The sequence below is a fragment of the Zingiber officinale genome, chromosome 7B (genome assembly GCF_018446385.1).
Source record: "Zingiber officinale cultivar Zhangliang chromosome 7B, Zo_v1.1, whole genome shotgun sequence".
In the NCBI taxonomy this organism is placed as follows: Eukaryota; Viridiplantae; Streptophyta; class Magnoliopsida; order Zingiberales; family Zingiberaceae; genus Zingiber; species Zingiber officinale.
The window spans coordinates 74,810,732-74,882,820 of record NC_055999.1 but is presented as its reverse complement, the minus strand read 5'-3'; the positions used below and the strand labels follow the sequence as shown (position 1 = coordinate 74,882,820).

Here is a 72,089-nt window from a genome sequence, read left to right as displayed (position 1 = left end):
CGGTAAGTGAGCTTCACGGTAGATTCAAGGAGATCATCAACGGTCTACACTCGGTGGACGAACGAGTGGAGAATCGCGATCTCGTAAGGTATGCTCTAAAAGCTTTTCCTAGGAATGCCTTGTGGTCATCTATGGTAGATGCCTACAAGGTATCCAAGGATCTTTCCATTGTTAAATTAGATGAATTTTTCTGTGAGATGGAACTTCATGAGCTTGCTAATAAAGGTCAAAAAGAGAAGGGTATTGCTTTGTTTGCAGGACCAAAGAGCAAGGATGGAAGAAGGAAGAAGGAAAAGAAGAAAGAAAAGGAGATTTCCTCATCCACCTCTTCCTCAGAATCGGATGATGAAAGTGGATCATCATCAAGTGAGATGGCGAATTTCGTAAGAAGAATCATGAGAAGGAGCAGGAGATACAAAGGAAAAGGTAAACCTAGTGAACAAAATATTGACAAAACTAATGTTACGTGTTATGAGTGCAGCAAAAAGGGACACTATCGAAGTGAGTGTCCAAAACTTAAGAAGAAGGAGGAACGAGCCAAAAAGAAGGAGGAAAGAGCCAAGAAGAAGAAGGCTCTCAAGGCCACTTGGGATGAGTCCTCATCAAGCTCATCGGAGGAAGAAGAGAAGATGGAAAAGAGCACACGACAATTAGCACTTATGGCAAGGGAAGTTTCGGACTCCGGAAGTGAGGGAGATTCGAGCGACGCTTCAACCGCGGCTTCATCATCGTCGGATGATGAAGAGGTAACCTCTTCTCATATAGAAAAGTGTTATAAGACTATCACTCATTTATCTACATTGCTTAAAAAGTCAAAAACAGAAAATAAATTGTTAAAAGAAGAAGTAAAAACCTTAAGAACTCTTAGGGAAGATGAGGTTGATGACCTACATCTAGAAGTCCTTGAGGATGAGAACAAGGCGTTAAAGGGTGAGGTTGAGAAACTCAAGAAAATGCTTGAGAAATTCTCAACTAGCTCTAAGACTCTAGACATGATTCTAAATGCCCAAAGGGCAGTCTACAACAAGGCCGGGCTAGGGTATCAACCCAAGGAGTCGAGTTTCATTTCTCTAATGTCTAGAACTCAGCATAGTAGATCACATGTTTCTAGGGCTCATGGAACTAGGAAAGGTATGACCAAGGCATGAGTTCCTAGGTCTTTCGTTGTAGAAGCATTAGGTCCCAAGATTTGGGTACCTAAAACCTCTATCTTCCGTGTCTTGTAGGCATTGGTCGAGGGGGAGCATCTATCAACTTGGTTTGTTGATAGTGGATGCTCCAAGCACATGACTGATCACTGTTTTCTACCATTCAAAACAAAAATAGAGGTAATGTGTCATTTGGTAACAATGGTAGCCTTAAGGTTGTAGGAGTTGGAGACATTCATATATCCGAATGTCTCCATATCAAGAATGTCCTTCTAGTCAAGGGGATGACTTTTAATCTCCTAAGTGTCAGTCAATTGTGTGATATGGGTTACACAATTGAATTTCATTCAAGTCAGTGTTTGGTTAAACACATTGACACACTTGACACGGTACTAGTAGGCACAAGGGTTGATAATATTTATCAAGTATCGTTTAAAAGTGCTACTAATGCTTTGATTAAGTGTTTCATGTCGAAAGAAGAAGAGTCTTGGTTATGGCATAGAAGGTTGGCACATGTAAACATGAAGAACATCCGGAAGTTGGCCAACCAAGGATTAGTGCGAGACTTACCCAGCATCAAGTACCACAAGACCAAACTATGTGATGCATGTCAAAAGGGTAAGCAAACAAAAGGTGTTCATAAAGGTAAAAGCACTGTAAGTACATCTACTGCTTTAGATTTATTGCACATGGACCTATTTGATTGCAGTAGTGTAATATCATTGAATGGAAGTAGATATTGCTTGGTAATTGTTGATGATTTTACTAGATACACATGGACTTTCTTTTTGAAACATAAGGACCAAACTATAGATATTTTTATTTCCTTTTGTAGAAAAACTGAAAATGAAAAATCTACAACAATTAAAACCATTAGAAGTGATCATGGTGGGGAATTTCAAAATCATAGGTTTCTAGAGTTTTGTCAAGAAAAGGGATATAGGCATGAGTTCTCTACTCCAAGGACCCCACAGCAAAATGGGGTTGTGGAGAGAAAGAACCGAGTCCTACAAGAGGCTGCACGAAGCATGCTCAATGAGTACTCACTACCGAGCTACTTATGGGCTGAAGCTGTGAATACAGCTTGCTATGTGCAAAATCGTGCTTGAATACAAAGGTTTTTAGGGAAGACGTCCCATGAACTCTGGTGTGGGAAACCGCCTACAATTAAACATCTTAGGGTGTTTGGTTGTAAGGTGTTTATCTTGAACACCAAGGATCATCTTGGGAAGTTCACGACTAAGGCTGATACTGGTCGGGTACTCTCTTACCAGCAAAGCTTATCGAGTCTACAACAATAGGACTAAATTGATTGAAGAGTCCTCTGATGTAGCCTTTGAAGAAATCCCTAACTTAAATGATCAACCAAGGGATGTAGGAGAAATTCAATTTGAACTTAGAAATCTAAGTTTGAATGATCAAAATGAAGAACGAGTCGAAGTTGACTCTGATGTTGATGAGCAAAGGCAACAAAGAACTCAATCTGATCCTTTGCCTGATATTGAGTCCTTGCCTGTGCCGAGTGAGACCATTCATGAGGCACCACCAATACCAAGGCAGTCTAGGTTAGCCACTAGTCATCCCCAAGACCAAATTGTGGGAGATATCCAACAAGGGGTTAGGACTAGGTCATTCTTTAGAAATGAGTCTAATGAAGTCGCATTGATTTCAGAGATTAAACCAAGACTAGTTGATGAAGTATTGCACGATCCTGATTGGATCTTAGCTATGCAAGATGAGTTAGGTCAATTTGAAAGGAGCCAAGTGTGGGACTTAGTTCCTAGACCTAAGAAGACCACCATTATTGGAACTAAATGGGTCTTCAAAAATAAGTTAAATCAAAAGGGAGAAGTTGTAAGAAACAAGGCAAGACTTGTAGCCAAGGGCTATAGTCAAGTCGAAGGTCTCGATTATGATGAGACTTATGCTCCCGTGGCACGATTAGAGTCCATTCGTTTGATGCTAGCCTTTGCTGCACATAGAGGTTTCAAACTCTATCAAATGGATGTTAAATCTGCCTTCTTAAATGGTTTTATTAAAGAAGAAGTCTATGTTGAACAACCACCGGGGTTTGTGAATACCGAAGCTCCAAACCACGTGTACAAGCTCAAGAAAGCACTTTATGGGCTTAAACAAGCACCACGAGCTTGGTACGAAAGGTTGTCAACTTACCTATTAGAAAAGGGCTTTGTGAGAGGCCAAATAGACCCAACACTATTTCTACGTAGAGATGGTGAAAACATTTTTGTAGCCCAAGTGTATGCCGATGACATAATTTGTGGCTCAAATAACAAGGGCTATTTGAATGAATTTATTTCTCACATGGAAAGTGAGTTTGAGATGAGTCTAGTAGGAGAATTGACATTCTTCCTTGGACTTGAAATCAAACAAACTCGAGATGGAATTTATGTCCATCAGACAAAATACACTCAAGAGATGCTTAGAAAATTCAATATGAGTGACTCTAAGGAAGTGTCCACTCCAATGGCGACAAACACTCGCCTTGATAATGATGAGAGTGGAAAACCAATTGATCTAACGCAATATAGAAGCATGATTAGTAGTCTTCTATATCTCACAGCTAGTCGACCAGACATACTCTTTGCTGTGGGCATGTGCGCTAGGTATCAAGTCTGTGTCAAGGAATCTCACTTAATTGCAGTTAAGAGAATTCTGAGATATCTCAAAGGCACAATTCGAGTAGGTCTATGGTACCCTCGTATCTTTTGACTTGGTAGGCTATACCAATTCCGATTATGCTGGGTGCAAATTGGATCGGAAAAGCACTAGTGGGGGTTGTCAATTCTTAGGTTCATCATTAGTTAGTTGGTCTAGTCGGAAGCAACATTATGTTGCTCTCTCCACGACCAAGGCTGAATACATTGCCATGGGAGAGAGTGTATCACAATTGTTGTGGATGATACACACCCTAGAGGATTATGGACTTTCTTACAAGGGTGTACAAGTGCTATGTGACAACATTAGCACGATCAACCTAACTAAAAATCCAGTCCATCATTCAAGGACCAAGCACATTGAAGTGCGTCATCACTTCATTAGAGATCACGTAGCTAGGGGTGACATTGTGCTCACATATGTGGAGTCAAAGTCAAACCTAGCCGACATTTTCACCAAACCCCTTCCGGAAAATGAATTTAGTCATTTAAGGAGGGAGTTGGGGATGTGTTTGGCTCATTAGGTCCTTAGGACTTCATCATGATCAATAAGGACAAATTAAAAATGACAAGAGAAATTGGGAATGATTTTGGGCAACTTGGGAACATCTCACACAAACTATAAGGTTTAACAAAATATTTTTGTTTGCTAGAAATGGGGTGAGATGCTAGGAACAACCAAATTATTCAAAATGTATCATGCATCCCTTGAATAATTAGGTTGAAGAGACATTAATTGAGTATGGGGAACACCTTTACACAATTCATGTGTAATTGGTTCCTAGATCTTACTCATATATTCCAACCAAGGAATCTTGGTTGGACCTATGTCTAGAAATTCTCTAACCTTGTTGTGTTGATTGATACCATTGCTTGATACCTTCCTGTTTGAATTTAGGACAAGTTGGTAAAATAAAAAATATATATATATTTTGACAAACTTGGAACTACTCATAACAAGGAGATATTTTGAACCGATAGCCTGGGTACTTGTTTCACTATAAATCATAGTTTCAACAAACAAGCAAACAAAGTAAACTTATTCAGCACATCTGTTATGGTGTGTCTAAAAAAGTTTCGAGCCCTAATAATTCCAAACCCTTAGAGCTCATCATTAGAAAATATTCAATGGTATCACTAAATCCACTCTGTGGGCTCTCCGGATCCTAGGTTCTGAACTTGGAAGCTGTTAAACCAAAATTTCAGAGTTTTTGATAAGAATTTCAGAGGCTGAAATCGCTGACAATCAGACACTGATCGGTCCAGGGACCGATCAGGATGATATCTGATCGGTCTCTACGACCGATCAGGGGCGTATGCTCATTATCGACCTCTGATCGGTCCAGGGACCGATCAGAGGCTCCCTGATCGGTCTTCACGACCGATCAGGACATTCCTAACCAGAAGGTTCATTGGATCGATCTAGGGATCGATCAGGGGACACCGGCACGCATCGACCCTTCTGATCTACATCTGATTGGTTCAGGGACCGATCAGGAAGCTCCCTGATCGGTCCCCACGACCGATCAGGACAATCCCTGACCGATCAGGACGTTCCCTGATCGGTCAGGATTTCTCTGTTCGGACAGCCGTCCGATCAGATCACACTGTGCACTATCCCCTTGTTAAATCCTCCCGACCTCCTCTCTTCCCGATCTTCTTCCTTCTCAAAACCCTAGCCGACCGACTCATAACCTAGCCGACGCCCCTCTTTTCCTCCCGTCTTCTCGACCCATCATCTTCTAAAAGCCGAAGGTCACAATGGCGCCCAGGTAACTCCTCTTCCTCCCGAGATTTGTTCATTCTTAGCATTTTAGCTTCTTTTCACATTTTCTCTATGTGTGTTGTCTCGGTTCTCTCTGTGTGGCTCCCGTGGACTCCCATTTGCCCCGACCGTGTCCAAATCTTTATCTATTTAGGAAGAAAGCAGCCGGTGAGGGTTCTTCTAAGTCCCCAGCTGAGAAAACCAAGTCTCCTGCTCCCACTCGACCTCAACCTTCCTCCTCTTCAAGGTTCCCGAACCGCCATTTTGAGCAAGCATTTCAACAGAGGACATTCAAGATGCTTCCATGTCGATCTGTGGATCGAAAGTATATGGATGAATTTTGTCCTTCTGTGACCGAAACCCTAGCCTATTTTAAACTTGACTCGGTAGTCTACTTAGAAAGGGACATCAACCTTGACCTAGTTTCTGAGTTCTATAACAATCTTCATCAAAATAGTGATGGTGTTTATAAAACCCGAGTCGCTAAAAGACCTATCGATTTCTCCATCAGAGAATTTTTTGGGTATCTAGGCTGCCGAATGTGTTCGGGGGATCTTTTTTCCATTTATCCTAATTTACCTGAATCATTACGTCCTCCACTTGATGTCTCACCTGACTCCATCTATGAGTACTTCTTCGGTCATCCTAGACCAGATGACCTGGATGAGTTGGATGTTGACTTTCCCACCTTTGCTGCCCTACGACTATCTGCCCCTGACTATATTCTTTTTAAGATAGTCACAAACTATATTCTTCCAATCACATCCAAACCTCTTGCTGAGATCCGACCCTATCATTGTTTGATGCTTTATGGGTTACGTCGGCGTCTCGACTTTGACATTATGTCCAGCATCTACTCTTCGATCATTTCATATTCTCGGCCCAGCGGCTCCACTGTTTATATGCCTTATGGGCATATAATTACAGATTGGCTCGAGACCCTTCAGGTAGATGTGTCTAAGGGTAGGGTAGTCAAAATGGTCAAGCAGGATTGCCGACTTGGGAAACGGGCATTTTCCAAGTCTGGCATCATTGGACAAAATGGGGGTGTTCATTGGAAGGATGGGGGAGCTTTGGGTGAGTTACCACGGGGACCTCCACGACAGGTTGCTCCTGTTGCTGCTCCTCCTGCTGCTGCTGACGATGGAGAGGCCGATCCTGATCTGCGCTGGCAGATCGCCGAGAGAGCCCTTTGATCGGCATGATGAGATGATATCTGCGTATTCGGATAGACCAGCGCTACGATGACCTGCGCGGGCAGATTGACCAGCGCTTCGATGATCTGCGCAGTCAGCAGGTGGTGACACAGCAGTTGCTACTCGGATGGATGGCGCGCTACCCGCCTCCGCAGTCTTACCCAGGCTATCCATCCTCCAGCGTGCCGCCTCAGGATTTCACCCCTCCTGCCGATGATGGTGATGTTCCTCAATGTGAGGATATTGATTGATACAGTTTGTTTGTTGACTGTCTGTATTTTGGATGCTATTTGTTAGTTTGTCTGACCTGGATGTTTGCACTTCTGATGCTACTCATGTATTTATGCTACTCAGTTTTATATTTGCTTGCTCTTTATTATGCTTCATTTTCTATCGGCTATTAATATGCTGTTCACTTGCATGTCTTGTTTGTCCTTTATTTCTTTATTACTGTCTTATAATACACTTAGAAGGAATTCTAAGTACTTTAAGAAACAGACAGTAAGGGTTAAGGGGGAGTTCTTTAAGTTATCTTACCTTATTCGCACCTTTTCGGTGTTTGACAAAGGGGGAGAAGATAACTAAGTTTAGATGAATGCAAATTTGATTTTAGAAATTTGATTTTAGAAGACCCTCACATAGTGTTGTATCCATCTTAGGGGGAGGATCTTGATTCCCCTAAAATTATGAAAATTTGAACAATTCTGATATAAACTTAAATCGTGTTGTCAAACAACAAAAAGGGGGAGATTGTTGATACAGTCTGACCTGGCTGTTGTTTTGATGTTGACACTGATTTAAGTTTGTATCAGATATTGATTAAACTAAGAATGACTACTGATCGAGGTTGATCAGTTGGGAGGGAAAGTCCTGGTGAGTAAAGCCGGGCAAGGGAAATCCAGATGGGTCAAGACATCTGGTGAAAAGTCCAAGCAGGAGCTTGGCACGGGAAAAGTCCAAGTATGGTGACTTGGCACGGAATGGTCAGAGAGGGCTCGGTAGCTCGTTCTCCGGACCAGGAAGCCTCAGGGAGGCTCGAGCTTCGGACTAGGTCGGAGAGGGCTCGGTAGCTCGTTCTCTGGACCGGACAAAGTCGGAGAGGGCTCGGTAGCTCGTTCTCCGGACTAGATCAGAGAGGGCTTGATAGCTCGTTCTCTGGACCGGATGGAGTCGGAGAGGGCTCGGTAGCTCGTTCTCCGGATTAAGTCAGAGAGAGAGTTAAGTGGACTTTCAATGGCACATTGGATCGGTCGGTAGACCGATCCAGTGACACAAGAATCAGTGGATCGGTCGGCAGACCGATCCAGTGAAACTAAGTTCCACGGATCGGTCTGATGACCGATCAGATGACACTCAGTAGCACACTGAGTGAAATCTGATCGGCCTGCATCGATCGAAAACACCAAGAGCACATCGAGGTAATCTGATCGGTCGGAGACCGATCGGGAGAAGAGCTGCAGAAAGAAGAGGTGGATCGGTCGTGGACCGATCCACTCAATCTGATCGGTCATCGATCGAGAACACTCGAGCACATCGAGGTAATCTGATCGGCCGTGAGACCGATCGTGGAGAAGAGACTGCAAAGAAAGAAAGAGGTGGATCGGTGCGTGGACCGATCCACTCAATCTGACGGTCACTACGACCGATCGATGATCTCGCATCGATCGTGCTTTTGCCTGATCGGTCAGCTGTGATCGGTCCGGTGACCGATCCACACACTCTGATTTGTTCGCCATATCAACGATTCCTTCACTGCTTTTGATATATCTCATTCATTTATGTGATGTAATCCTCTGTGCTGTTAGCTTTTGAGTTTGCAGGTTAACAGGTATCATTCCAAGCCTAATTTCAAATTAAGTTCGTAAGAGGAATGCGACAAATGGTCTTTCTGTTGGTTTCAGCGGCGCATGGTGCATTTCAGGCATCAACGGATACTGCTGTGATCTGGCTGCGATCTGCTTGACTCCTGGGGATTGGTTCGAGCTCAGAAGACGCCAGTGTTGACTGTGATATCATTGGTGTGAGTTCAGAGAATCAGAGAAGGAGGAAAAGGGATTAGCTGCAGCGCTGATTTGCGCAGTTTGGACCAGATCTGTGACAGCAGAGATCAGGTTTGAGAAGCAGTAAAAACAGCGAGAGGGGAACAAGAACAGAACAAGAAAGCTTGAAAGAAAAGTCTGTGCTGGTGTGCGAAGTTCTTGAGCTCTCGGGTGAACTGCGATCTCTGTTTTCTGCTACTGATTCTCGCGTGGTTGTAAGCATTTCTATTCTTCTTTGCCACCGAGTTTCTGTAAGTCTCGTGCCTTAACTTAGATATTTCTTGAGACTTTGTGGGAAGGTTACTCCACCTAGAAGGAGGATCTTTAGCCGGAATTCTTCCGGGGTGCGATCTACCGAAGATCAAGGAGTCGTCCACCTTACGGACACGCCGAGGAGTAGGGGCAAGTTATCCCCGAACCTCGTAAATCTGTGTATCAGTATTTGTGTGTTGTTTTTCGTTTTGTTTTAGTTTGCTTATTCCGCTGCGCTAACTAGTTTCTGTGTAGAACTCTCTGCTTAAGTTTTTAAAGAGGCTATTCACCCCCCCCCTCTAGCCATCTAAGATCCCAACAAGGGTTAGGAAGACCATCACCAAGGTCACAAGGGGAGTCACCCCTAGAGTTGATCTTGATGAGTCCCAAATGACCAAGGCTTTAAAGCCTAAGAGGGTCATTAGGAGGGTTGCTAGGGAAGTCATCCCTAGTGAATATTTAGTGAACCCAATGAGCTCAAATAGGTATTGGGTTCCTAGGAGCGTGATTTCATCACGCTAGATGGTTTAGGGTGTGCCAACCTTACTTGAATAGGTAGTTAACCTAATCATGGCAAAAGGTGGCACTTTAGGAATTTTCAAGGTGTAATCAAGCCTTGAAAATGAAATGAAAAGTTATTCCTAAGGTGATTAGGATATGCCAATCATATTTGAGGAGTTGTCTAGAGTCAATCTAATTGGCACATAGTGATCTAAAAATCTTTGGTATAAGATGCTAGGTCTATTACACTTAGGAATATAGAACCTATGGCAAAATGATCAAAACTATCAAAAATGGCAATTAAGGCTAGAATTAGGTATCTTCTATACCTTTACATGTTATTTGCCATATATTGTTTGCCATATGCCATGTCATGACATCATATTTAATTTATTATCATTTGAAATGTCATGATAATGCTTAGGTTAGTTAAATGTCATGCTCTATTTAAGTTTCATACTTTATGCCATGACATCATGACATTGGCACATGTTTTTACTTATGATATCATTATATGCCATGTCATCATCTTTTGCATTTATAATCAATTAATTTGATTTAAGGACAAAAACACAATTTGATATGGAGATCAAATTGTTGTTTAGAAAATGTATGAGAACTTAGCCTAAGATGACCTAAACCCATATCTCACATCAAAATTGACTTGGATGTGTTTGATACACCTTAGATGTGTGTGAGATATTAGGATCATGAGTTAGGATCAAGGTGCATAGTTCTTATACCTAGATGAGCCTAATTCGAAATTGAGGATCATAGGGAAAGCTTGTATACAAGTCATGTACATTTAGCCCTAAGATTGTGGTCCTAAATTAAATGGTTTAAAATCATTTCAAAGTTGATTTGAAAAACCTTGATGAAGCTTTTCTAGTGATAGCATTCATCATTGAGTAAGTTGATACAAAGATTGATTAACTTTGAGTTATTTCAAAATCTTTTGAACTTTATATCAAGATTTGAAAATGGAAGTTATTTTCATAGAAAACTATTTTTTCTTGATAGTATATGTTATGAGGAATGTATCCTCAAAGTGTTACAATTTTTGGAATTTTCTGAAATTTTCTAGGAGTTTCTGAATTTCGGGAGGAAAATCAGAAATTCTGATATCAGTCTTGTGGAATGATCAGAGAGGATTCTGATCGGTCCAGGAAAGTGTGGATCGGTCACTAGGACCGATCCAGGAGAGTGTGGATCGGTCTGGTGACCGATCCAGTGAAGGCTGATCGGTGTGGTGACCGATCAGAGTGTGCCAAATGCTGATTTTTCGACTGTTGACTGAAATTTCAGCTATGAAAGTTGGTGGTTTAGATTTCTAAAGGTTTGAAACTCTCCAAGACATTGTTGGTGCAATGGTCAAGGGGGAGTTGACCTTTAGGGGGAGTTTTACTACTGGTCAAGGGGGAGTTTTTACTCCTAAAGACTTGAGTGATATGGGATTATCACTAAGTTAATTATTGACCTTAGTATCAAGGGGGAAATTAAGAGTTTCAATGAAAGGTATGGGACTTTCATTAGGAAGAAACTCTTGACCTTGATTCACTCTTTTTGATGTGTGTCAAAAAGGGGGAGAATGGGAGAATGTCCAAAGAATGTTCAAGGAAGAACATTGGAAAACCTAAGTTAGGTTATCGGTTTAACCTAACTTGATTATGGTTTTGTCAAACATCAAAAAAGGGGAGATTGTTGGTGCAACCTTAGGTCAAGGTTGACCTAGTTGACCTGACTTGAGTTGACCTGACTCGAGTTGTATTTTGATGTTTGACGAGAATAGAAAACTTCTATTATGATGTTTGACGAGAATAGAAAAGTTGTATTCTGATGTTTGACAGAATACAAACTTGGGAGATTGTGGGTGCAATCTTTGGTCAAGGTTGACCTGGTTGACCCGAGGTGAGTCGACCTGATTCGGGAAATCCTGGTGAGTGAAGCCAGGTGAAAGTCCTGGTGAGTGAAGCCAGGCAGTTGGAAAGTCCTAGTGAGTGAAGCCAGGCAAGGGAAATCCAGATAGGTAAAGGTTGACCAGACATCTGGTGAAAAGTCCAAGCAGGGAGCTTGGCACGGGAAAAGTCCAAGTATGGAGACTTGGCACGGAAAAGTCCAAGTATGGAGACTTGGCACGGAAAAGTCCAAGTATATAGACTTGGCACGGAAAAGTCCAAGTATGGAGACTTGGCACGGAAAAGTCCAAGTATGGAGACTTGGCACGGGAAAAGTCCAAGCAGGGAGCTTGGCACGGGAGAAGTCCAAGTATGGAAGCTTGGCATGGGAAGTCGGAGAGGGCTCGACAGCTCATTCTCCGGACTAGGTCAGAGAGGGCTCGGGAGCTCGTTCTCTGGACCAGATGGAGTCGGAGAGGGCTCGGTAGCTCGTTCTCCGGACTAGGTCAGAGAGGGCTCTGTAGCTCGTTCTCTGGACCGGATGAGGAAGTCGGAGAGGGCTCAGTAGCTCGTTCTCCGGACTAGGTCAGAGAGGGCTCGGTAGCTCGTTCTCTAGACCGGATGAAGTTGGAAAGTGGAAATTGGATCGGTCGCAGACCGATCCAGTGATACTATGGGTTATCTGATCGGTCTGGTGACCGATCAGTAACCAAACAGTGGCTCACTGTAAGGTATCTGATCGGTCACCAGACCGATCAGGAAACGATCAGAAGGCAGAGAGAAAGGAAGGGGGATCGGTCTGTGGACCGATCCACCTATAGGCTGATCGGTCCACAGACCGATCAGGCCTCGAAGCCAACTCTCACAGAGAGTTGGCTGATCGGTCTGGGGACCGATCAATATAGGGCCTGATCGGTCCACAGACCGATCAGGGTCCTCCTGGACCGATCAGGATGGAGCCTGATCGGTCCAGGCTTAGCCGTTGTGACACAACGGCTAGATTCCTTTCTGTGTCTTCTTTGTCTTCTTCGCAGGTTCATATAAGAAGGCTACTACAGTGAAGGCTTAACAACTTCTTGCTGAACGGTTCTTGCTCCTGCGATTTGAGCTTTGTTGAGCTCTCCATTGCTGAAGCTTCGCGTGAGCTTCCCTGCTGGTTTTCTTGCTGCTGTTGTTGGATCTGAGAAGTTGATGCTTCATCAGGATTCCAGTCGACAACGAGAAGGCAAGCAAAGGGTTTTACATTTCGATTATTCTTGTTTGCTTTCTCTACTGTTGTACTCCTTATTGTTGTTGCAAAGAGATTGTGGCGAGGTTTCTCCACCCAGAAGGAGTTCATCTTAGCCGATTATCCGGGGTCTCATCCACCGACGGATTGATAGGCTTCGTCCACCTTACGGACATGCCGAGGAGTAGGAGTATCATCTCCGAACCTCGTTACATCGCTGCGTCTAAGGTTTGATCATCTTCGTTTCATTTATATTGTTTTATTTCCGCTGCGCTAACTTGATTTGTAGAAAGAAACGCGAATTTGGGGTCGGCTATTCACACCCCCCCTCTCTAGCCGCGACCGAAGATCCTAACAGTTACTCCATGCCTGAAAAGCAGAAAGCCTTTCTTAGAGTCTTGCATGCTAAAACGAGCTAGGATAGTATGAAGCTCGAGATAAGCGCAACATTCTTTTCTTGTGATCCCTTTGATCCCCGAGAATATGTGCGCATTCTCCCAAGTCCTTCATATCAAATTGCTTGGACAACCATACCCTTACTTCTGACAACACTTTGATATTGTTTCCAACTACCAAAAATGTTATCTACGTATAGTACAAGAAATACTACCACGTTTCCATCACACTTCTTGTATACACAAGACTTATCCGGACACTGAATAAATCCATAGGTCTAGATTACTTCATAAAACCAGATGTTCCAAGACCTTGAAGTTTTGCTTCAGTCCATAAATAGACCGATTGTGCTTACATACTAGATGCTCTTTTCCCTTTGCAATGAACCCCTCTGGTTGCTTTATATGGATGCTTTCTTCAAGACTTCCATTAAGGAAAGCTGTCTTGACATCCACTTACTAAATCTCATAATCCATATGAGCAACAATAGATAAAAGAATCCGGATAGACTTAAGCATAGCTACCGGTAAAAGATTTCCCTTTTTCAACAAGCCTTGCTTTGAAAGTTTCCACCTTCCCGTCTATCCCTCCTTTTCTATTGTAGACCTATTTTCACTCAATGGCTTTTACACCATTTGGTGGTTCTATAAGCTCCCAGAATTTATTAGAATACATAGATTATATTTCTGTATTCATCGCTCTTTGCCAAGATGCTGCATCTTTATCTTGGAGTGCTTCATCATATGTCCGGAGATCAGGTTCATGTTCACCAGGGATCAAGTCCAAAGACTCTCCCAAAACATGAATTTTTTAGGTTGCCTAAGAACCCTCCCACTACGACAAGGCACTATCTGTAATTGTGTATCATTTGTGATATGTGTTGTAGTTTCTTGTGATATTTCATCTTGTACAGTTGGTACTAGATTAGACGTGTCCTTTATTATTTTCTTAAGAACAAATTTACTTATGGGTTTGCGGTTCATTACATAGTCATCTTCTAAAAATCAGGCATTGGTGCTAACCATGACCTTCTGATTTTTAGGACTATAAATCTCCTTTCGTTTCTCTAGGATATCCCACAAACAAGCGAACTTCTATACGTGATTCCAACTTATCAGTGTCTCCCTTTAGCACATGTGCTGGACTACCCCAAATCCGAATATGCTTTAAACTAGGCTTACGCCCATTCTGCAATTCTATGAGAGTAGAGGGTTCTGACTTAGAAGGTATTATGTTCACTTCCGTTTTCAGAGTATATCCTTAAAATGAATTTTGGTAATTCTGAATAACTTATCATTGATCTAACTATTTCCATAAGAGTCCTATTCCTTCATTTTACCACACCATTCTGTTGGGGTGTACCAGGTGCAGTCAGTTGGGATTGAATCCCGACTTCTGATAAGTGACTCCTGAACTCTCCTAAGAGGTACTCGCCACTACGATCTCACCGTAGTGTCTTGATACTTTTACCTTGACGTTTATCCACATCAGCCTTGTACTCTTTGAACTTATCAAAGCACTTAGACTTACGGCGCATCAAATAAATGTACCTGTATCTCTAATAGTCATCTATAAAAGAGATGAAATATTTGAAACCACCTTTTTCCTGGATAGTCATAAGTCCACACAAATCAGAATGAATCAATTCCAACACATCTTTGGCTCTATACCCCTTAGATTTAAAAATCCTCTTGGTCATTTTTCCTTCCAAGTAAGATTCGCACGTTGGAAAGTTTTCCACCACCAATGAACCCAAAAGTTCATCGGCTATTATACTTTGAATCCTACTCAAGTTAATATGACCTAGTCTTAGATGCCAAAGATATGATTGGTTCATTTCTGAATGTTGCTTTCTCTTATTGAGTTAGAAGATATGTTATTAATTTCTATTTATTGCATCGTGGGAGTTATTGAATTTTATAAATTACCAACCAACGTACCAGAACATATAACTTCCCTATTTTTCTTGATAACAACTTTGTTATCAAATAGACAGAATATCTATTCTTTAATAGTTTAGAAACTGAAATTAAGTTCTTTTTAAACTTGGTACGTAAAGATAATTTCTTAAAATCCATATTTTATTCCTATCAGAGGATAAACATCTCCCACTGCAACAGCTGCTACTTTTACAGTAGTGCCCATGTAGACGGTGTTTTCCCTTTCATATAGTTGTCGGGTTTCCTGGAACCCTCCAATGAATTATAGACATGATCAGTGGCCCTTGTATCTACACACCAGGTACCGGTAGATAACACCACTAAACATGTTTCAACAACTAATGAATAAAATACACCTATATTGTTCTTAGTTCTGAGAGGACAGTCCACCTTAATGTCCAAGTTTTGTTTCCAATCATTATAATTATGACTACTAAGTCTATTCTATAGTATAACAGCTAGGGGATTGAAAACCTAAGAATCACAAAATATTTGGTCAAGACTTTAGAATTTAAAATAATATTGATTCCTCAAACAATATCATTTAAATTTACCAACACCTCAAACACCGTGAATTTTGTATGCCACGATAGTGTGGACGTATACAAATTCAAACATTTGTAAGAGGAGGGTTTTACCCATTAATAACCTTGTCAACCTATCTTTATGACAAATAAAATTACCTCAAACACCGTGAATTTTGTATGTTACAATAGTGTGGACGTATACAAATCCAAACATTTGTAAGAGGGGTTTTACCCATTAATTTAATTATCTTGTCAACCTGACAAATAAAATTACCTCAAACACTATGAATTTTGTATGTCATAATAGTGTGGACGTATACAAATCAAAACATTTGTAAGAGGGGTTTTACCCATTAATTTTATTATTTTGTCAACCTGACAAATAAAATTACCTCAAATACCGTGAATTTTATATGCCACGATAGTGTGGACGTATACAAAATCTAAACATTTGTAAGAGGGGGTTTTAATTTTATTATCTTGTCAACCTATCTTTATGACAAATTAATAGTTGGTTTTTCTTCGGTCACACAAATAATAGTAGTGACTCCGATGGGGAGGATACTATTAAATGTGCCTAAGTGTATATCATTACTTGATACTTAGTCCATTAAATAAGATTGTGCCCCTTCCGATGGGGAAGACCACACGCTTCTAATTAATTTCCTATAATCATCCAAATGGAAGTTTGATCTAGTGATCCGCAAACAAACTCATCTGATATAGAGGAAGGCACTCAAAGCCAATGCGCAAGTTTGTTTGCATCACTTATAAACCAGTAATGGAGACCATGAAATTTATTTAAAAATCCCTCTCCCACTTAGTTATTTAATGTGAGGAATTTTAAATACAAGCACACATCACATGCACACACACATCACAGTAAATAAAAGAAATAAATATGAAAATTAATTTTCCAACTATTATGGCTTCTTCCATCACTGTCCTCCGTGTGCTGCCAGCCTTAGGGTTCATGTCGTCGGGTCCATCGAGCTTCCTTTTCTGCTGCGCCTCTAGTCCTCCGATAGTACCACGTCTCGCAAGGATACAATCCGCGACAAAAATAGAATTTTACAAATATCGATCCTATATTCCATAAGGGTATGTACAAGATGTCTAGATCGAACAAAAAAGAAAAATCTTAGGGCTAATACAACTCCTGCTATATTTAATAAATACAATCATGCACACACAATAAAATGCCCTTGACATGTCCAAGGGTCCAATCACATTAAGCCATAACAGTTGGAGCCTGCAACCATAGAGTTAGCATATCCTATTATTATCCTGCCTAAATTATGTATGACATGTGCATAATTAAACTGAAAACCAAACACACAGAGGCAAACCTTAGCTCTGATGCCAATTATTGGTTGCTCCTAAGAATATCGTACGGGTTCCCCTGTACAAAAATTTTGTACAAGTCCTGAACCATACCTAACAACCTATGTGTTCTTTAGAAATTAAATTAGGAATCGCAAATGGAACTTAACATTATTGATTCCAAATTTAACTTATCTGTTCTTAGAGGTTTAGACTTGGATCACAAACGATACTTAACATTATAGATCCAAATCCACCTATGTTACAAATTCAATTAAATATTTATTTCAGAGATCGGCTCCTAGGTCAAACATAGCGAGGCACTTGGCCTTCTTGGATATGGGAACATCCACCATTGCATCAACAAAGCCTTTTAAAGAAATTCAATATTTAATCTCCTTATAGTAACCCTAGGTTTAACCAAAAAGAACAATCGAATCACAAGATCGAAACACACAAAAAAAAAACAAATTCGAATCACAAATCCGAAACCTAGAATCACTAGCCTCTTGTGTTTGATATTTCATGATCTAAACAAAAAGGATGAACTAGTTATGATGCGGAAACTTAATAACTAGTTACACCTTTTATAGCTTATAGACCTCACAATCTTCTATCATATTCCTCTTCTTATCTCGAACGTCGTGTGGGAGATAAACTACCGAGACGGGAATCCACCCAAGCTCCCTTCTTATCCAAGCAAGTTTCGGCCACCACAAGAACTCAAAAAGAGGATGAGGTTCGGCCACCACCACCAAGCTCCAAGGGATGCAAGAAACAAAGCCTCCTTTCTCTACTTCTTCTCCTAGCAAAATCCGACCACCAACAAGCTGCTTGAGGGTTGATGTCGCCGGCCACCAATGAAGAAGAAAAGGAGGAGAGGAAGAAGATGAGAGTCGGCCACACCAAGGAAGAAAAGAGAGAGGAATAGAAGATAGATTGTTATGAGGTGAAGTACCTCTTCCCTCTCTTTTATATTCCTTGGTCTTGGCAAATAAGGAAAATTTAAATAAAACATTCCTTATCCTCTTTGCCAATGAAAGGAAAATTTAATTAAAATTTCCTTTCTTGTTTCTATTTGGCGGCCACCCAACATCTTCCATACAAGGAAAGTTTTAAACAAAAATTAAAACTTCCTAATTTGTTTCTAGAAATTTTTAAAATAAAAATTTCTCTTTAAAAATTCCCTTCATGGTTGGTTATAAAAAGAAACTTTTATAAATTAAAATCTCTCTATTAAAACATGTGGATGATTTACAAAAAGGAAAGATTCTCTAAAAGTAAACTCCTCCTTTCAATCTATAAATAAGGAAAGATATCAAATCTTTTCTTAAATCTTTTGTAGAAACTATAAAAGGAAAGATTTAATTTTAAAACTCTCTTTTAAAATCATGAGGATGGTTTCATAAAAGGAAAGTTTTATCAAAAATTAAAATCTTCTTTTTAACTACAAATAAGGAAAGATATCAAACCTTTCTCTTAATCTTTTGTAGAAAGCTATAAAAGGAAAGATTTAAATTTTAAACTCTCTTTTAAAACCATGGCTTCCACATATGGAAAGATTTTAAAAAATAAAATCCTTTTAATTTAATGTGGCTGACCACCTAAGCTTGGGCTCCAAGCTAGGGCCGGCCACCACTTGATCCATCCAAGCCTTTATGTGGTCGGTCCTTGCTTGGGCTCCAAGCTTGGCTTGGCCGGCCACCTAGGATGGGTAAGAAGGTGGGTATGGGTGGGTTAACACTTTATAATTAAGAGGTTGTGACAGGGACCGAGAGGAGGAATTGGTTTTGGTCTCCCGATGAACTTGAGCTTCCTGTGTTCGCTCCGAACACCCAACTCGAGTTCATCAATAATAACTCATTCCACTAAAGAGTTATTATTGAACTACCGCACCAATCCCATATACTATATGGGCTCCTTCTTATCATGAGTGTGTTAATCTTCCTGTGTTTAAGATGTCGAATGTCCACTAATTAAATGAGTTATTGACAACTCACTTTAATTAATTTCTTAATCCAAGAGTAGTACCACTCAACCTTATTGTCATGTCAGACTAAGTCCACCTGCAGGGTTTAACATGACAATCCTTATGAGTTCCTCTTGGGGGCATTATCAATCTAAATTACTAGGATACAGTTTCATTCTATAATCAACAACACACCATATAAATAATATCATTTTCCAACTTATCGGGCCTATTGATTTATCGAACTAAATCGCACCTTTTGATAAATCAAAGAAATAAATATTAAGTATATGTGCTTGTTATTATATCATGATTAAGAGCACACACTTCCATAATAACAAAGGTCTTGTCTTCTATTCAGTCAGTATAAAAAAACTTACCTTAAATGGTCCAGCTCAATACACTTTGAGTGTACTAGTGTAATTTAATAGTTAAGATAAACTAATATCAAATTATGTAGGTGTAGCGGAGGCCGGCAAGAGGGGGGTGAATTGCCTGCACAAATTAAAACTACCCTCCTCGGATCTTTCGACTAAAAAATAAAGCAACTATAATAAAATTAAAAGCAGAAATAAAAAGAGACAGAATTTTAACTTGGTTACAACCAAGACGATTGTTAATCCAAGGGAGTCGAAGATCATACTAGCAGAGGCTCCTTCACTGTAGGTGGAGAAGCCTTTTTACACACTTAAAACGCTCACTAGTTGCTAGGAATGACTACAGAGTTGATTGCTTGAGTTGTTGTTTATTTCCTAGCTCCAGGGGCCTTTATATAGCTCCTAGAAAGTCTATCCCGAGGGTCCAAGGCGCCTCCAACAAGGTCCAAGGCGCCTCCAATGAGAGAGGGATAAAACTTTATCTAAACAGCTCAACGTTCACTTCTGCCAGGTCCGAGGTGCCTCTAACAGACATTGAAGGCGCCTTCAAGCTGGAGGCGCCTCCAAGATGGCTGGCAGCTTTTTTCAGCTTGCTTGCTTCTTTGCTTTGTCTTCCGGAGTTCCGTTCTTTTGGGTGATTTCGGCCAACCGAAATAAGGCTCACCCGAATCCAATTTCAGGCTTTCTCCTCGAGCAAGCTTCCGTCTGACTTCTCGTCCCTCGAACGCCGCACACGTTCTTCTCATCCACCGGAGTACTCTTCCGTAGCTCTCTCGTCCTTTGGACGCACCGAGCCCGTTTGCTCCCTTCCCGTGTCGTCCTTCTAGCTAGTTGCGTCTTCCGCTCGACTTCCTGCACTCCTAAGCTCCTGCACACTCAGACACAGGGATCAAACACAAAACATAACCTAACCAACTTGGTTGATCACATCAAAACACCCACGAGGACCAACAATCTCCCCCTTTTTGATGTGCATCAATCCAAGTTCAAGTTAAGGTAAAAATAAACAGAAAAGTAATTTTAAAATAAAATTACTAAACTAACATATTAAGCATCAGTTTGTAATAAATTTTAAAAAATTCTCTCCCCTTAAACATGTACTTCTCTAAACTTGTACCTTTCTCTCCCCCTTTGATCACAGCAAAAACGGGGTAACAGAAAAAAAAATTTAGCAAAAATTTTTAAGTTAGAAAAATTTCTAATTTAAGATGAAAATATGTCTAAGTAAACTGAATTTATAGAATTTTCAAAAATAGAAATTTCAAAAAAAATTCTAAGTAAAATGAAATTTTTTGGAATTTAAAAAAAAATCTAAGTAAAATTTATAAGTGACAAAAGAATTCTAACTAAAATGATTTGTTTGAATTTTTTAAAATAATTTCTAAGTAAAAAAATTGATTTTTAGAATTAAAAAAAAATATTCTAAGTAAAGCTTTTAAGAGACATTTTTTTAGAAAAAAAATAAAATAAATTTCTAAGGAAATATTTAAAAACTTTTCAAAGCATTATTTAATTCTAATTTTAATACTTTTATCAAAAAGTTAATTAAACATTTATATTTCGATATTTCGACTTCCAGGTCGTGGCGAGGCACTAGGCCTTCTTGGTTATTGGAGCAACAACCACCTCCTTAGACAAAGCTTCCATAAAGAAACTCAAAGTTTAATTTTCTCACTGTAAGATTTTAATTAAATAAATTAATTTAGCACAGATTTCGGAACCCAATAGAGGTTCCTTCCTACAGGGTTATTCAAAAATTTAGGGGGTACATAGTTCTTGGGCACTCTTCTAAGTTGACCCTGATGGTTTTTAATGTACCAATTCAATTTTTCATAAATTCTAACTTTTGATTTTGGAAATCTATTTAGGCATGCATCATTGTCTTTCAATTTCTCAATTTCAACTTTTAATTTTTCATTCTCTGATTTTAGATTATCATACATTTCTAGTGGGTATGCTTTTGCTAGGTTTAATTTCAATTTAGCATTTTCTTTTTCTAATTTGAATAAATCCTTAGACAGACATTTAATAAATTGAAAGGACTGAGTCGGGGTTAGGTTACGTACTTTACTTACCTAACTCGGTGATTCTCCCTCTTCATCGTTGCTTTCTTCTTCTGATGATCCCCCCCCCCCTTCATCTATGCTCATCTCTGAACTTGAGTCATCTTCAGGAAGATGGTTGGCTACCAGCGCTAATCCGGAGAAGGTTTCGATGTCTGATTCGGAAGAAGAGGAATCTGACCAGGTGGCCTTCATATTCTTGTGCTGGGAGGATTCTGGTTTCTTATATTTTGTCTTTTCCTTCTCTTTCTCTTTTTTCTTTAATTTTAGCCAGTCATCTTTGATGTGCCCTTCTTCGTTGCAGTTGTAGCAACGAACCGTCCTTTTTCTTTGCTGATGCCTCTGTGTTTGCGATCTAAATTTATTAGAATTAAAAAATTTATTAAAGCGTCTTACCAATAGTGCAGCTTCTAATTGGTCGATCGAGGCCTCGGAGTCAGAATCATTTGATCTTGCCTTTAGGGCAATGTTCTGACTAGTCTTCACTACTCCACTAGGCTCTGCAACTCGAGATTCATGAAGTTCAAAGGTTGAAAATAAATTTTCTAAAGTACTTACCTCGAAGTCCTTAGAGATGTAGTACGCATCTACTAAGGAGGCCCACTCTGGAGTTCTGGGGAAGGCATTGAGCGCATACTGGATAGAGTCCCGGTTCGTTACTTCTTCTCCAAGATTGGTTAGTTGCGTGATCAGCTCTTTGATCCTTGCTTGGAGTTGCGCTACCTTCTCGCCTTAGTTCATCCGAAGGTTCGTTAACTGGGTCCGGAGGATGTCGCGCCTCACTAGCTTAACTTCCGAGGTACCTTTGTGAAGCTTTAGGAATTTTTCCCAGAGGTCTTTCACGGAGGAGTAGCTTCCGATTCGACTTACCTCTTGTGGTGGCAACATGCTCAGCAGGTGGAATTCTACCTTTCCGTTGGCAACAAACTCGTCCTGCTCCTTCTTGCTCCACTGATGATCTTCTTTGTCTTTCAGAACTTTAAAACCATATTTCATAGCTAGTAAAATATCGAAGTCAGTTTTAAAGAATACCTCCATATGGCGTTTCCACGTCACGAAGTCTCCGTCGAACTTCAGGGGATGAATATTTGCTCTGGCCATCGTCTTGATCGTTATGCTTCAGTCGGCGGTTAGTCCTTCTGAGGCGGTCTGGCTCTGATACCAATTGTAGGTGCAGCGGAGGTCGGCAAGAGGGGGGTAAATTGCTTGCCCAAATTAAAACTACCCTCCTCGGATCTTTCAACTCAAAAATAAAGCAACTATAATAAAATTAAAAGCAGAAATAAAAAGAGACAGAATTTTAACTTGGTTACAACCAAGACGGCTGTTAATCCAAGGCAGTCGAAGATCGCACTACCAGAGTCTCCTTCACTGTAGGCGGAGAAGCCTTTTTACACACTTAAAACGCTCACTAGTTGCTAGGAATGACTACAGAGTTACTTGCTTGAGTTGTTGTTTATTTCTTAGCTCCAGAGGCCTTTATATAGCTCCTGGAAAGTCTATCCCGAGGGTCCAAGGCGCCTCCAACGAGAGAAGGATAAAACTTTATCCAAACAGCTCAACGTTCACTTCTGCCAGGTCCGAGGCGCCTCCAACAGGCATTGAAGGCACCTTCAAGCTGGAGGCGCCTCCAAGCCTGATGGAGGCACCTCCAAGCTGGCTGGCAGCTTTTTCCAGCTTGCTTGCTTCTTGGCTTCATCTTCCGAAGTTCCGTTCTTTTGGGTGATTCCGGCCAACCGAAATAGGGCTCACCCGAACCCAATTTCCGGCCTTCTCCTCGAGCAGCCTTCCGTCCGGCTTCTCGTCCCTCGAACGCCGCGCACGTTCTTATCATCCACCGGAGTACTCTTTCGCAGCTCTCTCGTCATTCGGACGCACCAAGTCCGTCGGCTCCCTTCCCGTGCCGTCCTTCTCACTAGCTGCGTCTTCCGCTCGACTTCCTACGCTCCTAAGCTCCTGCACACTCAGACACAGGGATCAAACATAAAGCAGGACCTAACCAACTTGGTTGATCACATCAAAACACCCACGGGGACCAACAAATTACACTATGACTATTTCAATGATTTGTTCATATCCATCTTAGTCGTGAGCAATTGTTTATAATTTATAAAGAATTGATAACATGATCTTTTGTGTGTGACACCACACACCATGGTATCTACAATATAAATTAATTGAACAACTACACTTAGCATATAAATGTAGACATTTGAACAATGTGATTCTTATATGTTTATACAAAAAACTAGACTTTTAGTATACACTCTAACAGGTATAGACGACTATGTTTTGCTCATTCCATGAGTCAACAACGCACAACACGTGGGACTGCTGAGGACTGACGCCAATCATCAACCGACCGGCCCCCAGGGGATATCACCGTCGCTCTCCATCTCCTAATCGAAAGGATCGCCATCGCTCGACCGAGCAGCAAGAAGATAGAAGGGAACCCGAGCTCCATCACCATCAGCAGAAGGAGGAAATTGATCCTTCCAGAATCCCATCCGAGCAGAATAGGTCGTCCACCCGGGAAGAGGAAAACAGAAACAACGCTTCCCGGGGAGAGATAGGCATGATCGCGGGGGGGCTGATTGGCAGAGATTCTAACCGGGCGCGGAAATCATACGCTCGGCGGTTGGAGATCCAAGTCGTCGGAAGCAGCAAGGAGAAGGCCGAAGGGCCTCAGATCAGTTTCGGCCCTACGATCTAGAAGGGGTCAAAATCCCCCACGACGATGCTTTGATCATCCGAGCGATGATCGCCAATTACACCATCCACCGGACCTTCATCGACACAGGAAGTTCGTTGAATATCATCTTTAAGAAGACATTCAATCAACTACAGATCAAGCGCAACGAACTGCTGCCCATGGCAACTCTGCTCTACGAGTTCACAGGCAATGAAGTCTTGCCAATCGGCTAGGTAAAATTGGCCATCTCACTGAGAGAGGAGCCATTGAGGAGGACTCGGACAACCAACTTCATAGTTGTGGACGCACCGTCAGCCTACAATGTTATTTTGGGTCGACCGACCCTCAACGAATTTCAGGTGGTGGTATCCACTTATTGCCAAAAGATAAAATTCCCAGTGGACAACTAGGTGGGCGAGGTCAAGGGCGACCAGCTGGCCGCTCGGCGATGCTATATGGAGATTGTTATGGCTGAGGCCAAAGCAGCACAGAAAGCTCCAGGCTAGAGGTAAATGCTATTATCGAGAAACCTCCCACCTTAGTATATGAAGAAAAGGAATAGGTGCAGATCCACCCAAGCGGCTCGGAAGCCACGACCCTCATGGCTACCGACCTGGAGGAGAAGCAGAAGGCAGAGCTGATCGCCTGCCTCAGGGGAAACCACGATGTGTTCGCCTGATCGACACATGAGTTACCCGGCATCTCCCCGAGTGTGGCCTAGCACAAGCTCCACGTCCGACCGGATGCTTGGCCAGTTAAACAAAGAAAACGGGACTTCAGCGCCGAGCTGAATGTGATCATCCGGGCAAAGGTAGAAAAGCTATTGGAGGTTGGCCACATCAAGAAAGTCCAGTTCCCGAGCTGGCTAGATAATGTGGTATTAGTCTCCAAGCCATGCAACAAATGGCGGATCGCCATCGACTTCCGTGACTTAAAAAAAGCATGCCCGAAGGACTTCTATCCGTTGCCCTAGATAGATCAACTGGTGGACTTGATGGTAGGTTGTAAGCTGATCTGCATGTTCGACGCATATCAAGGATGATATCAAGTGGCGCTCACTCGCGAGGACCAAAAGAAGGTCAGCTTCATCATGGCTGACGGAACATATTACTACAACGTCATGTCGTTAGGACTGAAAAACGCTGGAGCCACCTATCAAAGGCTAATGAATAAAGTATTTCGATGGCAGATCGGTCGTAATATGGAGGTATACGTCGATGACATACTCATCAAATCCCTTCGAGCGGCTGAGCTATGCGTAGATATCGACGAAACTTGCCGGACTTTACTAGCATATGGGATAAAGCTAAATTCGAGCAACTTCCAAGAGGTGGTTATCCAAAAGATCTCCCAATCGGAGAACCAAGCAGCGGATGAGCTAGCAAAGTTGGCTAGTTCGTTAACGTCGATCGTTATAAGTCAGCTGATTGAGCAAGTTTCACTAGTGGCCCACATCGATCGAATGGAAGGCATCGCCTTCCCGAATGACTGGAGGATAACCCTAGCAGAGTTCTTGTGTACGAAAACTGTACCTACCGATCCGGAGGATGCTCGCCTGATAAAAAAGAGGGTCGGTCGGTTTACACTGATCGACGACAACTCTATAAGAAGGCTTTCGCCCGACCCCTACTCAAATACGTCGGACCGGAAGACGTCGATTACATCCTGAAGGAGGTACACCAAGGCGCTTGCGGGGGTCATCCGGGCGGCCGCGCGCTGGCTCAAAAAATACTTCTGGCTGGATACATATGGCCAACACTCTAGGAGGGCATCGCTCGGGCAGTGATCACTTGCCTTTCTTGCCAAGAGTACCACAACATGCTGCTCCGACCGACTGAGGAAATGAAAGCATCCACGATATTGTGTCCGTTCGACCAATGGGACATGGATATCGTGGGGCCTTTCCCTATGGCAACCGGTCAGCGAAAGTTTCTACTGGTGGCGGTGGACTACTTTTCAAAATGGGTAGAGGCCGAGCCGCTTGCAAGAATTATTGAGCGGATGGTCACCAAATTTATTTGGCAGAACATCGTATGCCGGTTTGGGATCCCACGTCGACTCGTGTCTGACAATGGGAGGCAGTTCTCTGGTCAAGAGCTCAAAGAATGGTGTGAAGGCTATGGCATCCAACAATCCTTCACATCAATGGCGTACCCCCTAGGCAATTGGCAAGCAGAGGTTACCAATCGGGAGATCCTCAGAGTCTTGCGCGCTCGGCTCGACCACATGGGAGGCTTCGTGCATTATATTGTATTCTTATTGAGATTGTTAAGAGTGTTGTACAAGGTTTCTCCACCTCCTGAGTGTCTCTGAGAAAGAGTTTTTTCATAGTGGATGTGTGAGAGAGGGTAGGATCCTTGGATTAGTTACCTCATTTGAGGTGGATATTAAGTAAATCCTTTGCGTTAGTGTTGGGAGATTTGCTTCAAATATTTTCCACTGTAACATCATCATCGTAGCAAGCGAGCGAGCGAGATATTCACCCCCTATCTCCGGAGTCACCCAATAGTTTAGTCGATGGATAGTTGGATCAATCAACCAAAAGGTGCAAGTTACTACGACGTCGGAAGACTCTCCAGCAATCTACGCTCAATCTTTGATACTTTATTGTTGGTATATTTTATTATTACATTCTCATGAGTTAGTTGTATTGTTACTATCCTCCTATATTCATTGTACTATTCTGCTTCTTCAAAAGAACTATATTAGATTAGCCATTAAAAATGATCAAGGATCGCGAGCTTTGGAATAGTAGTCACTGGACTATGAACCTAGTAAAAAGGGACTTATGTTTTTGTGTTTCTCTTCTCTCTATTACGCTACTACTTTGATTTACTTTAAATAAAAGAAAAGATTTCAAATGAACGAGATTCACCCCCCCCCCCATTTCTAGTCTTCAACAATCCTATAGACTCTACCCGCCTGAAGGTGACTCGCCATGAACCTATCAACTAGAAGTTGTACCTATGGGAAGACGAATAGAACTCGACTAGATATAAACTTGACTCATCAAGAACTGACACTGTAAAATATCGGAAAGTGGCGAATAATGATAAGGGAATTTTATGAAATTTTTAGAAATTTCTCTGGAATTTTTCGGAGCTCGTATGACTCAGGTTACGGGAATAAAAACGGGGCCCGGGAAAGCCTGTTTAGGATACCCCATTTAAGCGAGGAAAGGTTATTTTTCTTTTCCTTTTTATTTTCTTTTTCTATTATTCTTATTTCTTTTCTCCGTTTCTTCCTCCCCGCGCGCCGACGCCATTTGCCCTAACCGTCCTCTCCGAGCCGCAAACCGCAGATGCCTCTGCCGATTTCCTCCTCCATCCTCCCGAGCTCTTCGTCCTCCACCCGACGACTCCACCTTGCTCCGCCACCTCGCCGAGCCGCGCGCCGATTTCCATTCTTTTCCGACCATACCACACGAGCGTCGGTCGATTTCTCTTTTTGCCCTAGCCGACCACCACTGTGCTTGGCTGACGCCAACGCCCTCTTCCTCTCCTCTGCCCGACGCCGCCGACGACGACGTCGGGGAACAGAGAGACGACCAACTCCCTCACCCCTGCGCTCGCGCCACAGCCGACGTCTCTCTCTCCTCTTCCGAACTCCCCTTCCTCTTCTCTCTGTTCTCTCACAGACGAGTTGAAGCCGACAGACTTTCTGCTATCTTCGACGTCGCCTGAGGAGGAAGCCCCCTGAGCTCAGATCCATCGTCAGCCATAGAGCGTCGACCACCCTTCCTCTGCCCTAGCTTCACTCAGCGCCGCTGCTTCTTCGATTTCATCGTTGCTGACGTGCCGGCACTGAGTCTTGATACGCTGTGCCCTAGCACCGATCTGCCAGCCATCCAGTGCGAGCAGCCACCTTTGTATCAACCTGAGTCTTTGGTATTAGGGTTTCCAGCAGCAGCTTCGTCGGGTTCTTGGTCATCGCAGGCAATTAGAGGAAGAGGTAAGGTGCTCAGGTTGTTCTGGAAATTTGGTTGTTGTTTGGATGTCAATTTCTTGAGCTTCATTTTGATCCAGACAGTGCATTGCAGGGCGTTTCTTGATTTCCAACAGCTTCCTCTGTCCCGACAGCAAGTTGTCTTTGCTATGGATTTGTTGGGCTGTGGATTAAGGTAAGAAGTAGGAAAATTGGTTTGTATTGTTGATGAATTAGGTATGGATTGAATTGGAGATGATATGGATTACTAGATGGTTAGTATATCACTAGTTGATTCATGATTAGTGTGATTGAATGGTTAAATGTAGGTTTTGATCTTGGATGTAGATCAAAATGAATTTGGATTATTTGATTAGTTGATATATGTGTCGAATAAGGACTAAATCGGGTAAGATGCTATGATTAACCATGTTTATTGCAAGTCCTAATTCGAATGGATTAGAAACGATTGAGGAGTTAAATGATTCAATTAGGGTCTATAATTGGATCTGGATTTATATTAGGTTCTTGAGGATTTGATTTAGCTAATTTATTTATATGTAATTAGCTAAATGTGTTACAGGGCTTTGACGCGAGACGAGTATCTCGACGTCGTATTTGGACCAGATTGAACTTTCCTATTGGAGGCGGGTACTTCTGACTTTATGTTGTTTGATATGCATAGTAGTGAATTTAACAAATTACAATAATTATGTTTCTTATCTATTTCGGTTAGTCACTACCCAATACTTGTTACATGCTTGGTTGATACTTGTTTTGCATATCATGTTATTTCTTACCTGCTTATACATGCTTATAGGGGGTAGTGATATACCATACTTCACCATGTTCAGGACCTAGGTTTTATACCTTATTTTATCTGTGTACCTTTGATTTGATTCATTGACCTAAGGTGCACCTTCTATATATATATGGTTTAGCTCAGGATATTTCCATAATTAGTGTCATGCACCATTCGCATGATTGCATGCTGTGCGATAGTCCGCTCCATTGTTGTTGAGCACATCGCCAGTTACATGGATCTGCACACACCACCACTCATGTGTTAGTTGTCGATTCAGGCAGAGTGTGTTGCAGCAGGGACTTTGTTTGGCTCCGTTGGTCCGCTCATGGGTAGTGTAACGCAGCGTGGTAGCCGGCAGAGATTCCTCCCCGTCATCGTGTACCGGGAGATGAGAGCATTGCGCTCCCCCATTTATGATTTGGGGTAGGAGGATAGGTGTACTTCGACAGCATCCCGTCCGCTCGGTCACTCATCAAGAGCAGTGACGACAGAGTGCACGGTTGTCACAGCCCTACCCACTCGGTCTCACCATTGTGTGTGAGATGGTTGACTGGCGTCAGGGGTGACCAGGATGCTTCATTGGCATCATACGTATTGATGCATTTATTTCTTGTGATTGTGTTTGCTGCATTTATTTGCTGCATATTAGTTGGATGCCCATGCTTGACATGCATACAGGATTTCTATACCTCTCGGACTGTTTATCCTTGTACCAGATCCTAGTTAGTACAGTATTCTCCTATTTATTTCAGTTTGCATTTACCTTTATTACGTTAGGAGACTGTACGCATGATTAGTGCTAGATGTTACTTCCTTACTATGTATATCAGTTGTTACCCGCTGAGCGTTGGACTCACCCCCGCCTCCGTTATTATTTTCAGGTTGATGCTGTCAGGAGAGAGTTCCAGTTGCTAGTCCCCTGCAGACCACGAGGATATTGTTGGTCTTTTGGTCTTCTTACTTAGATTATGCTAAACTTGTTCTGTTTGATGGTATGGACATTATATGGATTTTGTGATGTCGATGGATTTGGTTTGTATTTGCTTTTACTACATGCCTGCCTAGATTGCAGAAGAGGTAAGTTGATTTTATCGTCGGTTTTGAGTTTTATGGGTGTAGTTGAGTAGGGTTGTTTTTGAGTCATTTTATCACTATTTCAGTTTGTTAAATTATTAACTGCGTGGGTGATTGTTTGTTTATTATTGTTATTATTCCAGCCGCTTGTGGCTGAGGTATATGGTGATGTATTAAAGTTTCAGATTGTCCGCCGTACAGGGGAGATGCTGCCGAAATTTCTTCGGACAGGGACTCCTCCGGGGCGTGACAATTTAGTGGTATCAGAGCTTAAGTTTTACGATCTTTGCTTTCATATTTTGGATATTTGGGATAACCTGATACCAATTTATTTGGTATCAGAGCGCCAAGTTTGGCAATACTTGTTATTTTTCGTGTTACGGATTTTTGAGATTTAACTGATACTAATTTATTGGTATCAGAGCGGGTTATGTTACCTGCTTTTGGTGTTCTGGATATTTGGGTTAGCCCAAGTTTGCGAGTCAAACTGGGTAGTTATTTGGATTGCATGGATTTTTCATTATGTATATGTTATGGATTTCCGTTTCGGATTTATATGGATTTCCGGTGATTTTCATGTTCGGAATTTTGAGGTCAGAAATTGGGGACTGGACAGCGATGGAACATCTCCAGACAACATATAGGTATGATGTTTAATTTTATAGTTTATAACATGTATTATCATTCTTTATTTAGTACATGTCTGGTTGTTGTAACACATATTACATGTGATGGGTTAGCCATTGAGCATGGTTGACCTTAATAGAGATCAAGGATAATAGTCTCTGGTGATTTTTCAAATCATACCATCAGTAGTTTTAGCTTCTGTTACTACTAGTAGGAGATGGAGACACGTACCAGCCTCAGCTATTGTTAGCTTAGTAATGGATGATACCTACATATTCCTGTTGACTTAGCCAGTAGAGTTTTTATACTCATATCTTTTGGATATTAGGGTACCCGATACGATGAAAATTGGTCATTGGGGAGTTATCATGTTTGATCATTGTTGAGAATGGTTTGAGGTTGAGGGATATTGTGAGATCAGATATTGTGATGTGTTGATTTCTAATGATTTATGAGAGTAAATGTTGTGTGGTTGTCTGATGATCTATTACTAGATATTTGTTTTGATGATCTATTAGTGGATAACTATTTTGATGATCTATTATTTGGGTTGTCGTTGATGGTGATATAGTGAGTGTCATGTATGATATTCACAGGTTTGATGATTATAGTTGGTGATCAGATTATAAATCGGGTGCTAGAGAGTTTACGGTTGAGTGTGCCTATGAGATTTTAATAATCTAGTTAGTTGTGGTTAGTTAACAGGATGATAAAATTGATATTTGCTTCCTCTGATATTGGACTATGTGGATAAATAATGATTTGATATTTTGAATGCTAACTTACTCTCATGGGGAGTAGAGACTTATTCATCTGATATTATGTGGGCTGATATTTTTGAGGATAAAAATGAGAGTGTCTTGATGTTTTTGAATTCTGACTTTTTCTTTTGGGTCGTACACATTTATACATATGATATTATGTGGGTTGGCATTTTGTAGTTTGAGTTGATGTAATTAGTGTTGAATTGACCCATGAACTGATTTAGTTATTTGACAATTTATTTGGTATCAGACACGAATATGCTGATTATGTATATCTATGTGATGTATACTTGTCCAGTTATGATTATTGTGGGTGTCTAGTAGATTATACCCTTGTGGTTAGACATACGTGTCTGATTGTTTATTTGGAGGTATCTTATCGATTTAATTTGAGTTGTGATATGTGCAGATGTGTTCAGTGTAATATTTGAGGTGTATTGTCGATTATACCTACGCTGATTTATGCATACGAGTTCGGTATGTATTGTTGGAGGTATCACACTGATTTATACCTGTGTTATGAGAGTGTTGGGTGTGTACTAAATGGAGGATTATGTCGATCATACTTATGTTGTGTGTGCACATGTGCTAGGTATATTGTTGGTAGCATTATGATGATTCTACCTATGTTGAGTGTAGGATGTGGAGTGCCTACATTACATCATTTGTTGTATTACCCTGTCAACTAATTCTCCTATTGGTGGGTGACCGCCCCACTACGATATTGAGAGAGTTGACAATATATTTGATTTTCTTACTAGGTTGTTATACCTTTGGCTAGCCACAATGACATGTGGTAAAGTGATCTTGTACAATCTCTAGTTGGATAGTTAGATGTCTTGGTCACTTATGGATTGTTTGTGATAGAACGTTGCTCCCACATATTACGGATTGTTTGTGGTAGAGCGTTGCTCCCACATATGTGGTATTTCGTGTGATGGAGTGTTGTTCTCACACTGGAAGATCTATTCTTTGGTGATTTATATCGTTGGTGATCAGATCTGTTTATTGTCGAGGATCTTATGGTTAGGAATGACTATGATACATACATTATGTGTCTTGGTTTTACCATTAGGGCTTGCGGTGCCCTAGATGTTTTCAGGGACTCGATGAATTAGATATTCCTAGGATGTTTGGATCGGGTTCCATTGTCTTTGTTGACGATGTTGTGATCTATTACGGATCCGAGGTGTCTTGTACACCATCTTCGCATAGTTCTAGAGATGTTTCGATGTAAACGTCTATATGTGAAGATCAGTAGGCCGTATTTTGGTTGTCTTCTGTGGGATGTTTGAGACACACGGTCACCAGTAGGAGTATACCGTGGTTCCACAGGAGATAGGGGTCGTTACCGTTGGGAATAGACGGAGTCTATAGAGGAGGTTCGCAACTCCCTTTGGTTTAACTCGATATTTTCGGAGATACGTTGAGGGTTTCTCTCGGATTGCTATGCCACTTACACGCCTGACCAGGAAAGGCGTGAAGTTCACTTGGACTGAGGATTGCGAGACCAGCTTCCAGGAGCTGAAGCGGAGACTAGTGTCCGCTCCGATTTTAGTTTTACCTTCTGAAGAGGACGGATTCGTGCACTATACCGACGCATCTCTATAGGGTTTGGGGCTGTTTTGATGCAGCACGACAGGGTAGTCTCCTACTTCTCGGCAGTTGAAGGAGCATGAGGAGAACTACCCAGTACATGACTTGTGGCTGATCGCCATTATTTTTGCCTTGAAGATTTGGCAGCATTATCTGTACAGTGTTAAACTTGAGATTCTCATTGACCATAAGAGTCTCTAATATCTGTTCACTGAGATAGACACTTAATCTCCAACAGAGGAGATGGATGGAGTTCCTGAAGGACTACAATTGTACCATTAGCTACCACTCGGGAAAAGCTAATGTGGTTGCTGATGCACTCAGCAGGAAGTCCAGAGGGACTTTGGCTTGCCATCGAGTTTCAGTTACAGACTTGGTTCAAGGTTCTCTGAGTTAGCCCTTGAGGAGCAGGGACATACAGAGCAGGGTATTCTTGTTACCATAGTTTCTCAGTCGTCGATCAGGATGAGGTTGGGAAGGCCTAGTTGTTGGGACCTCATAGAGCTCAGCATGAGGCAGAGTTGGTCTGTACTATCAGACGGAGGATGTCAGAGGTGCAGGGATCGCCAGAAGGGTTATGCTGATCTGAGACACAAACCACTGGGGTTCTCTATTAGCGACCATATTTTACTGCGAGTTTCACCCACGAAAGGGGTGAAGAGATTTGACCTCAGAGGTAAGCTAGCTCCGCGATACATTGGACCTTTCCAAATCTTGGAAAGGGTTGGAGCAGTAGCTTATCGTTTGGTGCTACCACCAGTTTTGGCAGGTGTTCACGACGTATTCCATGTGTCTATATTGAGGAGGTATATACCCGACTCGACATATGTGTTGACCGATATCGCAGTTCCCGTTCAGCCTAACGTCACCTATGAGGAAGTTCCGGTACGGATTTTAGACCGGAAAGATCGTCAGTTGCGGAACAGGACTATTCGACTTGTTAAATGTCGGATGGCAGCATCATTCGGACGAGGAGGCTATCTGGGAGCTTGAGGATACTATCCGAGCTCGATACCCCCATTTTTTTCACTTGAGGTATGTGATTTAATTTACCGTTCAGCAATTATACTCTTTATCTATTGTTAGTATTTGCTGATGGTAGATAACGAAATTTGGGGACCAAATTTTTATTAGTGGGGGAGAATGTAAAATACTGGAAAGTGGCGAATAATGATAAGGAAATTTTCTAGAATTTTTAGAATTTTTTCTGGAATTTTTCGGAGCTCATATGGCTCAGGTTACGGGAATAAAAACGGGGCACGGGAATGCCTGTTTAGGCTACCCCATTTAAGCGAGGAAAAGTTATTTTTCTTTTCCTTTTTATTTCCTTTTTTTTATTCTTATTTCTTTTCTCCGTTTCTTCCTCCCCGCGCGCCGACGCCATTTGCCCTAACCGTCCTCTCCGAGCCGCAAACCGCAGATGCCTCTGCCGATTTCCTCCTCCATCCTCCCGAGCTCTTCGTCCTCCACCCGACGACGCCACCTTGCTCCGCCACCTCGCCGAGCCGCACGCCGATTTCCATTCTTTTCCGACCTCACCACACGAGCGCCGGCCGATTTCTCTTTTTGCCCTAGCCGACCACCACTGTGCTTGGCTGACGCTGACGCCCTCTTCCTCTCCTCTGCCCGACGCCGCCGCCGACGACGCCGGGGAATAGAGAGCCGACCAATTCCCTCACCCCTGCGCTCGCGCCACACCCGACGCCTCTCTCTCCTCTTCCGAACTCTCCTTCCTCCTCTCTCTGTTCTCTCACAGACGAGTTGAAGCCGACAGACCTTCTGCTATCTTCGACGTCGCCTGAGGAGGAAGCCCCCTGAGCTCAGATCCATCGTCAGCCATAGAGCGTCGACCACCCTTCCTCTGCCCTAGCTTCACTCAGCGCCGCTGCTTCTTCGATTTCGTCTTTGCTGACGTGCCGGCACTGAGTCTTGATACGCTATGCCCTAGAACCGATCTGCCAGCCGTCCAGTGCGAGCAGCCACCTTTGTATCGGCCTGAGTCTTTGGTATTAGGGTTTCCAGCAGCAACTTCGTCGAGTTCTTGGTCATCGCAGGCAATTAGAGGAAGAGGAAAGGTGCTTAGGTTGTTCTGGAAATTTGGTTGTTGTTTGGATGTCGATTTCTTGAGCTTCATTTTGGTCCAGACAGTGCATTGTAGGGCGTTTCTTGATTTCCAACAGCTACCTCTGTCCCGACAGCAAGTTGTCTTTGCTATGGATTTGTTGGGCTGTAGATTAAGGTAAGAAGTAGGGAAATTGGTTTGTATTGTTGATGAATTAGGTATGGATTGAATTGGAGATGATATGGATTACTAGATGGTTAGTATATCACTAGTTGATTCATGATTAGTGTGATTGAATGGTTAAATGTAGGTTTTGATCTTGGATGTAGATCAAAATGAATTTGGATTATTTGATTAGTTGATATATGTGTCGAATTAAGACTAAATTGGGTAAGATGCTATGATTAACCATGTTTATTGTAAGTCCTAATTCGAATGGATTAGAAACGATTGAGGAGTTAAATGATTCAATTAGGGTCTATAATTGGATCTGGATTTATATTAGCTTCTTGAGGATTTGATTTAGCTAATTTATTTATATGTAATTAGCTAAATTTGGATACCATGTGTTACAGGACTTTGACGCGAGACGAGTATCTCGACGTCGTATTTGGACCAGATTGAACTTTCCTATTGGAGGCGGGTACTTCTGACTTTATGTCGTTTGATATGCATAGTAGTGAATTTAACAAATTACAATAATTATGTTTCTTATCTGTTTCGGTTAGTCACTACCCGATACTTGTTACATGCTTGGTTGATACTTGTTTTGCATATCATGTTATTTCTTACCTGCTTATACATGTTTATAGGGGGTAGTGATATACCATGCTTCACCATGTTCAGGACCTAGGTTTTATACCTTATCTTATCTGTGTACCTTTGATTTGATTCATTGACCTAAGGTGCACCTTCTATATATATATGGTTTAGCTCAGGATATTTCCATGATTAGTGTCATGCACCATTCGCATGATTGCATGCTGTGCGATAGTCCGCTCCATTGTTGTTGAGCACATCGCCAGTTACATGGATCTGCACACACCACCACTCATGGGTTAGTGGTCGATTCAAGCAGAGTATGTTGCAGCAGGGACTTTGTTTGGCTCCGTTGGTCCGCTCATGGGTAGTGTGACGCAGCGTGGTAGCCGGCAGAGATTCCTCCCCGTCATCGTGTACCGGGAGATGAGAGCATTGCACTCCCCCATTTATGATTTGGGGTAGGAGGATAGGTGTACTACGACAGCATCCCGTCCGCTCGGTCACTCATCAGGAGCAGTGACGACAGAGTGCACGGTTGTCACAGCCCTACCCACTCGGTCTCACCATTGTGTGTGAGATGGTTGACTGGCGTCAGGGGTGACCAGGACGCATCATTGGCATCATACGCATTGATGCATTTATTTCTTGTGATTGTGTTTGCTGCATTTATTTGCTGCATATTGTTGGATGCTCATGCTTACATGCATACAGGATTTCTATACCTCTCGGACTGTTTATCCTTGTACCAGATCCTGGTTAGTACAATATTCTCCTGTTTATTTCAGTTTGCATTTACCTTTATTACGTTAGGAGACTGTACGCATGATTAGTGCTAGATGTTACTTCCTTACTATGTATATCAGTTGTTACCTGCTGAGCGTTGGAATCACTCCCGCCTCCGTTATTATTTTCAGGTTGATGCTGTCAGGAGAGAGTTCCAGTTGCTAGTCCCCTGCAGACCACGAGGATATTGTTGGTCTTTTGGTCTTCTTACTTAGATTATGCTAAACTTGTTCTGTTTGATGGTATGGACATTGTATGGATTTTGTGATGTCGATGGATTTGGTTTGGATTTGCTTTTACTACATGCCTGTCTAGATTGCAGAAGAGGTAAGTTGATTTTATCGTCGGTTTTGAGCTTTATGGGTGTAGTTGAGTAGGGTTGTTTTTTTATTGTTTGAAATATTTACTTATTTAATTGATTATTGAGCTTAATAATTCAAATTTATTTATTCATTTTAAAAGTTTTTTTTACTTATTTTGTATATTGATAAGAGTTTTATTAATGAATATAATCCATGAACATTGTTCCTAAATATTCACAAATGATATTCACAAATATTATTCATGAACGTTATCCATGAACATTAACGAACTAAACACATATAAGTTCAATCTTATTTATTTTGTTTAATGAGTTGTTTAAGATTGTTTATTTAATTGATCTTGTTTATATTATTTATATTGAATGAATATAAATAAGCATTTACTAAACTGAATATCACGTTTGTTCATGAACGTTTAATTCATTTATATCCCTATCCCTATTGATAGGAGACACAAAGTTCGACTCTACAAGAGACGTCAAAGCCCACCCGTCATAAGTCAACTTGTTTTATGGAATGTAAATATTTGATTATATAAAATTAGTTAATGGCCAAAAGTATTTTATGAATACATTTATTTTATTAATTGGCTAGTATACTTAAGTTGGTGTTATCTCAAGATTTGGAAGCGCTAATAACCTAACGGATTCAAATGCAGGCCGTCTCAATCATTACGAAGGCCCAAGGCAACCGAAAAAAAATTGATCTTTAATATTTTTTTAAAAAATAATATAAATTTAAAAAATATTTTTTATAAAAAAATAATTTTCCTAATATTTTGAAATGTAAAATAACTAATTAAATTTTTATATTTAAATTTTGATAATAAATTTTTTTACTGATAAAATTATTAAATTATTTAATTTTTAACATAGATTTTATTAAAACAATAAAAAATAAAATTTTATAAAATAAGATATATAATTAATAAAACAATAACAAATAAAATTGAAAAAAATCTAAAATTCAAAATAGATTTTCTTTTAAATTAATCTAAAATTAAAAGTGAGTGTTTTTGTAAAATTGATTATAAATAATATTACAATTTAAAAATTGAGGCCCATAAATAGGGGCCCTTAATTTAATCTAAAAATAAAAGTAATTTTTTTAAAAAAATAATTATAAATAATATTAAAATTAAAAATTCAAACAATGCGGGCCTCAATAAAATACGAGACTTTGACATGGCCGTAATGACCTATGCCTTGAGTCAGCATAGTTCAAATGTCTTTTTTTCTAAAAAAAATAACGTTTTAGTAAGTAATATGAAATATAATGTTTTATGAATAGAATGTTTTAGTAGTTATGACTATAGTTATTATCACATGATTTAGAATCTCTCTGGAATCTTTTTTATTTATCATTTTCCGTTCATCTGAAATCAAATGGAATGAATTTCAATCTCTCCTCGCCAAACTCTCATTCTTTCCATGAATATCATGTCCTGTCTATTTAATTTGAAACATTAATAACTACCTAGTCTTATTTAAAAAATTAAATAAAAATAAAAAGCAATGAAAAAGGGTTATTAACAAGCAGTAAAGTTTAATCATCAATTATCCCATATATTTTATTTTGTCCATATTACACTAATATTTTTTTTAAAGATTTTAAATTATAAAATAAAATAAATGTGTTGAAGTATAATATATAAGGATTAGAGTTGGAAAATTAAGCATATATTTTAATTTTTTTAATAAAAAAAAGTTTAAAACAAATGAATCACGAGTATTATCACATTAGATGTAAGAGGATATCCATTTAGAATAAATATACGGGAATTTCACACGATACGAAGGAGAAGTATATATTAGAATATAGACAAAACAACATGACGATATATAGAACAATAACAAGCCTCGGCATCGAAGCTAGACGCGATGGGAGGATCACAAGTATGAGACTCGACCTCCCATTTTTATTCCATGTATCCCTCTATAACTCGGATAGTATCTGGTCCACTCGGTCCGGTCGATCAGTTACTGCATGACCAAATTCACAGACATATGTTACGATAAAAGTTGACCGTCAAATAGTTAGGACTAAATAATCTAATGATGTCAAATAGTTACGGACCTGGAGCAATCAGTGGAGGTACTGACGGGAAATGGAAGGTGGACGCCGCAGCTGCCGGGGAGCCCGGAAAGGCGGCCGGGCTGGAGACCGGAGATCCCAGATGCCTGCGAGCGGATGCAACTGCACGCTGCACGGCGGTCGGCGGTGGTCTGCGCGGCGGTGTTCAGGCTCCTCACCCCGTTGCAGCAGGGCGGAGGCAGCGCCGACACCTTACCGGTCACGTAGGGAATGCAGGGCCGCAGGTTGGAGGCCACTTGGCCGCAGGTGACAACGGCATCGGCCTGGGACCCCGCTAGGAGGGCGACGACTGCTGCTATCATGAGCACCACCGCTAAGGCACCGGAGCGAGACATCGGGAAGAAGAACGGGAGCGGGAATCGTCGGGGTTGGTGGTGTGTGGTGTGGAGAGGAATGTGAGTGAATGAGTGATGGAGGGGAGATTTTATAGTGATAAAATGGAATAGAGTGGCTTAATTGCATTAATGAAAAGGAGTAGTTGGTAGTTGAGAGTTAATTCGATCGATAATAATAATGATTTTGCTATTTTTCCACTTGTCAATTTTTGGATCTTCGAATTGTTTTATGAATGTTTAATATTATGATTAATGGAGCTAATGTGTTTTTAAATGAGTTAAATATATCTCTTTAGATCCATCTTTATAAATAAAAAAAACTTTAATATTAACATGTCTTCTAGTTTTAGGTAATCAAAAATTCCATTGACTTATTAAATAGAATTTAAGGTGGATTTAGGGGGAGGACCCCACTATTTAGAGTTGGTAGTTCAATTAGTTAGCAAAGTAATTAATGAGGTGGCAACTCAATTAAATGGGTCTGAATCCTCTTTAATTTTTGTGGACTTTTTATTATTTAGCCGCCTACCATTGGGTTAAACATAGATTAATTAAATCAACCTTAATATATATTGATGTGGTAATAAGGAGGGACCGTCTTAGGAAAAGTCTTCATCAAAATGAAGGTCAAAGTTAAGACGGTCAACGTCCCCTATCACAAGTCAGGCGGGCAAGTGATTCGCCCGACCGAGATATGAAAAGTTCGATCCGACAACATCGCTAGCTCGAGGTAGGACGCTCAATACAAGAATGAACGCCAAGTGTCCGCAGAAGCAGGTCGAGCGGCTACTCCGCTTGGCCTTACATTAATACTCAGAACATCAGCCGAGTAAAGTCATAACCGAGCATACCACACATGAACAATGCTACTACAGTTGAGCGACTATCCCGTCCGATCAAGAGGCACGTACGGCAGCCGAACAGTGGAAGTATCAGCCGAGCGCCTACCCCACTCGACCAAGCAATAGATTCATCAGCCATACAACGGAGATCCCAGCCGAGCGGCCATCCTGCTTGGCCCAGCAACAAACGACACTGGAATAGGGAACTCTCAGCTGAGCGGTCATCCCATTCAGTTAAGCAACAGACACCGCGGGATATCTTTTGACATCTTTTTGGGTGTTAGTGTCACCGACGGACGGTATGGTCAGGCAGAAGATTGTACAGCAGAATCTTCCACTATCACTTCAGAGATATGCACGACTTGTTAAGGTACTGTGTCAGGGACACTTTACTGACATGACAATTCACGGAAGGTTTGGGATAGCGTGCCCGCTTTGAGAAGGATGCACACACACTACATGAGCCTTATATAAAGGGGGGTCCAGGCATCGGTGGAGGTATGCTTTTCTCACGATCTGTACAATTGCGCTATAGTTTCCTTTGCTTCTTGCTTCGCTGGAGACTGACTTGAGCGTCGAAGGACCATCACCGGGGATCCCTTCCCTGGCTCAACACTGATGCTACTTGTGTTGCAGGAAAGCGCGAAGTCCCTCAGAGGTCAGCAGGAGCGCCACATCCCCAGCATCCACCTCCTCGACTTTCGAACAGGATCATATTTAGCGTCGTCAGTGGGAACGTCGCCTAAATCCGAGCCGAGGAAATGGAAGACGCTGGACGGCTAACCACCATGACGCTCACGCAAGAGGAGTTGGAAATGCTTGTGCAAGCATAGGCAGTAAAAATGATGGAGCAGTAACAACAAGCGATAGTCGATCGGTTAGCACCACAATCGACGACCTCGGTGGCCGATCGGCGAGCAGGACAAGAAGACCGAGCGGAGCAACTCTCCGTATGAGGGCAGAACCGTAGGCCGACCAACACCCAAGGGGAAGGGTCGCCTGCACCGATCCCTTTCCATCGGGCTCTGTTCCAAACCCCCTCGGAGATAGCTCAAGCGCATCAAGAGTGGGGGTTATCTTCTATCGAGGCGCCCGTGCGGGATGCGAGGAAAGGAAAAGTGCCCTGGAGCGCCGCATCCCCTGAACGGATTAACAGACAGTTCTCAGAGGAGATCTTACAAGACCCTCTACCTTTACACTACACCCCGTTGGCGATCGGGACATACATCGGGGCAATCGACCCTGATGATCATCTGGATCAGTTCTGTTGGATCGAAAATTGCTAGAGGGGGATGAATAACGCTCGTGGCTTTCACTTTTCATTTCAGAAAGATAAGAGTAAACGCAGTGGAAATAAGGGAAATAAGAACAAACAATGCAAACACCAAGATGTACTTGGTTCGGAGCCTTGGGCGACTCTTACTCCAAGGCCCACAATCATTGATCGCTTTCAGTGGGCAATCACTATCAATTTAGAAATATTACAATTTCAAGTACAATGTTAAAGCAGTAATAAAATGTTATGCCGACAACTAAAATAGTAAACTTGAAGCGTCTGGTCGTCGGAGTCGAGTTGCGGCTTTGTCGGAGCATTCTTTAAGTAACACACGGAAGATGGATCACGTTTCAGATGATGTCCTAAGCTGTTGGTCGAATCCTGCATATAAAGCTCATAGAGGGTGCCTCCAACACCATGGAGGACGCCCTCATCCACACCGAATCCCCAGCGTGGATGAGTTCTAACCACTTCGTAGCTTATCCGCCTGAGGGCGCCCTCACGCCAAGGTCCAGGGCACCCTCACGCCAGTGTCCAGGGCGCCCTCAAACTCCATGAGGGCGCCCTCACGCCTTGCTGCGAGAGGATCTCTTCCTGCAAAATAAGTTAGTCCAGAAAAAATATATCCTGCAAAACAGAGTTAGCACAATTAAACACAATAAATATGATTATCTGACAGTCACCGACTGTCCGATTCTAACTTCAAATTCCTGACCGAAAATCCTAGGTTGAACTGACGCCTACTGTTCTCTCACCGCGGAACGCATCCTCACCTACTCCACTCAGGACAGTTTACCTGTTGCCAGTTGATCCTCTAGACCAACTAGACTTTTGCTCAGCGCCCGAGGCTCCAGGACTTTCTACTGGACGTCCGCTTCACGACCTGCCCAGTCTTTCACCAGGTTCGTGACACCAGGACTTTCCACCTAGAAATGAATAATCTGCTCCCCCGAAAAAATGGCTTGGAGAAATATTCACTCGTTTGAAATTTTTTGAAAAATATTTAGTAAGTAATTTCTAGCCAAATAATAGAGTTGCAAAATGAAAGTATTAAAACCAAGCTAATTTAATTTGAAGCTTTAGTGAGAATTAAAGAAAACATATTGAAAATTATTGGGTTCAGACTTTTAATTTATACTTCAATATAATTTAATCAAACCTTAAGTCCAAGTAAACTGAATTTTAATCAAAAATGATTTTTAAATCAAAGTCATAAAAATAATTTCCAAGTCAAAATAATTTTATTTTAAAAGTTAAAATTCAAGTAAAAAAGATTTATTTTAAAACTAAGTTAAAAATAATTAAAAAAAAAACTAACTTCCCAAATTATAAAATAGTTTTATTTTAAGACCAGTAAATGATAATTTTAAATATAAGAAATAACTTGGTTAAAAACAATCTTTTCACTCCTCCTTGATTCATGTCAGCCAATTAAAAGTTTAAAGTCCTATAGTCCAAGCATGAGTAACCAAATTAACAACCAACTGTCTAACCTTTAGTTACTACCTATTTACCAAAAAGTAGTAGCTTTCATTTGGTTAGTTAAGTTAAGTGAATATTCCAGTTAGTGTTGACTAAGCATGGATCACTTAACTTGGTTAATATGATTTTGGTATTTAATGCCCAGACTTATGTCGATGCACAGACATAAGCATTCTTAAGTCCAGCCAGTACCCTATGCATCTCACACCATTCTAAATTGTTTGTACACAAGCAAGGTAATCCTAGTGTGCTTGTGAGATGCTTTGACTGAAACTAGGGGTACATACTTTCTAGGGGGTAATTTCTTAGGCTAAATCCAAAATTTTGAAAAACTAATAAACTTGGGATTTTTGAAAATTATTTTTCCTAGAATTTGAATTCAAAGTATTTTGAAATTGCAAAAAAAGCAACCCTTATTCTACTAAGCACATCCCTATTTGTCTTCTAAGTGCAGTGAACTCGAGTTCAGGTAAGAGTTTTGTGAAAATGTCTGCCAGGTTTGACTTAGACTCAACCTAGTTAAGCACAATGTCACCCTTAGCTACTTGATCCCTTACAAAGTGATGTTTAACTTCTATGTACTTAGTCCTTGAGTGGTGAATTAGATTCTTGGTTAAGTTAATTGAACTTATGTTATCAATGGAAATTTTTATGTTTTTATATTCCAGTTGATAGTCCTTTAAGGTATGCATCATCCATAATAGTTGAGATGCACATTCCCCTAAGGCTATGTGCTCAGCTTCGGTAGTAGATAAAGTAACACAGTGTTACTTTCTACTTGACCAACTTACTAGGCACTGACCTAGAAATTTGGCAGCTACCACTTGTACATTTTCTATCTAATTTACACCCGGCATAGTCTGAGTCAGAGTAGCCGATTAGGTCAAAGGTACAAGTTCTAGGGTACCAAAGTCCTACATTTAGGGTTCCCTTAATATACCTAAGTATTCTTTTAACATTTGTTAGGTGTGACTCTTTTGCATAAGATTGGTATCTTGCACACATACCTATTGTAAATAGGATGTTCGATCGACTTGTAGTTAGGTAGAGTAGACTTCCTATCGCACTTTGATAGTATTTTAAGTCTACTGATTTTCCTTCTAAGTCAGAGTCGATTTTAACATTTGTAGCCATTGGAGTACTTATAATTTTTTAATTTTCCATTCCAAATTTTCTAATTAATTTCTTGGCATATTTTGTTTGAAAGATGTAAATTCCATCTTTGGTTTGTTTAATTTGTAAGCTTAAGAAAAAGTTGAGTTCTCCTACTAGGCTCATTTCAAATTCACTCTCCATTAATTTGGTAAATTCTTTTAGAAATTTAGTGTTGGTTGAACCAAAAATTATATTGTTTATATAGATTTGGGCTATAAAAATATCTTTTTCTAAGGTTTTTACAAATAAGGTTTGATCTATTTGACCTTGTTTAAAACCTTTATATATTAGATAATTTGATAGTCGTTCATACCAAGCCCTAGGTGCTTGTTTTAGTCCATATAGGGTCTTTTTAGCCTAAAAACATGGTTCAGGTGGTCCAAATCCTCAAATCCTAGGCGTTGACTTACATATACCTCTTCTTTAATAAATCCGTTTAAAAAGGCATATTTTACATCACTACAACAAAAATCACTTTTCGCAGCGCGCTATTAACAGCGTACATTAAAAGCATGTCATTAATAGTATTATTAACGACGTGCATGTTGATGTGCGCTGTTAATAGTATGAACTTTGAAATAAAAAAAGGTATTAACAGCGCGCATTAAAAGCACGCCGTTAATAATATATTATTAACGGCATGCATTTTAATGTATGCTACAAATAGTTAATAATAATAATAGCGTGCAAAAGTAGCATGCTGTTAATATGATAAGTTATTATTAACAGCGTAAGAAACAGTAATATAATCAATTTTATATATTTTTTTACCTTGCGTAATATTAATTCCACTTTCTCATAATTATTTTTTTCCTTTTATTCTTTAATTTCCAATTTCCAAACATCCCGCGCCGCATGCCCGTCAAACTTCCTCCCGAAAGAGGTTTCTCCCGCCGTCCCTCCTCATCGAGACCTTCTCTCCCACACTATCGAAGCCTTCTCTCCCACACTATCGAGACCTCACCGCCTCCTCATCTCGGTAGCCAGCGATTTTGTCGCTTCCTCATCTCTGCAGCGCCTCCTCATCTCTGCATCCACTCCCTCAAGAAATCTTCGCCGACTCAAGATCGCCGCCTCTCATCATCTCTGCAAAGACTCCAAATCTCTCCCTGCCGCGTCATCAATAAATCGTCACTGCCTCCCCACCTCCGTAGGCCATGCCCTTTGTCGACTCCTCATCTCCACAGCCGCCCTCTAGACCTATTCCTTGCCTCAAGATATATACTGTGGTAACTGTTGGTGCGGTTAGCACTAATGATCTAACTCGGATTTTGATGAATGACAAATCGGGTTAAGTTAGGTTTGTTGTAATCTAACACTCTAACCGAGTGTGCAGACGAAGTCCAGACAGGTAAACGGGCTGACCGGATGTCTGGCAAGAAGTCCAGCTAGGTCGACGGGTTGACCGAATAGCTGGCGAGAAGTCCAAGCGGGTCGACGGGCTGACCGGACGCTTGGCGAGAAGTCCAGACGGGTCGAGGGCTGACCGGACGTCTGGCAGGTGAGTAAAGGTAAGTCACTAGAAGGGAGTGACTGTGAGGACGCGTTCCCGGGAATGGAACATTAGGCGTCGATCCGGCTTAGATCCATTTCGGATATCTAAGTCGAGATCGTGACTAGATTCCGGTCTCGGAAAGACGGAATCTAAGCTATACTTTTTATGTCAAACTTATGAATTGTGCTAACACTCTGTTTTGCAAGATATATACTATTTATTTGCCTCGGACTAACCTTGTCTTGCAGGAAAGCTGATTTCTGGAGAAAGGTGGTTCGGGCACCCGGAGGGGATCCGGGCGCTCGGGAGGCAAATTTTATCCTGATCGCGCGTCGCCATGTGGAGCTCGCTGGTTGGACCTGCCACGTCTCACTAGGGCGCCTGGAAGGGATCCGGGGCACCCCGAGCTTCATATAAAAGAAGGGACAGGGGTGGAGCCTCAGACACAACTCAGAACTCTCAGACTGCTTGCTCTGCTGCTCTACGCTCCAGCGACGCTAACGAAGCTCCGACAACTCGCTCCTGTTCTTTTAATTTTCCTCCCTTGTTGGTATAGCTTTGTTTTATTTTTCATTAGCACTTCTGTACTTAACTTACCGTAATCAAATATTCGAACTGCTAGTGGATTGCCCAACGAAAGCATACGACGAGTGAGGGCCTCGGTGTAGGAGTCGACACAGGCTCCGAACCAAGTAAAACCGAACTGTGTTAGCCTTGCCTTGATTTCTTACTTTGTCTTTACTCTATTTCCGCTGTGTGCTTAACTCTTTTCGATGAAAGTTTTAATCGATATTCACCCCCCCCTCTATTGAAACATCACGATCCAACAAGTGGTATCAGAGCAGGTACCGCTCTGATTTGGTGCAACCACCAATTAGACGGGGGGTGAACTTTTTGTTAAGTTTTTTTTGGTTTTTATTTTTTTTCCGCATAATTCCAAACCGGTAATCTTACCTTTTTGGAAAGATTTTTTTCGTTATCCAAATTGGTGCAACATTCATTTAGATCTTTTTCTTCCCACACTGCTAATCCAAGACCAAGTCTTGGGATTTTTTTTGTCTATTTTTTACTTGTGTGTAGGATTAAAATGTCTCAACTTGAAGGATTCAGCACAGTGCATCTTCCCCTCTTCAACGGGGATGACTTCTCGTATTGGAAGAAGAGAATGGAAGTCTATCTCAAAACAGACTTCGACCAGTGGATGAGCATCACCAGACCATATAAAATACCAGTGGACAGTTCCGGAAATCTACTAGACCCAGAAGATTGGACCTCAGACCTAAAGAAGAAGGCGTCAACAGAAAACAAGGCAATCAACACCCTACAGTGCGGATTGACCAGAGAAGAATTGAATCGGGTCGGACCACATAAGAACGCCAAAGAATTGTGGGGTAAACTGATCGAGCTGCACGAAGGAACGAGCGACGCTAAGGTAACAAAACGAGACTTATTATTAAATAAAATATTTAACATAAAAATGTAGGAAGGAGAAACTGCAAGTCAACTTCATGCGAGGATCAAGGACATCCTCAATGGGCTCCACGCCATCAGCCACCAAATGGAGAACCGGGACTTAATAAGGTATGCATTAAACGCATTTCCACGTAATAGTTTGTGGGCATCTATCGTAGATGCCTATAAAATTTCTAAGAGTTTATCGAAACTTAAATTAGATGAGTTGTTTTGTGAATTAGAACTACACGAACAAACTCACGTCGGGGCCGAGAAAGGAATTGCTTTGTTTGCAAGTCCCTCCAAAGAAAAGAAGAACAAGCCTGAGCCTGAAGCAGATTCTGACCAGGACTCTGAAGATGAAGAGCACCTGGTGAACTTGGTAAGGAAAATGTTCACCAGGAGAAATAGGGGCTTCAGCAAGAAAGACCTTCAGAAAATCAACTCCCCCGAATCAATGAGCGTGACGTGCTTCGGATGCAACAAAAAGGGCCACTACAAGAACGAGTGCCTAAAACTGAAGAACGACAAACCGAAGCTGATAAAAAAGAAGGCGCTCAAAGCGACGTGGGACGACACTTCCTCGAATGAATCGGAAGCCGAAGAACAAAAGAACCAAAGTTACCTCGCGCTGATGGCCCGCGAAGAAGAATCGGAGGATGAATTGGAAGACGGGTCTAGACCCGAATCAAACCATGAGTCCGTACTCGTTTCCGAAGGTTCCGAAGTGGTATACCGAAATCTAAACAGAAATTTTTTTAAAATTATTTCCTGCTTAAATAATAAATTAGTAAAAATAGAAAATGAAAATAAGTCACTCCTCGAGGAAAATCAAGACCTCAAGGAACAAATCAAAAACTCAAGTCCAACTCAAGATCTAACACTTGAGGAGGAGAATCAATCACTAAAATTAGGAATTAATAATTTAAAAGAAATATTAGAAAAATTCACAACGAGATCAAAGAACTTAGATTTAATTTTAAACAATCAAAAAGCAAGTTACAACAAAACTGGACTTGGTTACAAATCAAGTTCAACTAAAACTTTTAAATCATTAATAACCCAAAACAAACCAACAAAACAAGCTTGGGTTCCGAAAGCGTGTTTAATCACGCAAGTAGGACTTAATCAATACTACATCCCTAAAGATAAAATATATTATAAATCAAATAAACCAGAATACAAACCTAAACCAAAAGGGTTAAAATCTAAACATATTAAAACTCAACAAAATATAAACTATCATCAAGTGAAATTTAATTATAAAAGAAATAGACATAAACCAAGAACAAATTAAATGGTAATTAATTCAGGGGGAGGCTCCAGAATAGCTGGCACCTCCAAAACTAACCTACCCGGCAGGGTATGTAACGCCCGAAAATTCTCAAAACTGTTTTAGAAATATTCTATGATTTTTCTGGAATTTTAGGATATTTTTACAGAATTTTTAGAGTAGCGGAGGTAGCAAAAATAAATAGAAAACGAAAATAGCTTAAGCGGGAATTGAACCCGAGACCTAAGGGTCCTATGACTTATGGTGAACCATGGTAACCAAGTGAACCCAGCAGGGCCGTGCTGAGAGGAAAGGGAAACAATTTTATTTAAGTTGGAGTTGGGCCGGAATTATCACTTAATATAAATAGGAAATAATTATGTGAAGAGTTATTTTCTTGGATCGTAACTTTCTCCACCACAACCTAATTCCGCCGCCCACTTCTCCTCTCCCTCTCTCGGCGCCAACCACAAGGAAGGCTGAGGTTCGGCCCAAGGACACTTTCCGGCGACGACTTCGACACGAGGACGCTCCCCTCCGCGAGAGGAACGCATAGACGCGAGAAGATCGTCGAAAGGATCGTCTCCTCCGGAAATCCAGCGATTAGAATCGTAAGAAAATCCGAACAGGAGGTAAGAAACCCCTTACCTGCAGTATAAGTAGCTTTTTGTACGATAGAATGTTGTCAAATTATCTATATGTAGACTTTTCGATGCATAGGGTGTATTTAACCCTCCTCGCAGGTTTAGGGATCTAGTTGAGCACCTCTAGATGGGCCAGACATGTTTTCTCTCTTCAATTGGAGATTCTAGACGTTGTCGGGTGCCTAGAGGTGGTCTCCCTAATAGAGAGGAGAGTTGGAGCACACTAGGTATTCGATAAAATGTTTAGCTCAGTAAAATGCTACGATAGACATTTTTAATAGCCCAGTAAATGCAATAGAAGTATTTAAATAGTTTAGTTAGTCTTGCTACAGCTTATATGGGACTACGGTCCAATGGGTGGGCACCCACAGTCGCCTCTAGGTTCAGATAACCTAGTAAAAGCAAGATAAATTAACTAGATATGATCCAGTATTTTACTTTCAGTAGGGGCACTGTACAGGATTAGATATCCATTGGGCTGGGCTCCCATAGTCGGTCCCTAGTTTTAGATAACCTAGTAAACCTTGCTAAATTCGGGATTTGCAACCCCGGGTTTAGTTAAGGATGCGCGCATAGCATGTACAGTTGCGGGGCCCATTAGTAGTATGATTATGTATTTTGATCTATTATGATGATAGTTTTTCCAAACTCACAATCAGTCATGTGATTATATTTTAAATTCAGTTCTAGTTCAGCTTAGTTTAACTTAGTTATGATTCAGTTTAGCCTCTTCTTGTTAACACTTCAGTTATTGCCATGATTGGTTCTTGGTTTCTATGTTTTGTATGATAGTATGCCATGCTTAGCATTCTCCATTATGTTTTCAATCAGCATCTTTCAAAAGCATGAACTCATTGTATGCATGTTTTAGTGAGGTAGATGGTTTCTTACTAAGCGAAAGCTTATAGATACTTTCTTTTCCTTATACTACAGATAAAGGTAAAAGAAAGATGGACTAGCGGAGGCTGGAGGACAATGCTACGAAGATGTGTGTGGGCAGGAACTTGGGATAAAGATCTAAGGAATTTTAGTAAGCTTGTTTAAGCATTAGAACTTTTCAGTATTTGATTATTTTGCACTTTAGTTGTTAATCACTATGAATTAGTAAATCATGCACCCTATCATGTTTAGAACACTATTTTGTGATGTTAGAATATTTTGCATTTAGTTTAGAATTGTTATATGTAATTTTGGCACGAACAAGTGCTGAAATCAGAGGTTGCTGCGAAATCAGAAACCCCAATCGATCGGTGAATCGATTGGGGGTTCCCAATCGATCAGCTGATCGATTGGGCAATTTGTTCCGCGAACAATGGGCTTCTGGATCGATCAGCCGATCGATCCAGCAATTTCTGTCGCGAACAGAAGACTCTGGGATCGATCACTGGATCGATTGGCCAGTCTGGATCGATCCAGAATATCGCCCCGAGCACAGTAGCGTGCTGGATCGATCACTGGATCGATCCAACCTATGTCCCGCATACAGTAGCCGGCTGAATCGATCACTGGATCGATCAACTATTCCAATCGATCTGTGGATCGATTGGGAGGTCTGATAACAGTTGGAAAACATTTATTTCAGTTCCTTGACCATAGGGGATGTAGTATATGCTAGGTATACTTTAGATTACACCCTTTAGCATGTATAGAATCAAGAAAAGTAACAGTTTAGCAAAATTTAAATTAGTACAGCTTCCGCATTTAGATTTAGTGATGGTCAGGGAATAGTTAGCACAGATTAATGTGACGATCGGCCTTACAGCTTAGTTAGTAGAAGGCGGGTCGTTACAGGGTAACCCTAACCAACCTACCCGGCAGGGTAATTAGGATTAGTTAAAAAGGATTCAAGTTTAACTTGAAAAATGGTAATGGTGAAGTATTGGATGATAGTACGTAAGGGAAACTTAGTCTATGCATGTCTAGGAAGATATGGCTTCGACCTGGTGCATTTGGCTAAGTGAAACTTACCGAAGCTACCCTTTATGAATCCTAACCAGTTAGATCAAGGTTTTTATACTAAGTCCAGTGGATAGGACTATTTGGAAAACCTCGAAGGCATGGTTACTTTAATGATGTCCAAGTGACTCACCATAGCCCAGAAGTTTATCCAGAGAACGCCTATTTGTTGAACCCAAAGCTAAACCTGAATCTAACACAAGTTAAAAACAAACTCCAAAATTGAATCTAATTCATCTCACAAAATTATAAGATTCCCTGATTGAAAACATAGATCGGGTGAGATGACTAAGGATATTAAAATTAAAATTAAATTAAATTAAAATTAAATTAAATTAAATTAAAATTAATTAAAATTAAATTAAATTAAATTTAAATTAAATTAAAATTACATTAAAATAAAATTAAATTAAATTAAAATTAATTAAAATTAAATTAAAATAAAATTAAAATTAAAATTAAAATTAAATTAAATTAAAATTAAAATTAAAATTAAATTAAAATAAAAATTAAATTTTTTTAACTTTAAAAAAAAAATTTACTGTAAAATTTTTTAAAAATATTTTAACTTAAAAATTTATTAAAACTTAAAACATTTTTTTCAATAGGTAGACTAACCCCAATTCCTACCTATTGTAGGAAACTTAGTGGATTTTGGATAGTGGTTGCTCCAAACACATGACTGGAGATCACACAAAATTCACTCAACTCACCTACAAAAGCCTGGGAACAGTTGCCTTTGGAAACAATGGCAAACTCAAAGTAATTGGTATAGGTAACATAGAAATAAAAATTGACTTTATTATTACAAATGTTTTACTTATTGAAAATTTCAAATATAATCTCTTGAGTATCAGTCAACTGTGTGATACTAGGTATAAGGTTAGGTTTTTATCTAAAGAGTGCTTAATCAAACACCTAAACAACCCTAACATAAGACTAAAAGGGTTTAGAAAAGACAACATCTATGCAATCAACTTAACCACTTCTTCAATTGAGTGTCACTTAACACAAAAAGAAGAAACCTGGTTATGGCATAGAAGGATGTCACACACAAATTTTAGAAATATAAGTAAACTAAATGGATTAGTTAGAGGTCTACCAAAATTACCTAACTTAGACTCAACCATATGTAATGCTTGTCAACAAGGTAAATAGACAAAATCCACCCACAAACCAACTAATCAATCACAAACCAACTCAATACTAGAACTATTACACTTAGACCTATTTGACTCCCATGGAGTCAAATCAATAAATGGAAGCCTATACTGTCTAGTGATAATAGATGATTACTCTAGGTTCACTTGGGTAAAATTCTTAAAAAATAAGGACGAAACTTTTGAAATTTTTACAAACTTTTGTAAACAAGTTGAAAATGAAAAGGGCCTTAAAATTAAAAGAATTAGAAGTGATAATGGGAGAGAATTCAAAAATCATAATTTCAACAAATTCTGTCTTGAAAATGGCTACCATCACGAATTTTCGTGTCCTAAAACCCCCCAACAAAATGGCATTGTAGAAAGAAAAAATAGAACCTTACTTGAAGCCTCTAGAACAATGTTAAATGAATACAACCTACCTAAATACTTTTGGGCAGAAGCTGTCAGTACAGCTTGCTACGTACAAAACAGAACAACACTAAATAAAATCCATAACAAAACATCTTTTGAAGTTTATCATAATAAACAACCCAATATAAAATACTTTAGAGTATTTGGGTGTCCCATTTTTATCCTAAACACAAGAGAACACTTAGGAAAATTCACCTCTAAAGTTGAAAATGGAATCTTTCTAGGCTACTCCCTAAATAGAAGAGGCTACAGGGTTTACAATAAGGTCACCTTAAGAATTGAAGAAACTACTAATGTGAAATTTGAAGAATCCAAACAAAACCCAGAACAAACACAACTTCAACCAATTGAATTTGTTCAACAAAATAACAATTCTGAAGGAACCAACCAAACTCTAAGTCCTGAAGAAGAAGAACAACCTCAGGAAAGTCAACCCCCTAGAACTATAAGAGTCAACCCAAATCATCCAACTGATCAAATAATTGGTGACCCAGATCTTAGAGTTCAAACTAAATCATCTTTCAGAAATCTAAGTCAAATATCTTTAATTTCAAAAATTGAACTCAAAACCATAGCTGAATCACTACTTGACCCAGACTGGGTCATAGCTATGCAAGAAGAATTAGCTCAATTTGAGCGAAATGAAGTTTGGGACTTGGTTCCACCACCCAAAAATAAGAAAATAATAGAAACAAAATGGGTATTTAGAAACAAATTAAGTGAAACTGGAGAAATTATACGAAATAAAGTCAGGCTAGTTGCTAAGGGGTTCAGTCAAGTAGAAGGACTTGACTATGATGAAACATGCCCCAGTAGCTAGACTAGAATCCATTAGAATGCTACTAAGTTATGCAGCATACAAAGGGTTTAGACTATACCAAATGGATGTTAAGTCAGCATTCCTAAACGGTCTAATAAAGGAAGAAGTCTACGTAGGACAACCACTTGAGTTTGAAAGTCTAGAACATCCTGATTATGTCTATAAATTGAAGAAAGCCTTATATGGACTCAAACAAGCACCTAGGGCATGGTATGAAAGATTAACATCTTACCTAATATCTAAAGGATTTAACCAAGGACAAATTGACCCAACCTTATTTGTCAAATTAATAAAGGAAGATATCTTTATAGCACAAGTTTATGTAGATGACATAATCTTTGGTTCAACAAATTCAGATTTCCTAGATGAATTTACAAGTTTAATGGAACGTGAGTTTGAAATGAGTCTGGTAGGCAAATTAACCTACTTTTTAGGGTTACAAATCAAACAAACAAATGAAGGTAACTACATTTATCAACAAAAATATACTAAGGAATTACTTAAGAAATTTGAAATGGAAAATACCAAAGAAATGAAAACACCTATGGCAGTAAACACAATCCTAGATGATGATCCCAATGGAAAACTAGTTGATCTAAAACATTATAGGAGTGTCATAGGTAGCCTACTATACTTAACTGCAAGTCGACCAGATATCTTATTTGCAGTTAGTATGTGTGCAAGATACCAAACTTGTGCTAAAGAATCCCATCTGACTCAAGTCAAAAGAATCTTTAGATACCTTAAAGGAACAACAAATGTGGGCATTTGGTATCCTAGGACTAATAACTTTGACTTAATAGGGTACTCTGACTCAGATTATGCTGGATACAAGTTAGACCGCAAAAGCACAAGTGGTGGATGTCAATTATTAGGTCCATCACTTGTCAGCTGGTTTAGTAGAAAGCAACATTGTGTTGCCCTTTCTACAACTGAGTCAGAATATATAGCAATAGGAGAGTGTGTTGCACAATTATTATGGATGATGCACACCCTAAAAGACTTCAACTTGAACTTCACAAATGTCAAAGTCTTAATTGACAACATTAGCTCAATCAACCTAACAAAAAAACCAGTGCATCATTCCAGAACTAAACATATTGAAATTAGACATCACTTCATCAGGGATCATGTTACTAAAGGGGGCATTGAACTCAAATACATTGAGTCCAAATCCAATTTAGCTGACATATTCACAAAACCACTCCCTGAAAGTGAATTTAGCAATCTGCGTAGACAGTTAGGAATATGTTTAATAGACTAGGATTTTCAAAATTCAAAATTGCTTTCAAATTGACTGTTTTAAATTCTAGGTTAAATTTGTTTTCATTTGTTTTAAAACCTTCCAACTTTTAGAATTTCAAAACAACTTTAGCCTTAGACTAGAAAAATCCCCTTAGAAATCATGTTCCCCCAGGATTAGTATTTGAGCATCTCACCAACACCCTAGGTTTACCTTGCTTGTGATTGACAAACTTAGAAAGGGGTGAGATGTATAGGAAAATTTTCTGGACTTAAGATGCTTATATCAGTGCATCGATATAAGTCTGGGCGTTAAATATAAAACCTACATTAATCAAGTTAAGTTATTCAGCTTAGTCAACCACTAACTTATCACAATGAACTTAACTTGACTAACCAAGTGAAAGTTGTCATCTTCTGATAGTCAGTAAGTAACTAATTGGTTAAACAGCTATTTTAGATGTCAGGTTTAGGGAGAGGATTAATTAGTCTCATATTTATTTTTCCTTTACTAAAATTGGTTTTTGAAAAATACTTTCTTAAAAATACTTTAAATCTATTTAACAAATTTGACTTATCTTTGTAAAATCTAATAAACTTGGTTTTGAAAATCTTACTTTTTGCAAAACTATCTTTATAAAACTTATGTTTAAAAAGGTGTTTTAACCTTACAAGATTATTTTGAAAATTTCAATAATTGGATCTAGCCTTAAATTTTGATTTGAAAATTAAACTTCACTTCATTTTGAAAATCTGGATTTTGCAAATTTTTTTTTAACTTAGTCTTAAAATAAAACTAAGGGTTTAAATTGGATTTTATAAACTAAGGGTTTTGAAAAGTAGATTTTCAAACTTAATTTTAAAATTTTGATTTTGAAAACTCATGGTTGTAAAGAATTCCAAGTTGAAACTTATTTTGAAAATTCTATTTCTTGAAATTTGGATACCTATACTTGAAAATTAGCTTTTAAAAGTTTGCAAATTCATACTAAGTTATGTTGCTAAATTAGTTATCTTTCAAAACTTAGTCATATTACAAAAGTTAAATTCCTATATGGTGGAATTTAAAACTCCCCTAAGTTAACTTGACATCATTTCCTACATTTCTTTATGTATTCTATTTTTTTTAATTATATCCTTGTTTGATGAATGTCAAAGGGGGAGGGATAGGTGGTTAAGTTAGAAAATTAAAATTAAAAACTAACTTAAACCTCATGCTAGAACAAAATGTTTAACTTGTTTTTTTCTCGCATATTTTTACTAACTTAACCAGGTTGTCATTCCATCAAAAAGGGGGAGATTGTTGGTGCGGTTAGCACTAATGATCTAACTCGGGTTTTGATGAATGACAAATCGGGTTAAGTTAGGTTTGTTGTAATCTAACACTCTGACCGAGTGTGCAGACGAAGTCCAGACAAGTCGACGGGCTGATCGGAGTCTGGAAAGAAGTCCAGCTAGGTTGATGGGCTGACCGGATAGCTGGCGAGAAGTCCAAGCGGGTCGACGGGCTGACCGGACGCTTGGCGAGAAGTCCAGACGGGTCGAAGGGTTGACCGAACGTCTGGCAGGTGAGTAAAGGTAAGTCACTAGAAGGGAGTGACTGTGAGGACGCGTTCCTGGGAAGGGAACATTAGGCGTCGATCTGGCTTAGATCCATTTCGGATATCTAAGTCGAGATCGTGACTAGATTCCGGTCTCGAAAAGACGGAATCTAAGTTATACTTTTTATGTCAAACTTATGAACTGTGTTAACACTCTGTTTTGCAGGATATATACTATTTATTTGCCTCGGACTAACCTTGTCTTGCAGGAAAGCTGATTTCTGGAGAAAGGTGGTCCGGGCGCCCGGAAGGGATCCGGGCGCCTGGGAGGCAAGTTTTATCCCGATCGCGCGTCGCCACGTGGAGCTCGCTGGTTGGACCTGCCACGTCTCACCAGGGCGCCTGGAAGGGATTCGGGGCACCCCGAGCTTCATATAAAAGAAGGGGCAGGGGTGGAATCTCAGACACAACTCAGAACTCTCAGACTGCTTGCTCTGCTGCTCTACGCTCCAGCAACGCTAACGAAGCTCTGACAACTCGCTCCTGTTCTTTTAATTTTCCTCCCTTGTCGGTATAGCTTTGTTTTATTTTTCATTAGCACTTCTGTACTTAACTTACCGTAATCAAATATTCGAACTGCTAGTGGATTGCCCAACGAAAGCACTCGACGAGTGTGGGTCTTGGAGTAGGAGTCGACACAGGCTCCAAACCAAGTAAAACCGAACTGTGTTAGCCTTGCCTTAATTTCTTACTTTGTCTTTACTCTATTTCCGCTGTGTGCTTAACTCTTTTCGAATGAAAGTTTTAATCGATATTCACCCCCCCTCTATCGAAACATCACGATCCAACAGTAACTTATATTCTTGTAAGTGTTTTGTATTTAAACTTTCTCTGAATTTATGAGCACAATTATGTGTTTGGTTCTGCTTTTCCTTTTGGATGTCTGGAATTTTTTTTTTTCTGTTTGGTTCTACTTTTCCATTGTTTTCGTTCTTAGTAAGTTCTTCCTCAAACATTAGTATTTACTTACGGATGCAAGAAGTGCTCAAAGAGATAGCCTCTCCAAAAAGCAAACTTTATAATTGTTCAAGAGAGAACAAGATATCTGTCAATTAGCAATGGTCCAAATCTCCCTTTATTTAATCATATTAATAAATATGATATTCATTACTTAATCATCATATATTATGTGCTAAAACCTAATTTTAATAATTTTTTTATTCTTCTCATTTATTTAGAAGCATCATGTGTAACTTCGTGTGCAATAATTTTCCTATGTTTCTGATTTATTTTTATTTTGCTTCATGAGATGCTATAGATGAGACCACTTATGTCACTTAATTTGTTTTCAGTATTTTATATTTTAATCAAATTCTAAAAATTCTTAATTACATTGTATTTTCATGCATTAATCTTAGCAAAAAAATATTTGTCAATTTGCATATATGCTTGCGTAGTTATAACTACATTATTTATCAATTGTGTCAATATTACTTTAACATGACATTAAATACAATATTGAAATTTAATGTTTTCTTAGTTTAAAAAATAATGATGTAGGAATCAGTTTTTTATATTTAAGTTTTTGTATTGATTAAGTAATGTTTTGTTTATAAAAATGTTAGGAATATTTTGGGAAAGAAAATTATGGATAAGGAATGGATGCATCTCCCTTCAAGGCTTGTATCAGAGTATGAAGAAGGGGTAAAAAAATTTATTGCACAAGCTAGGGACTATGCAAAAACACGTGAAGTAATCTTATGTCCTTGCAAGCGTTGTAAAAATAAGAAGTATCTGAAGTTTGACCAAGTGTACGACCACTTAATTATTAAGGGGTTCGATCCTACTTACACTACTTGGGTCTTCCACGGTGAAACTAATAACTCACAATCTCAAGGTGAAGATAGTCCAAGAGGAGTTTAGAAAGAGGATGAAAGTAGAGAGACATATAACTTATATAAGGATGTTTTTGTGCCGGAAGAAATGGTTGGACACACTATATCTGAGGCAAAAGCTTATGAGTTTGATGATTTATTAGAAGATGCAGAAACTCCTCTTTTTCCTGGTTGTACAACTTACACTAAATTATCGGCAGTTGTCACACTATACAATTACAAGTCTACTAATGGTCACACAGACACTAGTTTCAATGAGCTCCTTACGATCTTAGTTGACATGCTTCCAGAAAATAACACACTTCCAGAAACTATTTACGCGATGAGAAAGTTATTGAAACCATTTGATTTAGGATATGAGAAGATTCATGCTTGCCCAAATGATTGTTGTTTATTTAGAAATGAGCTTAAAGATCTGGACTCGTGTCCAAAATGTGGTTCCTCAAGATGGAAGATAGACAAAGTCACCACTAAAGTTTGTAAAGGAGTTCCTGAAAAGGTCCTACGATATTTTCCAGTGATACCAAGATTGAAAAGGATGTTTAAATCAAAATAAAAGACTGAAGAGTTGATTTGGCACTCGAACCACAAAAGTCAAGATCATATGATGCGTCATCCAGTTGATTCAGTAGCTTGGGATACAATAGAGCATAAGTGGCCAGATTTTGCATCTTATCCTAGAAATCTCCACCTTGGTCTTGTAACCGATGGATTCAACCCTTTTGGCAACCTTAGTTCTAGATATAGTTGTTGGCCCATTATTTTGGTCAATTATAACCTTCCTCCATTAATGTGCATGTCAAAGGAAAATCTTATGCTGACATTACTGATTCTAGGTCCGAAACAACCTGGAAATGATATAGATGTATACTTGCAACCGCTTGTGGAGGATTTGAAGGAGTTATGGGATAGAGGTGTGGAGGCGTATGATGCATTTAGTAAATCAATGTTCAATCTCAAGGCTATTTTGATGTGGACGATCAATGATTTTCCAATTTATGGAAACTTAGCTGGATGCGCCACAAAAGGGAAACTCGCTTGCCCAATATGTGGTGAAGACATATGTTCTATATGGCTCAAATTTAGTAGAAAGTTTGCATACTTAGGCCATAGGAGATTTCTTGCTCCTATTCATCTATTTCGTCAGAAAAAGAAGTGGTTTAATGTGAAAAAAAGAGAGTAAAGGGAAACCTAGACCTTTGAATGGGTTAGAAATTTTCAATGCATTGAAAGATATTGAAAATGATTGGGGTAAAAAGAAAAAGGGTGTGACAATCAACACTTTGAGGAAAAAGAGAAAAAAGCACGATAGTTCAAAGGAAGAACAAAAACCAGTTCAGCAGTGGAAGAAAAAGTCAATTTTTTTCGATTTGCCATATTGGAGTGTAAGTTAATTTGAACCCTGTTCATTAGTTTTTACAAATTTGTTATTTTTTGTTCCTAAATTTTTAGAAATTTTGTGAACTAACACTATGAAATGTATTGATGTTTACCTTTAGGGCCTCTTACTACGTCATAACTTAGATGTGATGCATGTTGAAAAGAATGTCTGCGAGAATATCATAGGCACATTGTTAAATTTGAAAAACAAATCCAAAGATGGTGTGAATGCTCGCAAAGATTTAGTACACTTAAAAATCAGAGAAGAATTACATCCTCAAGAAAAAGGAGAAAATAAATATCATTTGCCTGCTGAGTCGTACACATTGTTTAAAAAAGAAATGAATGTGTTTTGCTCTAGGTTGAAAAAAATAAAGTTACCTGATGGATATAGCTCAAATATTGGTAATTGTGTTTCTATAGAAGAGTGTAAGCTTATTGGGTTGAAATCTCATGATTGTCATGTTCTAATGCAACAATTGCTATCAGTAGCTTTGAGAAATCTTCTACCGAAAGGTCCATGTAATGCTATCTTTCTGTTGGGTGCATTTTACAATGAATTGTGTCAAAGAGTATTAGACAGGAACAGTTTAGAACAATTGAAGGAGAATATTGTGGAAATTCTATGCATGTTGGAAAGGTATTTTTCACCTGCTTTTTTTACTATCTCAGTCCATTTAACAATTCATTTAGCAAGAGAGGCTCGCTTGTGTGGACCAGTCCAATTCCGTTGGATGTATCCATTTGAAAGGTAATAAATAATAATAATCTTTTTGCAAATTTTATATTATCAAATGCTTTAGATTTTTCCATCATCCCTTCTTTTATGTGAAATTTTACTTTGTGTTTTAGATTTATGAAAACATTAAAAGAGTATGTGAAGAACCGAGCAAGACCAGAAGGATGTATAGTTGAGTGTTACCTCGTAGAAGAACGAATGATATTCTGTAGTGTTTATATAAAAAAGGCTTCTAGTATTGGTGTTCATGCTAGAAGGAACGATGATTTGGATGATGGATTATTAGAAGGTCACCCAATTTCTAAAGGGAAAGAAAAGATTTTAGAGGACCACGTGTTGCAAGCTGCACATCGATATGTATTGTTCAATACTGCAGAAGTTGAACCTTACTTACAGTGAGTGTAGTTAATTTCATGCTACATTTCTTGATCTATTACATATCTTATGTATTCTAACATCTCCCTTCAATGATTTTAAATAGGATGCACATTGACGAGCTTAAACAAACAAATCATCATTTCTCAAGTAACGAAATGTTGTTACAAAAGCAACATATGGAAACATTTGTCGAATGGTTATCAAAACATGTTCCTGTTAATTCTTCAGGCAGAATTGAATGGCTAGCACATGGTCCACGAAATCACATTACATCTTATACGGGATATATTATCAATGGTCATAGATTCCACACAATTGATGTTGAAAGGTCGACACAAGATAGTGGTGTTTCAATTGAAGCCGATACAATTTGTCAATCTAATGCTAATGACAATTCACATACAGTAGGGAGATTATCATACTATGGGGTTATACGGGATATTATTTTGCTAGATTACTATTCCTTCAAAGTGCCTGTTTTTAGGTGTGATTGGGTCAATCCTAGAACTGGTATCAAAATTGAAGATGGTTTTACAATTGGTCAACTTACACCAAGGCCTAAAAACCTTCGAAAATGATCCTTTTATTTTAGCATCACAAGCAAAGCAAGTATTCTATTCCAGGGATAATGATGAATCAAATTGGTATGTATTGCTAAAAGCACCGCCTCGAGGTCTTCATAACATGAATGTGCTTGAAGAAGATGCGTATACGTCATCAACACCTCTTGATGTGTCCCTAATTGAGATCAACATTACTGAGAAAGAACCGTACTCAAGGAATGACTGTGAGGGAATTGATGTGATTAAGACATGATCGGTAGATGTTCTTTATAGTTATTTATTTTGATTGGTACATGTAATTATCTAGTGATGCCTACCTTTTATTTAGTGTTTCAATATATTTTCATCTTCTTATCTGGTTATTTATTTTCACCAATTAATCATGCTATATTACATGTTTGGTTAGGTGATTACATAGCATTAAAAGATGAGCAAAATGGTCAAAAAAAACTTAGCAAAGGAGCTGTAGATGAAATTCAGGTGATATTGTATTCTATTTTAAAACTTGGTTTATTTTACTAAAGGCATTTCAATATATCTTTTTGTTATTTTACAGGAAAATATAACTATTAGGTTATCGAGAGTGGACTCTAACAATTCAGCCAATTTATCACAAGATTTACGTGGTAAGGAACCAATTGATGATGAGAAAAAAGATAATAAGAAAGGACGGGGTGCGTCAAAGTTGAAAATGGTTAGTGGCCAAGACAAGTGCAAAGAGCTAGAGCGCAATGAGTTTGGACAACCGATTGGAGATAATTCAGTTAAGTACGCTTCGTTCCTAGGCTGCATGATAAAAGAATTTGTGTCATATACATTAGATGGATGGAATGATATAGATGAAGAGGTGAAAGATAGGATGTGGAGTTGTCTTCAGGTAATATATTTAATTACTCAGTTTTTTATTTCTATTTTTAATACAAAATATAGACATATTTTCATGATATTTAATATATATACAGCTGACTTATAAAGTTGAGGATTTGGAAAAGAAATCAATTTTTCAAAAGTTAGCTAAATTGTGGCGCGATAGAAAATCCAAATTGCAAATACTTGTGCGTGAAGCTAATAAAATTTGAGTGGCTTCACGAGATCTCAATATTTTGAAGCCTGAATTTATGGATCAAAATCAATTGGACTTGTTTGTAAAGAGGACTTTATCATCTACTTTTCAGGTAAGTTTTTATTCACTCAGACCATGATTGGTATGTGAATGCATTACATTTATTATAGTTGCAACGGTTGGGCAAGAAACTACTAAGTTTTAATATATTAGACAGTTTGATTATGTGATTTTAACTAATCTTAGGAAAAGAGTGCAAGATTTAGAGCAATGAGGGAAAAACAAGATCATATTCACACAATGAGTCGGAGAGGTTATGCTCGTTTGACTAACATTATGGTAAATATTTTTAAATTTTATAATTTAATAAATTGGTAATGAGTTTTATATATATATATATATATATATATTGGAGTATGTTCTAATGATTTTGTATATATTTCTATATTTCAGGAAAAAAATCCAGATACAAAAATTACTAGATTGCAAGTTTGGATTGAGGGTCATAAGAAAAAAAATGGGGAGCCTAGTACTCAAACTGTTGGAGAGAAAATGGTAAGCATATCCACTAAACTGTTACTTGCTCCAAAACTACATGGATATAAACTGTTATTTGCTCCAAAACTGTTATTTTTCTAATACTTATGCATGATATGATGCATCCTTATTTTTGCACTTCATACTATTCTAATGGCCTTTCGATTGAAATTAGTTTTACTATTATATGGCTTGAAAAAAAAAAATTCTTATTCCTAATTATAGATTATTTTTCCCACACCTTTTTAGATTCAACTCATTTGTAGGTACTGAAATTCCAGTGTCCCATGTCATGGAACAAGGTATAAAACACTCCAAAGGCATCCTAACAGACTAGAGCAGTAGGGTTATATGTGCCACCATTGACCAATGATTTTTCATCAAGAAAGAAGAGTTAAAATATGGCTTCTTTCTTCTCATAAAATGATTTCAGATTGTTTTTTTTTCTGCACTTTCCTGGAAGCATATTTACTGCACTTTCTGAAGTTGATCAGCTTTTTTTTTACTGCACTTACTTGGAAGTTTTGTTCCCTTAAGTTTGAGAAATGAACAATTATATTACACTTTGGTCCTTACTATGTATTTGAGTATTACATTGAACTTACGTGGAGCTTTTTAATTTATTGCACTTACTTGTATTTACTTGGAGTTTTTTTTTACTGGACTTACTTATTGCACTTACTCGGTTCACTTATAAATTATCATTTTATTTTTGCGGAAAGAAATAATGGAATGTCCTCCTGAATCTCAAAACACAACTAATATTGCTGATGATGCAATTAGTATTGTGTTTGGCAAAGAAGCTCGGGGTAGAGTGCGCGGCATGGGCTTTGGAGTTACGCCATCGAAAGTTGGAGCTTCTGTGCAAACAAGTGGAACTGTTCAACAACTTCAAACTATAGTACAGAACGTTCAACAACAAATGGAAGATATAAGACAACAAAATCAACTAGAAATGCAAGAAATGAGGAACATGTTTTTACAATGTATGAGGCAACAAAATCATCAAGAACAGGTTAGTAAGTAAACAGTATATATACAATAAGTTTGGTATATAAACTTAATTGTTTTCGAATTATTATGAAGATATTACTTAACATAATTGTGTTGTTAAATTAGATTGCAAGTTGTGGCATTTGTAGTGGTGTTGGGAATGAATTTGGCAGCAACAGTGATATTAAGATTGGTGCCAACAAAAGTGGTGATTTTGGTCATATTTCTCTGGTAATTAAAATTATGTATTTTTTTAACCATAAATTTGTTATAATTGCTAGACATGATTGAATTAATAACCTTGTATTGTTTATTTATAGTCAAATTTGAAGAATGTGAGTCATGGAGATATCCCTATTAATGCTAAATGTAAGCTGCTTCATTGGTGTGTTGATGAACTAGTTGTTGCTGAAGGTCGAATTGCATCCACAGATCCAAATACAAAAGTGCATCACGTCATTCTTGGTGGATCATGTTGGAAAGTTTGGGTTGACAAGGTTTTGGTAGAAAAAGAGGACCTAATTCGACCAAATGATGAAATGCAGTTTTTGGATGATGCAATAGGAAGTACGGTCGCATGGTTATCTAAATTTATAGTACTTTTCTGATTGATACATATTCTACTTGTTTGTGATGATTGGATTTTAATCGAAGTTTGTAATAGCTACTCTTGGATCTTAAAACTGTTTTTTGGTATAATGAAATGACTTTTATTAATTGTGTGTGGATTGGATTTGTATTTAATTTATTGTGAAATGTTTATTGATTGTTTTAGCATAATGAAATTATTTTGTTTTATATTCATTAGACTATCCGCGGCGCACATTGTGTGCTGCAGAAAATAGTATCCGAAGCTCACAATGCACGCCACGGAAATTACTATCCGCAACATGCATTGCGTGCCGCGGATATTATTTTCCGCGGCGTGCATTGCGTGCCGCATTATCCGCGGCGTGCATTGCACGCTGCGGATATTATTTTTTATTTCACGGAAAATACAATCCACAGCGCGCAATGCATGCTGCGGATAGTCTTTTCCGCGGCGCATAATGCGCGCCGTGGATAGTATTTTCTGCAGCGTGCAATGCGCGCCGCGAATAATATAGGACTTTCAACAGCTTTCAACTGCACAGCATGCAATGTGCGCTGCGGAAAGTGAATTTGCGTGCTGTGAAAAGTGATTTTTGTTGTAGTGCATCCATTTGGAATAACTTGAATCCTTTGTATGCTGCATAGGCCAGCAGCATCCTAATGGATTCAAGTCTTGCTACGGGGGCATAGGTCTCATCATAGTCTAACCTTTCTACTTAACTGAACCCTTTAGCTACTAATCTAGCTTTATTTCTTACAATTTCACCCTTATCATCCAATTTATTTCTAAATACTCATTTGGTGTCAACTATGGTTTTATTATTGGGTTTGGCTACTAGTTCTCAGACCTAGTTTCTTTCAAATTGGGCTAACTCCTCTTGCATTGCTAGTATCCAGTCTGGGTCAGGTAGGGCTTCTTCTATAGTTTTGGGTTTAATTTTTGAAATGAGAGCTATCTGATTTAGGTTCCTATAAGATGATCTAGTTCTAACTCCTAGGGTTGGGTCACCCAAAATTTGGCAAATGGATGATTGGTACTTGTTCTTGATGGTCTTATGTTTGAGTCAATAATTAGTTGTTGTGATTGACTAGATTTTATTTGAATATATTCATCATCTTCTATATTTCTTGAATTAATATTTTCTGTGTTTTGATTAATATTTTCATTTATTAAGTTAGGTAAGTTATTTTTTTTTCATCAAAATTTACATTAGTTGTTTCTTCAACTTTTAAGATATTTTTGTTATAAACTCTATAGGTCCTACTGGTTATGGAATACCCTAAAAATATTCCTGGGATTGACTTAGATATGAATTTTCCTAAGTAGTCCTTAGTATTTAATATATGAACTTTACACCCAAAAACTTTTAAATAATTTAAGTTAGGAATCTTGTTGTAATATAATTCATATGGAATTTTATTTTGTATTTTATTAATTAAAATTATATTTTGAATGTAACAGGTTTTATTAATTACCTCGGCCTAGAATTGATTATTTAAGTTGTATTCATTTAATATGGTTCTAGCGGCTTTCTTTCTACTAGATCATTTTGTTGGAGGGTTCTAGGGCATGAATATTCATGTTTATATCCATTAATCTCACAAAATTTAATAAATTTTAGGTTTTCAAATTCCCCCCATGGTCACTTCTAATTCTTTTAATTTTAGTATCTTTTTCATTTTCTACTAAGTTACAAAAAGTTTTAAAGATTTCATAGGTTTCATCTTTAGATTTTGGAAATTTTACCCAAGTAAATCTTGAGTAATCATCAATTATTATTAAGTAATATTGGTTTTTGCTTAGTGACTTAGCCCCATGTGAATCAAATAAGTCTAAGTGTAGAAGTTCAAGTATTGAGTTAGTTCTACTTAAATTGGTTGATTTATGGGTTGACTTGGTTTGTTTACCTTGTTGACATGCATTACAAATTGAATTTCCGGTAAATTTTAATTTGGGCAAGCCTCTGACTAAGTCATTTTGACTCATTTTTGAAATGAGTCTGGTGTGAGTGTGACCCAGTCTTCTGTGCCACAACTTAGTTTCCTCTTGTTGTGTCAATAGACACTTAAGTGAGGAGGTTGGTAGATCAATTGAATATGTAACAACCCAAATTTCCTCATTATGAGTTATAATAGTGGTTGAAAATATTTAGAAATGTTTTAAAAATATTCTAGAGATTTTTAGAGTATTTTTATGTAATTTTTGGAGTTCGTTTGGTATTTTTACCAAAAGGAAGAAGTTTCAAAAAAAAATAGGTTCGGCCGAGGTTCGAACCCGTGACCTCCGACCCGACCTGAATCTTAAGCGAAGCGTGATGACCAAGAACCCAGCAGGGCCGTGCTGATTAAGGAAAGAGCGGAAATAATTTAAGTAGTAGTTAATAACAGAAATAATTAAGTATTATAAAGGGAGATAAAGAGGGAACTTAGGGGTTATTACCGTAACCTAATTCCTTCTTCTCTTCTCTATCGCGCGCAGTGTCTCTGCTCAGGCGAAAACGAAGCCGAGATTAGGGCTTCGTCTCCGGTGGCCGGCGAGGGGCTAAATCTGAGAGTTCTTCACCTCCTCACGATCCTTTCGTCGAGGAGAGTTCGTGGGCACGAGGAAGAGCCGAAGTTCGAGCTATCCGAAACCCTAGAAGCCCCTCTTGTTCGGTTGTGAGTCCAAGAAGCAAGGTAAGTGCTTTCTCACCTACGGTAGGAGTAGTTTCAAATTCATGTTAGTTTCTTGTTTTTTTCCGAAGCTTGTTGTAAGGAGAAGTGGTTTAATTGAAGTTCTGCCGTGAGTTTGAAAAAAACATGAAAGGTTAAGTATGTGGAGCATTACGTTTCTTTTGGTTTCCTGCCGTAGCACTGAACAGGAGGAATGGATTATGGTTTCGGTTGTTTTTGAAGCATGCTTGAAGAATTCTGTTGCCATATGAAAAACCTAAGATCTGTTGCTATAAGAACGGGCGTTTCATTAAATTCTTTAGGTGTTTAAGAGGAGTTCAAGAAATTCCTTCTGCTTTGAATTTCTGCTGCAGCATGTTTTGCTTTAAAATTTTCTGTTGCTTTATGAAAGTTTAGATTGTGAACATGTTTACATGGATCTTTAGTTTCAGCAGGGTATAGTTTTGTTCGTGCTAAGCATTTGAGATGAAATAAGCCTTATATGGGTTTTAAATTCCAGCAGGTTTCAAATTTATTTGTGCTACGTATGAGATAGAAATAGCCTCATTTGGAGCTTAGAACAGCCTATTCCTTTTTGTGTTTCCACGGGCAAGAACAGCACTGTTGTCATTAATCCTTTAACCAGCAGAATTTTGTTTGTATAGTATGCAGAATTTTGTTTGCTTAGTATGCAGAATTTTGATTGCATGGTATGCAAATTTTTGGTTAAAGCTTTGTATGTAGATTTTTGTTTAAGCATTTTAATGTTAGAATTTGTTTAAACATTTCAGCTTTGTAAGAAGCATTCTTCTATTAGAAGTATTAACAAGTATAAGTATTTTACTTGAGAAGGCTAGTACCCGACTTCCGAGGTTGTCGTTAAACAAATCCAAGTGACCGTTACCGAGGTCTCGGCCTGGTAAGACCAAGGTCTTTACCCTCATAGGACTGGTGGCTCGCTACCTCAGTTCCTATTAGGGAGCGTGCATTGGTACTAAGCCTGGGCCCAAGAAAAGATTATTATTTTATAGTATAAAATTATAAATTTTAAACAAGTGAAATAAGCTTCACATAAGTTTAAAATTCAGCAAGTTTAGTTTCTTTTATGCTAGCATGTTATTTAGAATTTTCTTGCTGTTGTTTGCTGTTAGATGAGCAGCTTTACATGTTTAGCATTTTAGTATATTCACATGCATATTCGAGTTTTGTGAGTTAGATAGCGTTTACTAAGTAATTTTGCTTATAGTTGCATTTCCTCTTACTACAGATAAAGGAAAGGAAAAGCTATAGCGAAGGAAGGCGACAAGGAGGTACGGATGGATGTGTGATGTTTGGACTATGGAAGCCTTGGGATTTAGTTTAATAATTCATTAAGACTTTGTATTCAGAATATTGGAATCATTCTTTCATGTTGTTAGATTTGCATTGGATATTTTATGTTTAGAACTCTTTCTTTTAATTGTTCTGCACATTGGTTTATTATCTGAGTTGTATCATTGTTGCATGCTTGTGTAGATTTATATATATAGTTTCTAGCATGTTCAAATTGATGTATAGTTTTAGTTGTGAACGTATGCTTGAGTAGTATGTTTTCCACCGTTACATATTGTATGCTTTGAGTTTTCAGAGTTTTAAGCATAGATAATTTCATGTGAGCAACATTAGTTAAGATAAGTTAGTAGTCCAGTAGCGCTCCACCCTCACAGACTAGTAGTGAGTGTTAGGATCGATGGTCGCGGCTAGAGAGGGGGGGTGTGAATAGCCGCCCCCAAATTTTTTCGTTTCTTCCTACGATTAGGGTTAGTGCAGCGGAAATAACAAATAGAAACGAAAAAAAAAAGGAGAAGCAAACCTCAACACGAAGATGTAACGAGGTTCGGAGATGATACTCCTACTCCTCGGCGTCTCCGTAAGGTGGACGAAGCCTATCAATCCGTCGGTGGATGAGTCCCCAGAAATCCGGCTAATATAAACTCCTTATGGGTGGAGAAACCTCGCCACAAAAACTTACAACAGCAAGAAGGAGTACAAGTACAGCAAGAAGCAAAATACAATACAACTGTAAAACCTTCTCTTACTTGCCTTCTCTTCGACTGGATGAAGCAGCAGCTTCAAGCGACGCCTACAACAGCAGGAACCCAGCCGATGAAGCTCACACGAAGCTTCAAGCAGAAGCGAGCTCAGCAAAGCTCAAATCAGAGCAGTGAAGAAGAAGAACCGTAAGAGTGAGAGCCCACTGTAGAAGCCCTTGAACTCCTTTTATAACCTGCACTCAACCTGCACTGCACCTGCGAAGAACAGAAGACAGAAGACTAGCCGTTGTGAGCCAACGGCTAGGGCTGGACCGATCAGGACATCTCCTGATCGGTCCAGGAAGACCCTGATCGGTCCTGGGGACCGATCAGAGCTTCCTCTGATCGGTCCAGGGACCGATCAGCATGCATCCCTTCCTTTTCTCCCGAACTTCTTGCCTTCTGATCGTTGTTTCCTGATCGGTCTGCAGACCGATCAGATAACACTCAGTAGGCTACTGTTTGGTTACTGATCGGTCACCAGACCGATCCAGCTACCCAGTGTATCACTGGATCGATCCATTGATCGATCCAGAGATTGGTTTTTGCCCAAACCAAGTCCCAAACCTTCCAAACCAACATCCGATCAACCTTGACCTGTTGGTACATCATGCTTAGCATCCGGTCACTCCCTTGACCTGCTAAGACTCCCCACCAAGTGTCCGGTCAATCCCTTTGACCCACTTGGACTTTTCTCTTCGTGTCAAGTATCCGGTCACTCCCTTGACCTACTTGACCTTCTCAACACCAGATGTCCGATCACCCTTGATCCATCTGGATTTTCCCTTGCCCGGTTTCACTCACCAGGACTTTCACCTAGCTTCACTCACTAGGGTTTTCACCTGGCTTCACTCACCAGGATTTCCAATCTGCCCGGCTTCACTCACCAGGACTTTCCTGTAGGACCGTTGGGCCGGCTAGGAGGGGGTTGTTGGATATCCTGCTAACACAAAAAAGAAAACAAACCCTCCTCGAACTCTTTAGGCTAACACTTGCATAATTAAGTTAAGCAGATAAATTAAAAGCATAAAGAAAAGCGAGGCACAAAAGATTTACTTGGTTACAACCGATGTGGTTGTTAATCCAAGGAAGATTAAGCTCAATAAAACTCCTTCAGGCGGAGAAGCCTCGTACAGCGTTGAAGTGCAGAAAACAGAAGCTTAGACTAAAAGAGAGTGTGCAAGCACTGGATTTACAATCGGTGAGTTCTTTTAAGCTTCCGGACCAAGGCTATATTTATAGTCTTGGTCCGGCCGCCTGGAAGGTGCCCAGAGATTAATTTTGATCGGATCGAGTCAAACTCGATCCTGTTGAAAGTCGATTCAGGCGCCGAAGAGTTCCGGCGCCCGGTCGGTTTGGCGCCGGAATGGTTCCGGCGCCGAGCCCTAAGGTCAACATAAGTTGACTTTTCGACTCCGGCTCAGCTGTCTCGATCCAACTCATCTCGGTCCGGGTCTTCCACTCCGGCCCGTTTGCTTGGGTGATCTCGCCATCCGAATAGGGCTCACCCGAACCCATCTTCCGGTCTTCTCGAGCGTGCTTCCTCCCGGCTTCTCGTCCCGTGTTCCTTCTCGTCCACCGTGGTACTCATCCGCAGACTTCCTCCCTGTCGCACCCGTGCCGACCTTCGCGCTAGCTGCTTCTCTTGCTCCCCGAGCAATCTTCCGCTCTGGCTTTCGTACCTCGGAACCACCGCACGCACTTCCTTCTCGTCCGCCGGTGTACTCTTCCGCAGCACCTCGTCCCTCGGACGCACAGCGTGCCGTCCTTCTCGCTAGCTGCGTCTTCCGCTCGAGTACCTGTGCTCCTAAGCTCCTGCACACTTAGACACAAGGTTAGAAACAACGCAGGACCTAACTCAACTTGTTGATCACACCAAAACAACCTTGGGGTTCCAACAATTTCCCCCTTTTTGGTGTGATCAACCCAAGTTAAGCTAGGGACAAAAATAGATATGAAATTAAACAGTTTATTGCAATAACATGCAACATGATAGATAAAATTAAATTTTAACAGAATTAAATTTCAATTTCTCTACCTCCCCCTAGACTTATACTTTCTCTTCTCCCCCTTTGATCACAATAAAAATGGGGAACAACTAAAATCTAAGGGTTGACATTAAAAAAAATTTGAAAATATATTTCAATAATTTTCAGGGAAATATTTCTAAGTCAAGACAAATTTCTAAGTCAAGAAAAAAAATTTCAAGTATTCGTCATCAATAATTAAACACTTTCTAAGCCGAAAAATTTATGCAAGAAAATTTAAAAAAATTGATAGCATGAAAAAAAAATTTCTATGCATTTATTCATTTTATACTGATACTTATATCAACAAGTTTTAAATTTCCATTTCAATTTTTCATAACTTCTCAAATTACACTTTTTCAAAATTAAAGCCACAGATATTAAACATGCAATAATTTGTATCATGTTAATTTCTATTATTTTTTGAATTGCAACTTCACAAAAATATTCAAATAGCATAGATTCTAACTTGATAACATTTTTTGACAATATAAAAAATTCTTTCGGCAATGTGCAAAATTCGTTTGAAAGAATATTTTGTAATTTGCCAGAATTTTTTAACAATAAGAATTTGCAGGAATCTATTAATAATAGGTTTCTTAATCCGAAAATATTTTTCGATAAATCAATTTCTAATTCATAAAACTTTTTCAATAAAGTAATTTGTAATTCCAAAGTTTTAGGACCAGAAAAAGTTTTCGATAATATTTCTAAGTTGCATAATTCTTTCGAAAAACTTCTTTGTGATTCACAAAAGTTTTTTAGCAAAGTTTCCAACTTGCAAAATTTTTTTGTTAAGATATTTTGAAATTCAAAGAACTCTTTCGATAATATTTCAAATTTGCAAGATAAGTTTGACAATTGATTTTCTAATATAAAAAACTCTTTCGATGATTCGCAAAATTTTTTAGGAAATTCTTCGATTGAATCATTCAATTGATCAGAGGTTCGAGTCCATACCTGACTTACCTTGTCAGTAATTGATTCTCCCTCTATCGAGTTGCTTTCTTCCGAAGATTCTCCCCCTTCATCGATCTCGGGATGTACTTCGGCTGTTGTAGTACTTACCTCGATTTCGGACTCTTCTGTCGGTGGCTCGGTGTCTATTGAGGTGTCACCTTCTGAAGGTTCTTCGTAGAGCTGCAAGAACTTTTCCCAAAGTTCTTTTGTGCTTTCATAATCTGCGACCTTTTTGAAATCTTCCTTTGGTATTACATTCAGAAGATAATATTTTGCTCGCCCATTTGCCATAGACTCCTTACGTTGCTTTTCGTTCCAGAGGCGTAGATCGAGTCCTTCTCCGTTCGTGTTC

At 39.4% G+C, this 72,089-nt stretch overlaps 1 protein-coding gene across 1 annotated transcript; it reads right to left on the bottom strand.

Moving 5' to 3' along the window:
* Positions 1–38,487: 38,487 nt before the first annotated feature.
* On the bottom strand, positions 38,488–39,194 carry LOC122003831 (non-specific lipid-transfer protein 1-like). The gene is made up of 2 exons (XM_042558828.1): positions 38,783–39,194; positions 38,488–38,688 (listed from the first exon to the last, which is right to left on the bottom strand). Exons 1-2 carry the CDS (start codon positions 39,133–39,135, stop codon positions 38,682–38,684), a joined length of 360 nt encoding a protein of 119 aa, XP_042414762.1. The 5' UTR covers positions 39,136–39,194; the 3' UTR covers positions 38,488–38,681.
* Positions 39,195–72,089: the final 32,895 nt, after the last annotated feature.

Bases quoted from the DNA above. Each gene is read 5' to 3' on its own strand.
- LOC122003831 (XM_042558828.1), bottom strand. From the start codon at position 39,135: ATGTCTCGCTCCGGTGCCTTAGCGGTGGTGCTCATGATAGCAGCAGTC.